Consider the following 72,089-nt stretch of genomic DNA (forward strand, 5'->3'; position numbering starts at 1 on the left):
TGGGCGTTACATTCTACCCACCTTAAAAAGAATTCGTCCCCGAATTCCTCTACTTGTAAGTAAACAAAATTATAAGACTCCTATCAAGAGCAACAATTAAGAGGTAGCTTGGCCAAGACCTCACTGTATGAAGTGAGAAACGCTTATATGCTCTAGAATAATGAACTCATAAATTCATATTCTCTATAAACAGTAAATCCTTAAAGTCAAACTCAAGTCTCGATAAACACTTTCCCATAGCAAAGAGGTCAGGGGAAAAAAATCTAGCATCACATTTTTTTTGGCTCATCCTACAACAGCAAACTAACAAGTAAATATTGAACACAATTGTCAAACTTTCCTACCACACCAAAGAACATGACAAAGTGTGGCCACAAATGTGCCTTACTCACGTAGCTTACTTCTAAGACAAGCTTAAAATAGCCCTTCTAAAAAGCTGCCTTGCTTATAACTTCCTCGATAAAACGGTCAAGCCAAAAGATGGTAAAAAGAAATAAACTAAGAAATTTCATAGGCTCCACTGGAATAAACCAGCAAGCGCTTGACATTATCATCCTACATTTTCCAATTACTTGACAAAGCAACATTGACTGTACATCACACTTAATTTGCCTAACTTCTGGTTAGAACATTCATCAAGTAGATTATGATCCGTGACCCCATGGGTCAACATTTGCCTTAGACCAACTAGTAGCTTGAAGTGGCTCCATGAAACTATGAAGCATAAATTCGTGCCAAAACTAGTATTTCTTTATACCCCATAGACTATGCATCCATCTATGAGCGAAGAATCAAAGACAACGCACTTGCTTTCTTTCACCTCAACTTTTTCCTCATGGAACAGATAGACTAGCATGACTACCAAACTCTTAAAAGATCCATACATCAAAGGGTCAGATGTAACCTTAGCTACTCCACATGGGACAAACACTAAATCAAGCATGACCAACTTGCCAAACAAACACCACAAATAGAAACCTTGATCCAACCTACAAGTTCGTCTTTGTCTTATAGGCACAGGCACAAACATAAATGAATAACAAGTAAAGCATCACTATACTCCAATACATTGAGCAAAAGAAAACGACAAGAACTATTTTCAGCTAACAACAACATGACTTTTTTTATATATTTATGTATCTTAAATATGCAAAAGAAATGATAGTAAATAATTACGTATTAAAAAAACTACAAAACAAGGTCTACAGCTTTCATGAAGACACCTTATTTTTATTTTGAATTTAAGCATAACAAAACTTCAGTTGAATTCAGATAGTGAATTTTTTTCCAAAATTCTAATAGTCTTTGGTATAATATTTATATCTACTAAAATACTTGCTCAACAATTACGAATCTTTACCATAACATGTAACGCTATCTTGTACACAACGCTTGTTCTTTTGATACTTTCAGCAAACAAAAAAATCACCAAGATGTCCTAATTAATGTAGTAATATTGAACACAGAATTTGACATCAGAAACCAACAACTCACTCGAAAAATTATATTTCAGATATGACAGTAAGATACTAAAGAACACTACAACTTCGGTATTCATTACAAAGACTAGTTAGACCTTTAATATTTGTCAAAAATTGGATTTAATCTATTACTGTGCAGAACAACATGGAAACAGCAACAGCAGACAACATGGATTCAAAAGCTTGGAAAAGGAAATGGGAGTCTTGGGTAGACTAGGGGCAAGCGAAAAGGAAAAGAAGAGACACCGGTGAAATGGTCACCAGAAATGCTCACAATAGGGCCGGCTATGTTACTGTAGCACGAGTTACTGTTGACCCGTTATAAATTTCCCTTCCATAAATCTTAAATCAGCCATAGCTTCGCAATCCAAACTCCAAACAAGCATATGTGTAGTCAGATAGAAAGATCAGTTCGTCGAGCTCCATGTAACTATGGTCTCTGATCATCCACCTAAGCATCAGATAAAATTCTTTTTAAAAGAATTCCACTCAATAAACTCTTGTCAGCCCATTTACCACTTTGCGCTTCTTAACATACAAAACGTATTATGGGTGTTACATTCTATCCCCCTTAAAAGAATTCATCCTCTAATTCTCTAGATCAAACCTTATGAAGAAAAACACCACTAACAAATAATGACACATGTATGATCTAGAAAGATAAGTAGCACACAGGTTAAAAAGTGTTGCAAAGACAGGAAGCCACCTACACAGATTTATTAAGCCAAAGATAATAATAAGCACACACATGAATAATAGATCTGTTCAATCAAACAACACTGACAGCTAAGGAATCAAATGAGAGAACTTCACATCTCCGAACAACATAAACATCATGTTAAGCACGATAGGCTCGCAAAAACAAAGAACAAGGCCTAAATCAACCAACTCCAACTTTCTATTCATACATTAACAAACAAATATGACTCCTAAAACTCATGGCTACTGCACTTCGTCAACCGAAACCAAGGGATAGACTTAAGGAAAATTGTAACAAAATTGTCATGCCACAACATTTCTTCAACATCAAATCTAGAACGTCTTAAACCTTCCCTTAACTTCAGGATCATTCAAGCAATACGAACCAGTAGGTCAGCTACCACTACGTTTTAAGACTCACCAACATATACACATCTTCATTCCATTGGTTTATGCTAACGAGCGATGTCCACACTATGACCCTCACTAAGGGTTATGCATTGTAACTTCATGTTTCTAAACAAACAATCATGACATATATGTCAAGGAAGCATGACAAGAACTTAACCCCCATATATAACTTAGCCATTGAGGCACAACCATAGTAAACTATAAGTCATCATCCTTACCAATAGATCACTGGCAGCAATTTCAAAAATAAACTTCTATGCAGATCAACAATACCACTCTGATAGGCTAGATTAAAGCCACAAAGATCAACACCATAGCCATAAAATGCATAAACACATAGGCTACAGAAATAATTCTACAAAGCTTCTTCTACATCAAGAGAGACTTTATTATCCAAATCAATAACAATCGCAACATTACTTAGACATTAAGTAATAGAAAAAAGAGATTAACGCATACTCCTTAGCAACATGGTTATAAGCATCTCTAGGAACCTCTCAAAAATCCACCTGAATCTTGCTCTCATTATATCTTTGATACTGGCACAAAAGTAGAGATTGATTTGCATGAAAGGACTCCACCAGACTAAGGGTAAACCAATATAACATTATATCTACAGGACAAAACATATAATGACCCACCCATTTGATATGTCAAGAGTAAATAGTTAGAATGCACGGCATGGAGGCCAACCCATCCGCCATTCAACCATTTCCTTTGAATATAGATGCTTGGGTCAACCTAACACTCGGGCAACCTCACTTAGTAGTGCAGAGAAAGGCATTGTGGGGGCCCTCCACTCCTTGATCTGCACTACTAGACTATAGCTAATCTACGGGCTTCCAAAACCTTTTCGTACCAACAAAAGCAAATCGAACATTTTAGGATCCTCACCCTCAAGCATCAACAACTATGACATCTTAAGGGTCCATTTATGAACAATATCATGAGAAAGAAACTAGACAAGAGTGTACTTGTAAGAACAACTAATATTGTCAAAATCATAATCGAAATAAGCTGATATAAACCATACAAATAAACTTTGTAATCGATCAGAATTAGCAATAGTGATGACATACAACATAAACATCAAGGCAACTTAAGCAAAGACAAACACCACAATCTTCAAAGCTTTTAGCATCTTATACAAACGCTACCCACCCTACATGTGCAAGTGTGTCATGTTAAATCTATTTTTCCGAGAATCTATAACCTGCTCTGGTACCAACTGTAACACCCTAGAATTCATAAACACCCCGGGATGCCACTAAAATTCACAAATAACAGCCGCGCATAATCAATAAAGATTTTGGTAGCACCTCGTTTGTATTTATAAGCAAAGCAGAAGAATAAATGTGTAAATGGGAGCACCAAACTAAAATTAAAGAACATCCTAGCAAATAAATGAGTTACTCCAAAATGAATAAGTATAACCATCACACTTTCAACATTTTCTCTCAAGTCTAATAAGCAGAACCATATTATTAAGTTTTTAAATACCGGGTCCCTTAATGAAGAAAAAGTGTGAGACGTGCAACTAATTCCCTCCCCTTCCAAGCAAACGTCAAGTACCTGGATTGAGTAAAGCAAGGGTGAGATGAAACATCTCAACAAGCAAATTTGTTTTAACAAGCTATTTAAACCACAATTTGAATTAAGCAACAATTTAACATAGAGTTCCACTTATAAAGTAAACATGACAGTATTAATATAAAATGTGTGGCTTCCAGTTCTGAGCATCGCCAAGAGATAGATCTTCATAATAACATGAACATATCACTTCATTATACTTGTTGTATGCATATGAATGCAATGCGAAATGTCTCCTGCCTGCACACCCAACAAGGTGTGGAGCTGCATCCCATGATGTTGTACCGGTACGGTCGTGACCATAGGTCAACGACATAACTTCCAATGCAAATGAATGATGCAATGCACTTGGCATGCTGCAATAAAATTAACATAAACCACCAATGATACTTCCACTTCCTCTTCAGGTTGTGGACTAACCACATATTCCAATATGGAATAAAGAATCACCACGAATAAATAAATAAGACCGCAATCAAATATGGTTGCATGAACCAAGACCACAAGGTCTGGTTATTAGTGGTATGGCATTATTATAGACATTAAGTTGTAGGTGATGAAAATATCAAGCCAAAACGGTAGCAAACCATCGCTACATTTACTTGCCTTTACCGACGATGAAAACAGACGCTAGTTGTGTCTCGAAGTGACTCCACCTGAACATACATGTTTTTTTTTCAGTTTGCAGCAGTACCAAAGATGTATATAAACAGCAAACAAATGCTTCCTATGCTCAGAAAAACCCCCACAAACAAGGCCTGATAAAACTCTGGAAATTCAGCCAACAGCAGCAGTGCTGATTCAACTTTTGTATCTTTTAATACACAAATGCTATGGTAGAAAAGAAATACATTTATCGAATCTATAGAGCAACCCCTATAACCTTTATATAGAAACTTTATTTTTTATCATGCCTTTAAGAAGGCATAAACTGCAAATGAAAGCAGAAGTCATTATCTGTCCGAAAATCAGGTCAGCAAACTTAATATTTTTATATCTCGAAATCCTTATGTCAAAATATCTTGAAACTTTACCGGATTATAGATCAATCCATTATCTACAACTTTGGTATTATTCCAATTTGCATCAAAGGTCATCAGGATGCCCAAAATCATAACGAACCTTAACTGAAACTTTTACTGATGAAACATGACAGAGAACTTCAGAAACTCATAGCTGGAGTTCTAGCCAACCAAAACTATTGTTCTTTAATAATTTGGAAAGCTCAAGAAAAATACTACAACTCCGTAGTTATCAACAAAAGCTAGTTTTGACGCTAACATAGTCGGAAAACACCAAACTTCAGATCTGTTCAGCATGCAGTCCAAACCTGACAGCGAACTTTGAAAATTCATAGCTCTCAAACCTAATGGGATAAAATCATGATATTTACCAATCCAGAAAGCTAATGAAAAGTACTACAAATCTCTTATAATTTCTAGAGTCCCATAATGCCTCTATGTTTTCTCCAAAAACCCCTAGATCCAGTTCTGTCTAGACTTCGTCAGGGAAAAGCAGCTTGCTTAGAAAAATCATAACTCCCAAACTACTAATGCTAAAATCATGAAATTTCACAGGCAAACAGATCTGAAGGTCCTCTACAACTTCCTTATTATCAACTTGTTGAGGAAAAATCGTTTAGGTCAATTAAACCACACGAACAGCAGCACTGCTCGAGCTACAGGGCAGCAGACCCTAGGTTGACATCCAAATGGTGTCCCCCCCCCCCCCCCCACAAACACTAATCTCCATGACCAAGAACCATCTAAACACCTCAATTAGAAGACCTAACAGAAGAATCGCCTCACCTTGGCTACCCCCAAAGCTAGGGCAGCAAGAAATGGTGGGGAAGAAGTCGATCTACATGGGAGATGCACCTCTTCTTACTCCTCTTGCATATCGTGGAAGACCTCTAGGTGCAGCAGTTTGGCTCGGAGTTGCTCAAGGACAGAGATCGACCATGGGAAAGCTTCTCCTCGTCTTGAAGTTGAAGATGACCATGGGGCTTTATCTTCCCCAACTTCGGCGAGGTGGTGGCGTGGTAGAGCTCCTCCGGTGAGCTGCAGCAGTGGGAGGGGCGTCCTCCTCTTCCTCTTCCTCTTCCTCTTCTCTTCTCCCTTCTCCTCTCCTTTCTCCTCTCTCTTCTCTGGTTGCCAACGTGAATGAGAGATGGGAGAGAGAGGGATGGCTGCTGGTGGTGTATTATGTGTGGAAGAGGTGCTGATGTGTGGGGCCATGGTGGGTGTGTGAGAGGGGGGTGGCTTGGGCCAGGAAAGGGCTGGTTGGGCCTTGCCCCTCTCAATTTTTCTTGGGCGTTACAGAGGCCGCCTGGTAACACCCGTCGGTATCCATGGGTCCTCCCATACACGTATCTGCTCACCGTCGCCTACACGCCAAATCATCCCCTTCTCCATTGCTCTTAAACCACGCACAAGGCTGCGCCATGTGTACGAGATGCTGGGTCCCTCCTTGGCTTTCATAATATCACCATCCGGCCAGTACCTTGCTTGCAGAAGTCGCGCACACAAGGATTCGGGATTTCGCACCAACCTTCATACTTGTCTTGCTAGCATAGCTAAGTTGAAAATATGTAAATCTCTATAGCCGAGTCCCCCTTTGTCTTTCCTGCTTGCCAAAGTTTGCCAAGATATCCAGTGCATCCTCTTTTCATTGTCCTGCTACGCCCACCAATATCTACATATCATAGCACTGATTTTTTTAGATAATGGATAGTTTATACCCGGCTTCATCTATCAACTGATAGAATCAGGCCAATTATTACAACGTCTCGCCCAAAGGCACACACACAGACTTCAAAAACAACACCTTTGCCGCCAGCCACACTGGTAACCGAAACAAAATAAAGTTTAGACTAAAAAAAAATTTTGTTACATCTCATAGCACTGATACCATCACATAAAGATTTTGTTACATCGAAGCAAGACATGGTAAAACTGGGAATGGCTTGGGCTACTGCTTTTATCAATGTTTCCTTTCCTGCTCTTGAAAGTAACTTCTCTTTCCATCCCTAAATCCGCTTCCACATCCTATCCTTCTGGTATGTGAACATTTTTTTATTTGGATCGGGCCATATATACTGGCAAGCCGAGATATTTGTCACTCTTCGCCTCCTGTGACAATTCCAGGGCCACCAAGAACTCCTCCTTTGCTGTATCATTACAGTTCTTGCTAAAAAGGACAAAAGACTTCTCTTTGTTTATAATTTTCCCAGAACACTCCTCATACAATTGCAGCACATATTTGAGATGATTTGCATTCCCTTGGTTAACCTTGAGAAGAAGCAATGAATCATCCACAAATAACAAATGAGTGATGCTTGGTGCATTTTCACAAATAGAAACCCCCTGTATGCTTCCTTGTTCTTCTACAGAATTCAGTAGGGAAGATAAACCTTCAGCGCATATTAAGAACAAGTACCGGGAGAGTGGATCCCCTTGTCTTAAACCTTGGGTAGGAGTGATTTCATCAGTTAGCTCACCATTCATCCTAACCCGATATGAAACAGTGGACACGCATTTCATAATTAGAGAAATCCATCTCTCATGAAACCCTAACTTTCCCATACGTGCTAGAAAATCCCACTCCACACGGTCATATGCTTTACTCATGTCAAGCTTGAGTGTAGCAAAGCCTTCCTTACCACTCCGCTTGTTCTGCAGATAGTGTGTCAACTCATATGCAATCAATATATTGTCTGTAATAAGTCTTCCTGGAATAAAGGCACTTTGGTTCTGGGATATGACCTCAGGCAGAATGATTTTTAGACGATTGGATAAAACTTTGGATGCAATCTTGTATAACACATTACAAAGGCTGATGGGTCGCAGATCTTTAAGTCTTTCTGGTCTTGGGGTTTTTGGGATCAAGACTACCACAGTATCATTCCATGTTTTTGGCATTGCCCCCCATTTAGAAACTGCAGCACCTCTCTAACAATATCTGCCCCAACAATCTCCCAATGACGCTTATAAAAAAGTGAGGTCATACCATCGGCGCCCGGAGCTTTGAGATCGCCAATGGCATCCAACCCTGCCTTCACTTCCTCTTCTGAAAAAGGTTTCAGCAGCATTTCATTCATCGCCTGGGAGACTTTCATATGAACATTTTGAAGTAGTTCATCAAAACGGTTCCCTGCATTTGATGTGAACAGATTGTTGTAATAGTTAGAAACCAAAGACAAAATGTCTCTCTTGCTCCACTATACTCCCATCCTTCGAAAACAACATATCTATCACTACTAGGAATATCCACTTCTATGACGATCAACTTTCGTTACTGAAGGAGCCAAATTCATCATAATTTCAGTTTTATGATGAATTTATGATGAAAAACGGTTTATCATAGAAGTCGCATCATTCTTGCAATTCTATGACGATTCTAGAAATTCATCATAGAATTGGATAGATCTATGACGAAAACTGATCGTCATAGAACTGCTTTGGCATGCGTGGCAGGAGGCAGCCACGCTGGTGGGTGCTTCCGTTAGAGATGCTTTCCACGTGTACATGCTATAGTCGGTTGCATTGGAGATGGTTCGGGTACGTGTCACCTTCTTATTGCACAACGTGACCATCTTTGGTTCTTGCATGTTTCAGGTTCTTACTGGACCACGTGTTGGGACCCTGTTGTTCCACATGTCAGTTTTCTATTGGCACACGTGTCGTGTTGCTGTTGGGTCACATGTCACTTCTTCATTGGACCAAGTGTCGTATTTTTATTGGTCCACGTGGCGTGACCACAATACCCCGCGTGTCTATTTTACTCGACCACGTGTCTCGATGCTGTACGTCTGCGTGTCAGTATTTTATTAGGCCACATGTCGCGCCCTAAGCTACCCACGTGTCTTTTTCTGATTCGACCACGTGGTAGGATGGATTTGTACCACATATTTTGTTTGTATTGTCCCACGTGCCGTGTCGTGGCTGTTACACGTGTCATTCACCGGTTCATCCATGTAACATCCCAGATGTTAAAAAGCAGTTAAAACTTGATCATGTGCATCATGAAGCATAATCACCCAACATTGAGTCATAAAATGCAATTTATGTTTCAAGTATAACATTCATATGTTGCATAAGTGATGTTTCATATGTTGCATAAGTGATATTTCATATGTTGCATAACTGATGTTTCATTTATAGCTTTGCTATGTTGGAAATGTGGTGTTTCATATGTTGGATATGCTATGTTCTAATTGTTGCATGAAATATTACTTTTGTTATCAATTAAGAAACTTTGTGAATTTATATATGAGATTTGGCTTAAACAAATAAAATTTTGATAAAATAAACTTTGTTGTTCAAAATGAGCCCTATAATGTAGAATCAAAAGTTAGTGGTGTTTTTGAATCAAACATGTTTAAATTGGGGCCCAAAGATTGGATTGAAAGCTGATTTTCTAACTTAGCCAATATTGGCCTAAGTCATTGAATATCAGTTTTAAGTTCAAGTTTTGGGTATTTATTAAATCAATTTTCATAAATAAAATTGGTCGAAACTTTGTTCCATTGCTTGATGCTATGCTTGAGCTATGTTAAGGTGTAATTGGTTGAAATGTTTGATTGATGGTTAATCTCTAATTAATTCTCCAAAGTAGCTTAATCAAAACTATGCTTGAGCTAGGTTCAGATTCACTGAACCCTTGTTTCAAATTCAAAATCTCAAAATCTGTTTGTCTTTTGATGATGATCCTTGAATAGAAGTTGGAGATCTCGTGTATATAAAAAAATTTTGTTAAATGCGATCATCTTATTTCTGTACAAAATCGAGACAAAAAGGGGAAGAAAATGGCTCTGTCAGCCATGAACAGTGCCAGCGCCGGCTGCAGGCAGTCAGCCTGCTCACCAACGGCCGCCGCCTTAGGGCGCGCGGACACGCAGCTGCCCTCGTGGCCGTGTTCAAGCAGGTGGTGGCACGCCTGGAAGCCTCGCCCAAGCCGTTATGACGCGCCGCGGCCGACCGTCCTCCTTCCTTTCTCTTCCTGCTCGCCGCCGATCAGATCGCCGCCACGGCGAAATTGGCCACCGCCGCTACAGCTTAGCGCAATTGCTCGCGCATCCAGCCTCACATGCTCCTTTAGCTTCTCCTCGACTCGCTCGCTCCGTCTCTCCCGTACGAAATCGCCCGCGCACGCCGTTCCCGCCGCGGCGGCTCGCCATCGCCGTCGCGAGCACCTCACCGTGGCCAGCTCGCTCCAAAGCCTCTCATGCCACCCTGTCTTTCGTTTTAGCTTCCTCGTGTTCCCCTGATGCTCGTAGGCCTCATTTTTGTGGCAGAAGCGATCATAATCCGCCGGAACGCCGCATTTGCCGCCGGTTCGCGCCGCCGCGTCCGCCCTCAACGCCGGCAGAGCTCCCTTCGCCGGCCAAATTCATCGTCACCTCTTCACCTTCGTCCAATTACTCTTGCAGTACGGTGAGCACCGTTCTTACTCACCGTTTGATCCCGGTCTAGCCATCCCTCATTGCCGGAGTCATCCCCGGCGCTGGTTTTTCACCGCGGCCATCCGCCATGGCCGTCGTGCCCTCCTCGCCGTGGTCAGCCGTCTCGGGTTGCTCTCTCGCTCTATTTTACTTTACGATGTGTTCGTAATGGTCCCTTGATGCTCTTAGGCTTGCTCGTTGTTCCGTTCTTCCTCAGGTGTCGCCGAGCACAGCTTGCAGCAGCGTCCGCCGCTGCAAGTTCGGCGGCGCGCGTGGTCGGTACTTCACCGACCATCTCAGACCACGTTTCATCCTTTCACTGGTGATCCCAGCCATGGATATGCTCCAGCACCTCTCCCTCTCCGTCGACGAGCACATTCCCGGCCGGAACCGAGCCTTGCCCGATCGTCCTCTGCTCCAATTCGCGACCAGGGACCTCACGCAACAATAGAAGCTCTTCCAGAGGGTTTTCTGCAGAAACCATGACTCAGATGAATAGAGCGCTACAGGGTTTTTCTTTTTCTTTTTGTGTTTTCAGCTGAAACTTGTGAATTTCATAACTAAATATAGAAGAATGATTAAAATGTGAAACTTTTTGTGTAGCCTTGTTATGAAGTGATCTACATAGGAAAAATATTAGATAGTCAAAATCAGTAGTTCTGCTATGATTAAAAATTGCCTCTTTTAATCATAAAATGGACCTTGCATGATTTTTATAGGCTAAAATAATAATCCTTTAATCATTAAACTTTTTGTGTATGATTTATATACCTATACCTGTCTTCACAAAAAGTTTGGAACTGTTTTGATATATGTAACTTGGTTGATTAATTTGAGTATGTTTAAATATGTTTTCCATATTTAATAATTAGTAAAATGAATTAGATAAATGCTTGAAAGAATTTAGTGCATTTTGATCACTGTTTGTGGACCTTAGAACACCCAAACCCCTGCTGTTCCTCGGAAAGTTAGTTTCTTTCTTTTTAGTTAGATAATCAACTTGTTGGTTAATTTGGTTTAATTAAATGTCGGATGATGCAAGTTTGATGACAGAGGCTTGTAGTTGAGTCATGTGGTGTCCCTTGAGTGTATCATGGTTGAGCTAGGTTTGTGGAGTGTTTGAGTGACACATATGTATGTTCTCTTATTAATGTAATGACTAATAAATGTGTTGCTTATGCAAATTGTTAGTTGATAAAATACCCACATGTGATCTCCATGATTAAGGTGTTTTATATGTTTCATGATTAACCTTGGCTAATGATGAGTAGTATGTAAATAGTAGTTAATAATCCCTGTAATTAGTTCCCATGCATAATCTTGTTAGTAAGTTAAGTGAAGCACTTGATTGCATTTATATGCTGAAATGACTGCATGAGCAGTTCCTGTTAGGTGAATGTTTTCATGATACAAATCATGTTTTCTATAAATGAGTTGTAAACAAAAGTTGTAGGTAATTTTCATGTCTTGCTTTTCCTAGAATTTCACGATTTTAGGTCTGCTGGTTTAAGAGTTATAGATTTTGCAAGTTCCCTGTCAGTTTTTGCTTATTTTCTGAACAGATCTAGTAGATGATGCTTATTGGCTTATTTAACCTTTGAATCACCTTTTCATAACAGCTAAAAAGTTGTAGTTATGTTAATAATCTTTCCAAAATATTAAGGATCACAACTTTTGGTAATCTAGAACTCTAGTTATGAATATTTAAAGCTTGATGCCTGAATCTGTCCAAATCTGGACAGAAATGCTTATTTGTATTGTTTGACCCTGGTAATTGTGGAATTAGGTCTAGATGATAATAAAAAAGTTGTAGATAATTTTCTTAAATTTTTATAAAGTCTAGGATCACCTTTGCTGGATATGTAGATCTTCAGTTATGGTTAAATGAAGTAGCTGTTGTGCTGCTATCCTGGATTTGTGTGTAGTTAGAGTTGATTGTTTAGCTCAATTTTACTTAAGGGGTCGTTTGGATCCCTTCATTTTGGAGGAATTGAAATTTACATAATGGATTATGCTATTTGGCTTGGAATTTGATATTCCATAATATTCCTAAGCTCACAAGTAAGCCTATCTCAGATTCATAGGGTGGGAGATGGAAATGAATTCTATAGATCACTATGCTATAATTCTATTCTCTAACTTATAGCACACTCTTCAACTCACTTCCCTACCATAGAAATGCAACATATAAGTATGTCCCTTGTATGCCTAATAATAAATATACAATTATATTCCATATATAACTATATTAACTTAATTAATCTATGCCTAAATTGTAATTATTAGAATGAATTCAATTCCAAAGATCCAAATGGGCCCTAAGTGTATTAGTGTAGCTTAGGGATTCATTAGTGTAATTAGTACACCTAAGTTATCTTGTAATTGTTATGTTAATATTGAGCGAGTCATTAACTAATGAATAGTCATATTTGCTTGATGTGTTAAAATGCTTTGTGAAGCATAACATTAGTTGTACCATGAAGGAAAGTTGTACTCAACTTTCTTAGATTAATTTAAGTTCTGTTATGCACTTGTGTGTCTTTCATCATGCACCATGCATGCATTCCCTCGTATTAAGTATGCATCATTTATTATGTGTAGTGCATACGAGAGTGAGAAGGTTCGTGTTGATCAAGTTTCGGAGAAGGTCCATCCACTAGTGGTGTTGGTGTCAATTTTAACTTCTAGATCCTTCTATGGAATCTAACATTCTCTGCAACGCAGACAAGCCCCGAAGCATAAACCCTCTCTTAGATTTATAAATCTTTACTACACCTTAAGTCTTGTGAGATGTGCATTAAGTAATTAGGAGTTAATCAAATATCGTTGCTACATGATTACCTTGATATCCAAGTATCCCTAGTGTTACCCCACTAATATGTGTTGGTCGATATCTCTAATGCTTAGTAATGCTTAGACTTCGATAGAAGTCGAATGATGATTTTATCGTTCGTGAGAAATAGGCTTGCCTCGGCTCTGCTTTTGGGTTGTGAGAATATCATAAGTATGATAATGTTTAAATTGAGATCGGGCAGGATTTGATGTTATGGAAAGTGTCCTTGGGTAGACAGGTTCGTCTGGTCATGCTCGTCTCGCCTGTGTCGATTGAGGACCGTACCGTTGTAGGCCACCGTGTGGTCAAGACCTTACAGTACTGGCCACATACTCCGGTAAGCCTGATCCTCGGCTATTCCATTATGTGTAAAGACAACTGCGCACTGGGCATGGGAGATGGTGAGAGTAGCGTGTGCATATTATGTGGATCCACCAGGAGTGGCACAGGGAGGTGGAGTACTGTGTTCTCTGGTAGCGCAGACCGGTTCACGTTTGGAGGATCTGTGCGAAGGTTGATATATGTAAGTCTGAGACCAGGACCTGCATATATCGTGTGGTAAGGAAACCCCAGCTAGGCCTAATCGATTCGAATCCTCACGCTCTTCGGTTATGGAGACTCGATCCTCTGACTTGCATCATAGTTAATCAATGAAATACGGTTACTTATGGTTACGAGATGATTTAAGATGAGTTGAGATGCTTAAAGAAGTAATTGAGCTAGATCAGGTGCAAACTGGATATTACTAATGACTCAATACCCAACTAAAACATTGAATGTAAGGATCCACTTGCAGTAAGCTTTTCTATAAAAGTTATTCTTGCTTCAATCTTTCCCTTAAGCCTGCATACCCTTGGAGTCTTTTCTTTTAGTCGGGTAAGACTTGTTGAGTACCCTCAAGTACTCAAGGTTTGTTGACCCCTGTTGTAGGTTCTGACTTGTGCTGCTAATCGAGGTCATGTCAATGGGCTCGACATGATCTGATGTTCTTTTCTACCCTAGGTGCTTCATCTAAGTTGCTTCTATAGATCTACTCACCTTTTGGAACTTAAGTTGAGTTTCTACCTGAACATGTTTTGTAAACTAATATTATAAGTTTTCCGCACTCCGATATACGATATTTTTTGTAACAAATATTGTAATGTTGTGGTAACTTCGTGTTGATCCTGTATGAGTTGTAAAATGTGGATGATTTGAGGTTCCCCTATGATACATGACATACTACCAGAGATATCTGGCTCTTGTGTACAATAATCAGAAGTCTTTAGGAAATGATATGTGCATGTGGGCCATATAATTTAGGTGGTTCTACCACATTCCACGTGTCAGATTCTTATTTAACATGCCTGTGCCAAATCTACCATGTGCACACAAATAATTACATCAAAGAAAATGATTTCAGATCTACACTGCTGCACAAAATAACTATATGCATAATTATATTGAGCCTGAATCAAATAACAATAGTTCAGCTCAGCAACAAATCACTAACAGAGTTCACATATCAAGCCGCCAAAATTTTACATCAAAACATAAAACAAACCACATGTTCACTGCATCAACAAGACTGACAGTTACTAGCACTTAAGAGCATGATATGCTCATGGAGCTTATTGTACTCCTTCTGTTGCTGTTTCTTGAACTTCTCAAACTCCCTATCAGTGTTTTCTGCCTTCCTCTTCAATTGATCCACTTGTTCGGCGATGACAGCTAAACTTTTTGATGAGCAGCAAGCCATTCCTAAAGTCTGGAGCAGCTTGTCCTGATACTAGTATTCTTCAAAGAAAAGGTGTTGCAGCTGGCCTGGGAGAGGACCTTGGAAACAACATCAGCAACAGGACCTGCGAAAACCAAGGAGTAAACATTAGGAAGAGGACTTAAATTGCAAAACCAAGAGATTATTTTAGTACCAGTAATGCATAGGTCTTCCTCAGCCTAGTGCCGATAGAGATTCATAAGCACAATGCATAGGTAACATACTAACTATTGTAATATTACAACTTCAAAATGATGGTGCCACTTTAGGCTCCTACTTTTCCTTCTTTTATGCCAATGGCTTCAGCAGATTTTGAGGAAAGCAAATGAAGGTACTTACCACTGCTTCTCTTGCAATATCGCTTAGTCCCATGTTGCTACTAGTATGGAAGTTGTTGAAGATTCCCAATGCATCAACATCTTCATGAGGTCAATCATGTTCTTCAACGAGCACTTCTTGATCGTGTCCTGCATCCTTCCTATTTTTTCCTTCTATTAAAATTGCACATGCCTTTCTACTGATACAAAAGGCATTGCGTATTTGATATAAAAAGTGTAACACAACCATCACTTACATATTCTTGCAGATAGGAAATATAGGAGCGAGATCTTGTAACCTAGTGGCACTTGACTTTTGCACGGTTTCGCTTGTTCTGCTCTGAGACTGCCTAAAACCATAATTGTGTTAGACTGTAGCACAAGTAGACTACATAAAGACTAGACAAGAAATAAATGAGTTCCCACACACACACCTTGTTCTTGGAACTTAACCACATGTGGACAAGTGCACACCATTATGCATCATTAATGCAAGACATAGGAGAGGTATTTTTGATTTCATCAGTGTGGATGCCGTTGAAGTAAGATTGTTTGAACTTGTAACGTGTCTGCCATACAACAGACTGGAATATACTCGTGCATGCTTCTTTTGTTGCTTCATTATTGTCATCAATGGCCAGCCTCAACTATAGAAGTGTGAATGCAAATTAAATCCATTACTAAGTTGCTCAAGGCAGAGTTGAATGTCAACAGAGGATATACATACTTACAGATAGCTTGGCCACAAATCCATTGAGATGTTCGATCCATTGCTTGTAATGTTTCTAGTGCGGGAAAATTGGTACTTGAGACTAGACTACTACACCTGCCTCTGAGGCAAACTTGGCAGCTTGCAATGGATCATATGGCCTTCTGTCCCCCTTGACAACCGAGATGGGCATCCTTGTTCCCATTGATTACTTGGTTTTGTGAAGCCCAACCCCCTTAGTTGCTTCCCTTGACTTTCTCGCTCTTCTCTATAATGGTACTACACAATTTTCATACATTCAGATTGTCAAAAAAGTAACATGGATATCTAATAGTGTGTGTCTAAGGTAGTACCAACCTTTGCAAGTTTGGTCATTCTACTGGTGGGGAGGTGGAGTCTCCTTTTTGGCATGGCTAAGGTCATCTTCACATGACTAGTCCCTCACATGGCTTTGTTCGCCTTGTGCGTGCTAACTTTTGGACCTAGTTGGAACTACAAGATGCTGCAACTCTGTTGGACTACTTGGCTTCACTCTCTTGGATTGCCATCCCCTAGGATCCATATCGGTGCTACATTTTGCCCTGCTGGTAGGGACTTCTCTATGACTTGTTCAACCCATAGCCTAAATTGGAGAAACAAACTTAAGCAGTAAGCATGTAAAAATTGCATTGCTATCCACACAACAAAGAATTGAATTGCACTACTACCTAAACCAACCCCCTCCCATCCCAGCATGACAAGATAGAACAAGCACCTCAATTGCAAGGGGTAATCGCTGTTCTAAATCTATATCTATATCACCATATCCCTGAACACGCTCCCCTACTTTAGGGAGATATTCCGGATGTCAACATGTAGATCACAAAGGCATTTATTGAGTTAACCTTGTAGCGAATGTCAACAAAATAGAGCAGGAGCGTGCAAATTAGTCACCTAAACTACAACTTATACGGAAGCCATTACTTGAATAAAGCACATGTGAACTCTTATACGGAAGCTATTATACTCGAATAAATCACATGTGAACTAGGCTAGTTTGGTTGGTGACCAAAACTTACCACGCCTAACCTTCGGCAAACCGTGGCTGCCACAGAAAGTGTGGTGAGCGAAATCGAGGCCACATTTGTGGCAAGGTTTGGCACAAAAATGAGTCTATGACATGTGGGGCAGGTGTTGGCGGTCTTTAACGATCAAATCCGACCACCAACTATGGTACGAAAAGAGGAGAAATTAACAATCTTAAACACATATGCATTTACTATTAACCAAGTTCCACATGTATTTGGAGAACATTATTTTGCAGGTCACAAACATAAATACATGGAAGATTTCACCTAAAGGCGCTTTTCGACGCTGATTTGCGCAAAGGAACAAGGGAGACACCCATAAACTCGACTCAAATTGGGCAAAGCACCATGGGGAAGCAATCCAAGTCTAGCCCAAAGCCTACCACATGAAGGCGGTGGTGAGGCGGCATGGTCAAGGGGCGGCCGACCCCCTACTGGCGCTGCTTAGCCACCCCTTTAACAGGCAATGGCATGCCTCCATGCTGAGGTGGTGTAGCCTAGGGTTTTGCACTAAGAATAGCCGAAGCACCGCCCTTGCTCCTTGTATAAATAGAGGGGTATCCCCCTCTACATAACACACACACACCACATTGAGCATCACCTCACACCTCATTCGCTCTTGTAGCTTTTCCTTTTTAGTAGTAGCTTTAGAGCAAGGCAAAGCTACCTTGGAGAGCTTGGCTCCTTGGAAAAGATATTCTTGGGTATGAATAGATATATGAGTTCTTCCAAAGTCATGCTTTCACTTTATAATTATAGTCATACTTATGAACTAGAGTATAGTTATTGTGTTGTGATCTTGATATATGAACTAGCCTATAGTTTGTATGTCATGAAAGTAGCACACTTAACTTTATGCTTAACCACTCATATAACTTATGTAATCAGAATTAGAGCTAAGTTGAGGTGGCGGTTCATCGTGCTGTTAGGTGTGCCCAAGTTCTTTACCTGTCGATTCGTAGGGTCGGGGACCTAGGGCAATTTGGGTAGTTTCTGTATACGCAAGCGTGGTGCTTGGGTATGGAGAGATAGGTGAATGCATTGTCCCTTTCCAGGGTTGAGGTGGTAGGCGGCAGGTGGTGACAGCCCTATCTGTCTCTTGTAATCCCCCACATTCGACTGGGGTGTAGGAGTCTAAATTATCACATGTGGTTACTAGCAAACTGGTACTCGGTGGCCTCTCGACCTGCTTCACACTTAGCCCTAAAACTAATTATGTAATTTGTATGATCATTAACTAATATTTGTATGACTACAATAGATCAATGCCTACTCAACTTAGGATTATTCTTTTATTCTTTCTCTTTATTTTATCCTTTGAGGAATGCCAAGTGCGTGTCCACCATCTTTCTCAACTTAGGATTATTCTTTATTCTTTCTCTTTATTTTATCCTTTGCGGTTCGCCATCTCTACCGCAAATGGAGTTATGCAAAATAATGTAAATGTGGAAGCTAAAGAGTAAGGTAGAGATATGCAAACTCCATCGATGACTATAGTATTTTTATCGAGGTATCGAGAAGCACGCAAGCTTCCCCCTAGTCCTCGTTGGAGCCCCTCATAAGGAATCATTCACAAGGGCCAAGCTCCCAGTCGGGTAACTCCATGGATAGCCCTAGGCCTTCCCCACGCGCAAATGGGTCTCTGGTGTACCTTTAGGCAAGCCTCTCCCAGACCGCTCTCCGTTGTCTTCACTATCAAGCTTCCGGACGAAACGCCGTGGGCCTTGTTCTCTCTGGTACACGCTGGCGGACACACCACAAATGTGGTTGGTGTGATCTCGCAAGACTACAAGCCCCTCTAATGTACAACAATGGTGCGCGCAAGCACCAAGTGGTAAGAGGTATGCAAACCTCACTAAACACTGGGCCTAAACCTAGAGCAAGCGCATAAGCGGTGGTCTAATCAACCTAAGCACTTCACAAAGTACCTACACTAATCACCTAATAACTCACTAAGCACTATGCAAGTGGAGATCAATAAAATGGTGTATTAACACCCTTGGTATGTTTCCTTAGCTCCACCCTACTCAAATGGCTGGTTGGGGGTCTATTTATAAGCCCCACTAAGAAAGTAGCCATTGGGGATGAAACCCAGCTTTCTGCTACTGATCGGACGCTGCTGTTGTCGTGACTGGACGCGTCCGGTTGTCTCGACCATTGGTGCATGCGCGTTGATCGGACTCAGCTCAGAGTCTGGTCATCATCGACTGAACACGTCTGGTCACGCTGGCACCGCTCTGGAACCTCTCTGGACTTGATCGGACACTGCACTTCATGCATCTAGTCGTCCAGTCTGCTGCGATCGATCACACTGAAAGCACTGCCATGATGATGAACAATGTGACTGGTGTGTCCGGTCACTGCTTCGCTCAGTGTCTGATTAGTGTTTGGTCATTGCTGCCGACGCCTACTATTGCCTCGCACCTGATCGAACACATCCGGTCACTCATAGGGCCATGTCCGGTCACCTCTACTGAGCTCGTTTCTTCATGATCTTGCATCCAGCTTGGTTCCAATCTTCATGCTTGGACTTTGCTTGACCTTGTATGTCTTCTATGCATCTTCACATGTCTTTCTTGAGGTATTGATCATCAGATAATTACGTCACCTTCGTCCAAGTCACGTTTTGCATTCTATTGAACTATAAAATAATTACTTGCAAATCCATTAGTCCAATTTGGTTGTGTTGGTCATCAAATATCAAAATCCAAAGTAAATGGGACTAGGGTCCATTTTCCTTACAATCTCTCCATTTTTGGTGATTGATGACAACACGACTGAAACAAACAAATAATAAATTTTTGGGATTTAAAATGCTATTTACTTGCTAGGATGAAATGCAAAGGGCAAGGTTATATGATGCTAAGAGATACCACATGTAAATATCTTTGGAAACTTATCTTGACCTTGCAAATGTCCCCATGTGGCATTATGGATTTAAGCCTCCCCCTAACTCCATAATGCACTATCCTCCATTTCTCGGACCATTACCAGTTGTAAATTATTATGATTGGGCTTGCTTTTGGTCCTACAAATTCTCCCCCTTTGGAATCAAACACCAAAAAGGAAGACATTTGTAGCACAAGGGAGGGTCAAACTTTGTGATCCATTGTATATGGAGTGGAATAGGTCACAAAAATTTGACTCTCACATTACTTAGACTAAGCTCCCCCTAAGTATATGCATACATATGATGGAGAGTGTAGTTTTATGCATAATTGACAAATTAATGCTCAAGGGAGTTTAATCTATATAATGCATGGAGAAAGCATATAAATACCAAAGTGAAATCAACATGATGGTATTGGTTTTGAAATACCACATGTGGAAATCAATTTGATTTATACCACTTGCAATAGGTGGTGGATATTTGAAGTATGATGCTTAACTCCGGGGACTCCATTTTCCTTGCAATGAGACAACTACACACATGATAAGCTTGAAAAGGAGTTAGTCTCAAGGCATCCAATTTGTAGAGTAACCTCCTCCTAAATTTGTGCACACAAGTATGGAATACTTGTAGGAGACATGCACATTGATTTTAGAATAAAAAATACCACTTGAAAGATGACATCACATGAATGTGAGAATCATTTTTGAAAGTGATATTCAGCAGAAATTATCTACAATTTGGACTTTGGCACATATTAGATGAACAATTGTAAAACAAGCTATGTGCCGTGCTCCTAAACAATTAAAACCATGTAGGTTTGCTCCAAGAGTTAAGAGTGAAACCGAGCAAGCCTACTATTAGATATACCTAGTGTATGCATGACAAAGGATTTAAGCATGCAAATGCAAACCTAGGCATGAAAAGGAACTAGATGCTAATTGAAATTGCAAGAAATTAAATCTAGTTACCTAACATGAGAAGGGGAATTTGATTCCATAGTATTCACTAACCCACTTGGCAATTACCTTGTCCATAATGATGCACCCCATGACATACACCCATACTTTGCCAAGTCTCCAAATTCCCCAAAGTCCATTGGACTTCTCATTTCCCTTTTGGGATCCAAACCTTCTTGGTGCTCTTAATCTTGGAAATGATCTCCTTTGACACCCAAATGCGTTTGGCCCCATTGTTGGCTTGCTTGTTCACCTTGATGGCCACCACCTAGTCATTTTTCTTCTTTTTCAAGAGATAAGGTGTGGAGGCCTTTTTGTCCACCTTGTTGGTGTAGGTGTAGGAGAGCTTGCTTGTTTCCTTTTTGTTTTTTTCTTTCTTCTTTGTTCCTCCCCCATTCTTTACCTTGCACTCAAAGGACTTGTGGCCTTCCTTGTGGCATACATAGCAAATCACAGTTTGTCCTTCATCAAGCTTCTTCACTCCCTTGAAGGTGTCATCTTGATGAAGTTGGGCTTGCTCCATTTTGCCTTTTACTTGAGTCAAGTCCTTGGTAAGGTGAGCCACTTCTTGCTTGAGTTGCTCATTCTCCATTGTGACCTCTTGTGTGCATGTATCTACAACAACTTTCTCAACACAAACTTGGTTGCACAAGGATGAATCTAAACATAAATCATTGCAAGAAGTAGAGGCATCCTTTTTAGGCATGACAAAGATAGAACTTTTCTTTTTAGGTGCCTCTGTGGGGGTAGAATCGACGGCTTCAAGATTAGCAACTTTATTAGTTAGCTCATCACAATGTTTGCACATAGTTTTCATTTTAGCAAGCAAACTTTTATAAACATCTTGTGAGTTGGCTAACTTTTTCTTTAATTTTTTATTTTTCTTTACAAGTTGCTCATCATTGATTGTGCAATTATTTGTGTTTGCACTAGTCTCAAGTTGCTCAATTTTAGTAGATAGCTCCATATTAAGATTGGCAAAAGTTTCATATTGTTCAAGCAAAGTAGCATAAGCTTATTGTGAGCTATCTAGTTTTTCTTTTAATTTTTCAAGCTTCTTTTGTTGACTGGTGCAAACTTTAGCAAAGTTAAGATTTTCTTGCACAATTTCATCATAAGAAGGTAGCTCATCATCACTATCACTATTATTGTCACTATCACTAGGGATAGGCTTTTTGTTACCTCGTGCCATAAGGCACACACGTGAGGTGCTTGATGATGAGTGCTTGTGCCCTCGCCTCTTGTGATGGTCTTCTTTTTCACTTGAAGAATCATCCCATGACCTTATTGATGTGAGGCCTTTGTCCTTGCATGCCTTCTTCTTTGTCTTGGGTGTGGGCTTGTTTGGACAAACTTCCACAAAGTGCGCCCACTCGCCGCATCCATAACATCCTTTCTTTCTTTGCTCATGTCTTTGATTGGTGAAGATGAAATCTTGAATTTGGATGGGCACACCCTTGACATTGAGCCTTTGGATCATCTTCTCCACCTTGTTGATAAGTATGATTGATTCTTCATCAAGGTCAAAGGTGGAGGAGGAAGATTGATCATCATCACTTGAATCATCATCATCTTCTTCATCTTCACTTGAGGACCTTGAGCTTGAGCTTATCTTAACTTGCTTGTCCTTCATCTTCTTTTTCTCACTACATGTGAGAGCTTTGCCTTTGCTTGATGAAGATGCTTCTTCTTGACCCATCTTGCATGGCATTTCAAATGCCACTATCTTGCCAATGACTATGGCTGGGGTCATGGTGCTTAAGTCCTCCATGTTGTGAAGGATGGTGATGATGCTTGCATATTTTTTTTTGTGGTAGCACAGAGATGATCTTCCTCACAATGTTTGCATCATCTAGCTTCGTTAATCCTATTGAATGGAGCTCATTAATAATTAGATTCAAACGAGAATACATATCACGAACAAGCTCATCATCATTCATTTTAAAGGAATCATAATTTTGTTTAGCTAGACAATGTTTTTGCTCATGGATATTAGTTGTGCTATCATGGAGCTCTTGGAGTTTTAACCAAATTTCATGTGCCATATTTAAAGTGAACACTTGGTTAAACATATCCATGCTAAAAGATTCAAACAAGCAATTTTTAACTCTAGCATTGAAATGAATTTCTTTTTCTTCACTCTTTATGGGTTTATCGAGATTCTTAATGGGTTTCCATCCCATCATGAGTGACTCTCCAAACACCAAAATCTACTACCTCAAGGTGACAAGCCATTCTAGCTTTATAGTAGGGGAAGTTAGTGCCATCAAAGTGTGGAGGCCTAGAGGTATCCATCCCAACCACTCTAAATAGCGTCGACTCAACAACAATAAAGCCAAAGGTCCAAATTGAGCCAACCTGGCTCTGATACCAATTGAAACGGACCATGACGCCTAAGAGGGGGGTTGAATTAGGCAACTTAAAAGTCTAACTCTTAACTATGGCCTTTTTTCTAACCTTAGCAAAACCTATGCAAAAAGATAAACTATTTAAATATGCAACTACAGTTTTACTAGTGTGTTGCTATCTCTACCGCAAATGGAGTTATGCAAAACAATATAAATGCGGAAGCTAAAGAGTAAGGCAGAGATATGTAAACTCCCGTTGATGACTCTGGTATTTTTACCGAGGTATCAAGAAGCGTGCAAGCTTCTCCCTAGTCCTTGTTGGAGCCCCTCGCAAGGAATCCCTCACAAGGGCCAAGCTCCCAGTCAGGTAACTTTGTGGATAGCCCTGGGCCTTCCCACGTGCAAGTGGGTCTCTGGTGTGCCTTCTGACAAGCCTCTCCCGAACCACTCCCCGCCATCTTCACTATCAAGCTTCCAGCCCAAATGCCGCGGGCCTTGTTTCCTCCGATACACGATGGCGGCCACACCACAAACACAGCCGGTGTGATGTCGCAAGACTACAAGCCCCTCCAATGTACAACAATGGTGCGTGCAAGCACCGAGTGGTAAGAGGCATGCAAATCTCACTAAACACTAGGCCTAAACCTAGAGCAAGCGCATAAGCGATGGTCTAATCAACCTAAGCACTTCGCAAAAGCACCTACGCTAATCACCTAATAAATCACTAAGCACTATGCAAGTGGAGAATACTAAAATGGTGTATTAACACCCTTGGTATGTTTCCTTAGGTCCACCCTACTCAAATGGCTGGTTGGGGGCTCTATTTATAAGCCCCACTGAGAAAGTAGCGATTGGGGATGAAACCCAGCTTTCTGATACTGACCTGACGCTGCTGTCGTCCTGACCCGATGTGTCCGGTCGTTCCAACCGTTGGTGCGTGTGAGTTGATTAGACTCGGCTCAGAGTCCAGTCATCATCGACCGAACACGTCCGGTCGGAACCTCTCAGGACTCGATTAGACGCTACACTTCGTGCGTCCGGTCGTCTAGTCTGCTGTGTCCAGTCACGCTGAAAACACTACCATGACGATAAATAGTGTCACCGGTGCATCCGATCACTACTTCGCTCGGCATTCGGTCAACGTCTGGTCATAGCTACCGATGCCTATTGTTGCCTGGCACCTGATTGAACGTGTCCGGTCACTCATAGGGCCATGTCCGGTCACCTCTACTAGGCTCGTTTCTTCACAATCTTGTGTCTAGCTTGGTTCCAATCTTCGTGCTTGGACTTTGCTTGACCTTGTATGTCTTCTATGCATCTTCACATGTCTTTCTTGAGGTGTTGATCATTGGATCATCAAGTCGCCTTCATCCAAGTCATGTTTTGCATCCTATTGAACTACAAAATAATTACTTGTAAATCCATTAGTCCAATTTGATTATGTTGGTCATCAAACACTAAAATCCAAAGTAAATGGGCCTAGGGTTCATTTTCCTTACAATATCCATACTAGACTCTTAATCAAATGCCTTCCTTTGGGAAAATATAAATAACGATACCCTGAATACTTCTGGGTGAAATGCTACAATGATAGCTCTGTGCGCTTGTGGATAAATATCTAGAATTGTTAAGGAACTGTCAAGGCACCTCTGGCATCGTTGCTAGGGATAAAACCTTAGTAACGACATTCGATCTTGCCAACCAATATTTCTGGCGCCATTGCTGAGGATGGATTCAAACCCCATTCTTCATAGTGATGTTAAGAAATGCCAACAAGCATTCTGGCACCGTTGTCGGGGATGGATTCTATCTTCATACTTGGTAATTGCGCTAAGAAATACCAACAAGCATTTCTGGCACCATTGCCAAGGAAGGCATATTGATTAAAGAATCTAGTAGGACATATTCAAGATAATATGCATGTAAGGTAGCCATTGTTTATGTAGGCTAACTTTTCTTGTTTTCTCCTGTTGTGGATGAAAACACGATAGTGTATGACCGGTTTCGACCTGCTGAACAACAACACTCAAAATCCAGAGGCACTCCTAAGGAAGAAATTGTCTCGTGCCACTTCTTCTTCTACTACTCCTCCGATAGTCAAACCAGTCACCCCACACCATCTGCTACTCCAATCATGGCCAAGACCCTCCATGACTACTCCACCCCTGTTGTTGCCAACGTGCCCGTTGGGCCTGTTGTTAACATTGGGGATGGCAACTTCGAGCTCCATACCGGCCTCATCACAATGGTGCAGGCAAACCAATTCCATGGTTTGCCTAGTGAGGATGCAAACTATAATACCCCAGTGTTAAGCATTGCATTTGGCATTTGCACTTCATGAGCACAAGCATCATCCAAGCATTCATGAGCATGAGCATATGAAGTTTCATTTCATTTACCTTCTCTTTATCACATGTGATGTTGCTCATATACTTAATTGTGCTTGTGATAATATGTGACCAATGCATGAGATGGTTGTGAGGTCACCAAAATACCTTAGACACATCTAGAATGATATTTAGAACAATGTTTATATTCATGACTTAAGCCAATTTTGCTTCTAAGTGTTGGTTTACTTTGTAATGCCATTTTCATGATGCTAGTTTGACCAAAGTTGAACAGTAGCTTAGAGTGCTTGCATGGCTATGTGACCTAAATAAAAGTTGTAGTTCACATCATGGGTAACAAACTTTATTTAATGGTCATGAGTTAATTCAGTGTCTAACATGGTCAAATAGAGCTCACAAGTTCTAACAAAATGCTATTTCGTGACTTAAATTTTTTCCGTGTAGAATGTTGATTTCAATTTCAAAGTAGCTCACTTTAGAGCTTTGTAGTTTGATAACCATTGCAATTTAGACAAAACACCCTTAAGCAATCTTGTAGCACTCATGTAGCTCTACAACTTTCATTAATACTAATTTTGCTAACTTGAACTAGATTAGGAGATATAGAGGCACGAAGTAGCGCTGTCAGTCAACTGAATCGAACTTAGCCGATTCAAATCGCCGACCGTCGTGGCCAACCATGCTCAGGCTACGCGCGCCGCGTGGTGACTACCCGTCGGTGATGGTCCCACCATTCAGGCCGATGTGGGTAGCAAAACGGTAGTGACGTGCCCTCCCTTCTCACTCGCTCTCACTCGCCTCGCTCTGCATCTCTCTTGCCCTCACCGTATCCAAACAAAGCCATAGCGCACCACGCCATTGTCGTCGACCTCCGCCGAGCTCGTGCACCACCACTGCCGTGCCATTCTTTGATAGCTTGCGCACATAGCTCCGCCACACCTCACTCCACCTTACCGACCCTCTAGCATCACCATTCAAGCCCAGGTATAGCTATAGTTCAAGTTCGCCGTCGCCGCGCCCTCGCCGGAGCGCTGCCGAGCTTGCGCTCGCCGTGGTTGTGCTCCACCGAGCCGTCCCGCTCACGTGTTCCTCTCGTTAGGGTTAGCCTAGGGTCAGGTTTAGGTCACGCCGCTGGCCATTGAGCCAACACCGACACACTAGCACCGAAACACAGCTGCACACCACCGTGCTTTCACCGCCGCCATGCCATGCATGCGGCCAAGCTTCGTCGTTGCTCCACCGAAGCCCCAACTTAACCCTAGATCTCTGCTACGCCACCAGGAAGCCGTAGCCGTGCTCATCTGAGCTTGCCATGGCTAGAAACGACCGGTGCACCACCGCAGCACCGCCACCCGCCATTAGTGCTGCCACCATAGCCAACCACCATTAGGGGTTCGCCCACTTAGCTCACTAGGTGCGGAACGAGGAGGGGAACACGTCGGTGGTGACCTCGTCGCCGGTGATCTCGCGGTTGGCGAGTTCTCGTCGATCAAAGCCGATGCCCTGCCTCTGTCTCATTAGTGCATGGCACCAGGGTTGACCGTAGGACCCGCGTGTCAGTCACAGCGGGGTGTATAGACCGAGTGCACCTAGCATTTACGGTTTAGTTGTTTTTGTTTATTTTTCATAGATTTGAATACTAACTTTCAAAAATTATATCTAGAGCTAGAAGTATCCAAATGAGGTGAACTAAATTTTGTTGGATTCATCATGAAGACTACTATTTTATAAAAATATGAAATCTACTTCTTAGGGTATTTTTTGGGATAATTAAATTGAGCAAGATAAGTGCTTTTAAAGTAGTTTATATCTTGTAAAATGCATAACTTGAGCTAGGAAAGTGATAAAATTGTGATTCTAATTTTTCTAGTCTTGTGTTGACATGCTATAGCTAAGAAAAATACTAAACCTACAGTAGACATACTTGTAATATGGTCTTCCTATTTAATCTTAATTAATTGCTAGATTCTAGTGAAATTAATTAGGGTAAAAATAAATAACATATGTTCATACAAATTTTTACACAGTACTCTCATGCTAGGAGGAAAATAAAAAAATATTAAATCTATTGCTTGACACTTTTCACTATGCTAAACTATTTTTGCTAAAATAAGCATACGTAACTTGTCATTTTTGTAGAGGTGGCTATACTTATCCAAATGACATGAAATTGGTACAGTAGACTATTAGGCTCATATGTAGGCTACTATAATTGTAGTAGAATTTATTGAGCACTATAAATATTTATCCTTTAAATCACCTTATTATCTAAGGAAATTAATAAATGAATATAAATAAATTAGTTATGTTTAACCATGATGTTTTATGTGGTGCTTGCAATGCATATGATCTATTGATGTTATTAGTTAGGCTTAGAAGTAATTGGTTTTATGCAACTAGTTAATTATTGCTTTATAATTCAACTAGATGGCTGCATGTATAGTTTCTGTTGTGATGATAATGGTATTTTTTTGTAAAACTTGTTAATAAAAAAGTTGTAGATAACTTACTTATCTACCTCATGTTAAATTTTCATAGTCATAGGCCTTATGGTTTGAAAATTATGGTGGTCGGAAGTCTGCTATCTGAAATGCTTGCTCTCTAGATAGATCTAAAAGATTGAATTGTTTGACCTAGATAACTACTAAATCACATTAATATGATTACATGAAAGTTGTAGGCAATTTCATAAGATTTCCATAGTGTCCACAACCATATTATTTTGATGTGTATAACTCTAGTTATGGTCAAAACAAGTGGCTATTGTCTTCTAGTCCAGAAAATAATTTGCATAAGTGTTTGTTTAAGTTACTAGAGAAGAGATATGCACCTACTTAGTAAAAGAAAATGTAAGTTGTTATCACCTTAATGCAATGCAGCTGAGAACACTTATGAGGATGCATTCATCACATCATATCATATTATACATGTCATTATATATGCATCCATGATATCTTATTTCCTACTCATGCATATAGGATCGTTCGAGGGGATAACTGTCGGTGTTTCGAACAGACAACTGGTAAATTTATATATTGCGCATCTGACCCGGATGGTGTGCTAAGAGGACACGAGGATTATACTGGTTTAGGGTGAATGTCCCTACGTCCAGTTTTGGGCTGCTTGTGTTACTAGCACTGAAAAGTTCATAGTAGGGGGTTACAAACTGGTGAGAGAGAAAGGAGCTCCCAAGTCTCTGTGGTTTGATTGCTCGATGCTTCTACTGCTCGATCTATCGGTTGATCGATCTCTCTCTCTCTCTCTAAATGGTGCCCTACCTTCCCTTTTATAGACCAAGGGGAGAGAACAGGATACTAGAGACCGAGAGAAGGGAAGAAGGAAAAAAGAAAGAGAAATAAGGCTCCTAGAGGTGTGCCGTCCTCCTCTTTGCATGGGTCCTACTAACCCTATATATCATGGTGGCAGTGGCGTCACACCGGGGTCCTATTGGCCACTGCAACATACATATGGGCATCATGCGCTGTTCTTATCTTCCATCCCATCCGAGTGAACAGAATGGTCAAAGGGTCCCCTGATAGAGGCCATACAGGGGGCTGGCAGTACAGTGCCAGTCAACTGACACCGGTCGACTGACATTTGGACGGTGGTCAGGTAGGGAGTTGGCAGCACAGTGCTATCCTATTGACATGATGGGCGATGTGAGTCTCCTAGCATGGCCTGATGTGACCGCCAATCGCATCAAGACACGCCCAAGACATGCTCCTAGGTGTGTGCCTCCACACCATAGTGGCTGAAGCGGTTCGGGTCCCACCTTAGGCCCATTGCTTTTGTCCGGTAGCAAATCCGACCCCTAGGGAATGGGCGAGGTAGAATTCCTACCCTAGGGGTCAGACGAGGTAGAAACCTCGTCCTCAGAGTCAGACGAGGTGTGGCCTAGCCCCTAGGGGTCGAACGAGGCCATAGTTGCATCCTTAACCATCGGATGAGCCGACGTGACACTCATGAATCCTTTGGCTCAAATACCCTAATATAGATATCCGACAGTAGCCCCCGAGTCTTTGGAGGAGTAAGACGCTCCTGCAAAGGCTTTTTGCAATCCATCATTTGAGGGCGCATGGGAGTACTGTTCGTTACTGTTGCTTTGTAGCCCGTCCGTAGTTTTTGCAACTAGAGGTGACTCGTCGTTTGTCTATTACCGCATGTTCGGTCTCTTTGCGATGCTGAGCCCCTGAGCCCCCACGTGTAGCAGGGGTCAGGTAGGGGGTCGGTTCATCTTGTGATCATGGTCCCTCACGCATCCATTTGCTAGAATGGAGGGGCTGAGCCGTGCCATGCTTTCCTCGCTAGATGGAGCATGGTGCTTGGTGAGTTGTTAATGGGCTTGTTCGAGTGGAGCCCCAGCATACCCTTTGTGGGGGCTCGGTTCGAGATTAGCTGGTGACTGACTCCAGATTCTTGATGGTCGGTCCATATAATTCTCATATCCGTTCGACTGGTTCGAGGGCTCAATGCCTTTCTTTGGGGGAAAAGCCATGGACCTTGCATCATCAAAGACTCGAAATGAGGGTCGGGATGCCCGTGGCGCTTTGGGTGCCTCAGGTATTGGCCGCATTTCGGGTCTGTCCTTAACCTTCCCTCACTCTAGGGTGCCCTAGAGCTGCCGTGAACCCACTGGTGGGACAGCCTTTGAACTCCTAGGCGTTAAGGGGTTGTGGAAGTATTTTTAGCTCCATATCCCACTTTCTTGCTATGGCTCGTAGCCTTTGAAGGCGAACCGTCGCTCAACGGATCCATCATGGGAAAGATTTGGATAGGCATGCGCGTGTCTCTTTAGGCAGCGATGCGACTGATGTAGTGTGGAATAGTGAGGGTATGACCCCCAAAGCAAGCAAATCTGGTGAGGCATGGGGCACGTTAATTTAGGTGGATGGTTCGCCCCTCGCCTGTTCTGCCCTTACGTTATAAACAGAGCCATTTTTCCCTTGTTTCCACTCCGTCGCCAGTGAAGTTCTCGCTCTCTAGCCCTACGCCACTGCCGGATCTTCTACATCACCATCCCCATTCCTCGATGGAGCTATGGCTTCGCTCTGATGTTTTCCACACGCGCATGGAGGGTCTAGTTAAGAAGGGCCTTCTCTGCGCAAGGACCGTGGTGATAGAGTGGATCATACCTGGTGGCGAGGATACGCCGTCGCCACGTGATGGCTACATCGTCTCCTTCATCCCCTTCCATGAGCGTGGGTTTACGACTCCTCCCCACCGATTCCTCTGAGGGCTGCTGCACTACTATGGGCTTGAGCTACAGCATCTGAATCCTAATGGGATTCAGCACATCTCAGCCTTCATCGCGCTGTGCGAGGGGTATCTAGGGATCGAGCCCCACTTTGAGCTATGGAAGTACTTCTTCGTTATCGAGCTACAGAAGAAGGAGAGGAAGAAGCCAGACCTGGTGGTGCCGATGCGATGTGCGAGCAACCATCTTTGAGGCAACCAGTCATTGGAGTACATGTCCATCCCGCTGTTCAAGTCCAATAAGGGGTGGCATAACCTCTAGTTCTACCTGAGGAACGATGTCGCCGCCCCCTGCCGATCTTCACCGGCCACCTGATCGAGGAGGCGCCGAACGCATGGAGCTATGGGCCCATCGCGAAGGAGCAGAAGAGGCTCGGCGACCTTCTCAAAGCCATCGTGACTCTAAAGGGTCATGGGACAGGCGTCGTCGGAGCATACCACGTCTGGAGGCTGGCGTCGCTGATGGCGTGCGCTCTTCCGATGTACAAGATGATGGTGGATTCCACACCCGATGGGACGGTGATGGTTGCCGGTGAGGCCCTTAGCATCGATGAAATGGCACAACGCATCAAGGAGGTGATGGAGTGCCCAGTGGATCCATCGGTGGACCTCGCCCTGGTGTACCCGGTCCTGGGTTATCCAGCGATGTGGCTGGATGTGGGTTTCATCGAACTGGTAAGCCTTCTTTGAGTTTCTTTCCTTGGCCGACCCTCCTCTATTCTCAGATTCTAAGTAGCAGGATTTGTAGCCTGGCCTCTTCACCTATGAGTTTGACCCACCACTGCCAGAGGACTCGGCCAGGAGGGCGGCAAACTGCACCATGGCTGAGGTGGCGAAGGTGAAGAAGGAGCAGAAGATGGCAAAGAAGGAGCGAGCGAAGCTACAGCGTGGAAAGTGCTGGCAAGGCTCAGAGGAGAGCGACGACAATGAGGAGGAGGAAGAGCAGGAAGAGGAGGAGGATGAGTCCGACCCCAACATCGCATGGGGCACGTTTGTGCATGAGGATGAGTAGGCCGACGTGGTGTAGGCCAACATGACCCAGATTCCGTAGCACGCTCTGGAGCAAACCGAAGAGGATGCACCTCCAAGATCGGTGCTGGAGGACACACCCCTGAGGTTGGCAGAGCAAGTCCACCCTGCTCCAACTGCCCCTGCTGGGGTGACTCTGATTCTACAGCAAGCCCCAATGCCAATCAAAGATGATGTGCCTCCTAGATTGGTAGGGGAGGACGCGCCCCAAGGTTAGTGGAGCAAGTTTGCCCTGCTCCGACTGACCCCACCGGGGGATTGAAGCGGCCAATTACCGACATAGCGGAGTTAGAGTTGAGTGACTAGCCCCCAAAATGTTCTCAGATAATGGCATCGAGGTGAGTTAACAACTTCTTCGCCCTTTCGTTGCATTCTCGGATTTTGTCATGATGTTGGTGCTTTCCATAGGATCGGCCCTAGCAACCTCCTGGTGTTGGTGCCATAGAAAATCCTGGCGTGTCGGCCAATCCCCTAGGAGCCGACTAGCGTGGTGCTAGGGGCGCGTCGTGATGGTGCTGAGGTGGACATGGCACCTCCTGAGGAAGCAGGGGAGGCAGAGGTGCCGATTGTGCCAGAGGAGGCGCTCATGGAATTGGTGCCCACGCCGGTCGATGTGCCTGAGGTGGGGTAGAAGGGAGGAGGAACGACCGTGGCATTCCCTACAGATGTGGCAACTGCTTGGACTTTGGAGCCCGAGCTGCCAGCCTCCTCTACCATCGGAGGGTCCGCTCCCAAGGGAGCGCCGATGACGGAGGAGGTACCGCCAGCTCCCATCAGGCCAAAGCCAACGGTTGCGACGGCCGACCCCTCAGTTGGGGCTAGGCCCTCCCGGTCCCTTGTTTGGTCGGGCGAAAGATGACACGACGGTTACCTGGTGTGAGTCGAAGTAGTGGCGTAGCTTCCTCTTGGTGATTACGATGGCGTATAGGGCTTCTGGATCTGGGGGTAGCGTGTCTTGGAGTCGGACAAGACTTCGCTAATAAAGTACACGGGGCGCTGTACCTTGAGGGCGTGTCCCTCTTCTCCCCATTCTACAGCCAAGGCGGTGCTGACCACCTGAGTCGTAGCTACGACATAGAGTAGGAGCGGCTCTTCCTCAGCGGGTGGGACCAGAATCGGGGCCTTCGTCAGGAGCACTTTGAGCTTGTCAAGCGTCTCCTGAGCCTCAGGTGTCCACGTAAATTGGTCGATTTTCTTTAGGAGTCGGTAAAGGGGGAGCCCCTATTCGCTGAGGCGCGAAATGAAGTGACTAAGCACTGCGAGGCACCCGGTAACCTTCTGAACTCCCTTCAGGTTCGGAATCGGGCCCATCTTCGTGATGGCTGAGATTTCACTACAAGCATTTGACCCTTATAGCACCACTTGTTTTCGCAACACCACACATTTGGTTGCAATATTTGGTTCTATGGCAACCAATGTCATAATTGGTAGCGATATATGGGCCTTATGGCCACCAAGATTGTGTGTTGTGTTAGTCATAAGCTCCGTTGCAAGAGGTAGGTGCTAATGCCGCGGTGGAAAAGGTGGTTGCGAGACTGGGTGCCTATTGCCACAGCTAGTGTTGAGTTGTGATAATATTGATGTTGTGTTGGAATAGCTAGGTGTTGGTGCCACCACTGTAAAGTTGTTGCAAGTAGTTGCACATATGGCCACGATGTAATTACGTTGTCTTAGTTTTAACCTGCGTTGCGATAGATCTTGCTATATTGCATTGAAAAAATGATTAGTTGCAAGTAGTTGTGAATACAGCCACAATGAAACTTTGTTGTCTTAATCTTGCCCTGCGTTGCAAAAGATCTTATTATATTGCATCGGAAAAGTCATTTGTTGCATCTATTGAGGGTCTATTGCCACTAACATCATATGTGGCTACATTTGAGTATATTCGGTTGCCAGAATATTTATATTGCCACTAAAATTTGTTTGTGGGCATTGTGTATCATATACATGAGCCTAACACAAAAGGGGTTAGGTCGGCAGCCCACTAGGGCGAGTGGTCATTTTCCTCTTGCGCAACCATGGACGCTGCCCCAAAACCCCACCCTCTAGCATGACATAGACAGACTGCATGTACCTTCTAAAAAAAAGACAGGTTGCACACATGTTTACACCGCCCGCCGGCATTGCCACCCTACTCAGACTGTGCATTCATTTTAAACTGCTAATTTGGTTCAGTTTATTCAGTTTGCAAAAAATTTGGTTTCCAACAAACAGCACCTGATCAGTTTGTTTGAAAACTGAAAACCGAGCATTTCAGTTTTGGTTTTTGTATTTCGGTTTTCGATTTAAACCAAAACAACCGAACAATGAGTACAGGATTAAAAAAGGAGTGCAGGATAAACCATTAAACCATCAGCATTCAACAATACAGGATAAAAAATAGGGTGCAACACAGCGTCACAACCATCAGCATGCAGCCAACAGCATGCAGTCTCGCAGTACACAAGCAACAAGCCAACAGAAGTACAGAACATGCAAAGATACAGGTTCATTGACACTTCTACAGATACAGAGATTCAAGTTTTCTTCATTATTCAAATAGAGAAATATTAATCACCCAGCAGCATGCATACACCGAGTAGTGGAGCACCAGCAGTCCTGCAGTTCACCATAAAGTCATCAACATAGGTAGAGAATACAAATAGAGATGAATGTGCAAAACCTGCAATAAATTTACCTTTTACCAAGTGATCAGGACTCAGGAGAATCATCCTTGGAAATGGACAGGCCACCAAGTTCTAACATAATTGATCTTAGTTAGTACAAAGTATGAATCATGAAGCACATTACAAACACCGCCGCTGCACCCTATGCCCTCTCACCCCACCAACAAAAATCTAGACTTTCCCAACGCAAAGATCGGGGACGATAACTTCTCCCTACAGAAGCCCCCCTTTGCACCCTACAGAAGGTTCATCGATCGGAAGCTCCTACTAGATGCCGACTCCTAGAGGTACGTCAATCTGCATTTGATTTGTTTTATTGCTCATATCCCATGGTGTAGCGATTTGTTATTTGTAGTTTAAGTTATGGCTTCATGGTCATGGCAGGCAGTAGTACTTTGGACAGATTGCATTGTTCTTGATCTTTGATAGTGTGAAGAAGCATGTCAGATGAAGATAGGAGGTGGATGTGTATGTGCAGATTTACTTCTGAATGGCAAACAGGATTCAAGAACTATATTAAGACTATATTTGGAGGCACATCGAAAAAAGAAACTGCTCCATGTCCATGTACTCGATGCCGTTACATCAACACCATTGCACCAAAAAAGCAGTCAAGCACCTCTACTCTCCTACAAAAAAAGAACTGATTTCAGAGCTGAACTTTCACAAGACAGCTATGTCATTATCAAGACATTATTTTTTTCTCACATTTAACAAGAGAAGGTCTAGTCACCTATGTCAGATTCGACACAATCATGTCTACTGCATAACAGATCAGGACAAAGGGCCCACACACTAGTAACTTAATCATGATAGTAGAAATTTAGTGAAAATAGACAATGAAAGGGGAGTAAAATTCACATCTGAAAATGAAAGAGGCATATATGCAGCAACAATTTTAATATGAGAACATATATGCATGTTTATTTTAATGGATTATATCTTATTTAGTTATCTTGTTGTAATCATGAGGTATTTCACAAATGTAGAACATAACCACTTGATGTCAAATATTTCAGTAAAAAGTGATTAATAAGCAGCACTAGATATAACAATTTCACATGCAGGCCATAAGTTGTCATTCATCATTACAAAGCTGAAAGCACCATGCTCAATAACGAAATTACAAAATTAGAAATTAGAAAACTCACCTTCAAATCATAGGAGATTATGCACCAGTGATGCAGACTAGACTCCCTCCTGAACAGATCAGCAAATATGTATGAAGCATCTATTTTTTTCTCAATATATTATCATGCTTGGTCATAAAAAAAACTTTGCTTCCCAGAAAAAAGCTGATGCTCACCAGGTGATGGTCGATGAAGGTGAAGTCAGGGCCAGCGACAACGACCAGTAGACGATCCGGAAACGGAGCATGAGGGGGGATAATAATGAAAGTCTATAGACTTTGCTAACTGAAGTCTTCACCAAAAAAAAGGCCAAGAGGTGTGGCCTTTTCTGATGGAACCAACAGTCAATTTGGTTTTGATGAAGAGTTTAATTCAAATTAAATTAATATGAGTAATTTGCATTAGGTATGCCTGTCTTATAGTAGCAATTTGCAATATTACAATTAAAACCTTTCTTCATTGCATGAAAGAAAACAAGTTCAAAAATTTTGACCTAGAATTTGATATTTGACAACAAAGGCAGTAATAAAAACTAAGTTAAAAGTGAAACACAAACCTAGGAAGTAAAGGTCGTGATCTGCAAGTCTCTAGATTTGTCCATATTTTTTGAATTAATCTCTACTCAAGTCTCGCCACAGTTTGGGACTGGAACCCACGCAGCGGCCAGTTCTTGAATCGCAGCGTGGGCTGACTTGAATTCAACTCACCACACACAAACATACAACTCAACCATGGTAGAGGCTCAAATAGATCCAACAACCAGTAGAATTGAAAAAACAACAAAAGGGAATCTGTACAGACTTAGTAGAAAATATAAGGGAATCTGTATAGACTTAGTAGATTGAAACAGTAAAAAAGGTTCAAATGTGAATCTGTACCAACTTAATACAATGGAAAAAGAGGTAGTATTTTCTTTTTCAATAGTGGGAAATAGTAATTGAGTCCAACAACTCACATATATCTGTTTTTCGATAAATATGAACTAACAAAATGTAGTATACCACTAAAATTGAAAATACGTACCAACGTCAACGGGAAGAGATGTCCAGCAAAATGAACTAGGCCCTTATCACAACCAGACCTGATAAAATAGATAATTAGACTCCTCTGCGGCATGGTGTCACCAAATAACAACAGGTAAAATCAACAAAAAAGTAGAAAAATGATCCAATAATACCTTCAGGTGCACGTTCGGTGCCAACAAGTCAACAATCTCCATGGCCAATGATAGGTAGTGTGACCCCCTAGGGATGAAGGAGGGGGAGATCACGAGCTAGGATTTAGAGGGGGTGATTTGAGCAGTAAGTAAGGAGGCAGATGGGAGAAGGAATGGGGGAGGGGACGCACCAGCGAGGAGACCACGGTGCGATTTGTCGGAGCAGACTACCAGAGGCAAGTTGATCTGTGGCCTCAGATTCGAGGAACTGACGCAGTGGGGAGGGGATTTTGGCCTTTTGGGGAGGGGCGCAGGCAGGGACGCGCGGGGATGCGGGAAGAGATTATTTCCGTGAATTCACCACGAGATGCGCGGGAGAGAAGTTGACAAAAAAAAGGAAACACAATTTAATTTCATATAACTTTATATTAGTTCACTAAAGTTATTTGCCTATTATAAATATGAAAGTCATAATAAAAAACAATTTTACTTGAATTGTGAACTATCTCATGAATGTCCCGTTCCATTGTGGGCTCAGAATATTAGTATACATCAACCTTTTTTTTTGTTGATCCAAACAAAAGACTTTTGTGACCTTAGGCTAGATCCAACAATTGGCTTTTAAGCTAGCTCTAAGTATTTTTCTCATGTTTTAATAGAAGAGAGAGAAAACCTAGCTCTCCATCCCAAATTATAAGACGTTTTGGCATTTCTAAATTCATAGCTTTTATTATATATCTAGACATGATATGTAAAAGTTATGAATCTAGAAAAGTCAAAACGTCTTATAATTTGAAATGAAGGAAGTATATGCTAAAAGTTAGCATTATTAGAGAGGTCGGCTTAAAGCTAGTAACTAGCTGGTGCCCTTATAAGAAGAATTGGCATACAAATCATTGTTCCATTATATTTATTATATATTATATATATATGTTGTTCTATTACATTGAGTTCAATGCATGCATTTCATTTCATCTCGGGCATGAGTATGAGTAAGGCTGGGTGGGACTGGGCAATCAATTTAAATTGAAACTTCGGTTTGGTTTTTTAGTTTTTAAAAACTTTGGTTTTTGGAAACCAGTAACCAATCAGTTCTCTGCAAACCAGGAAACTGATAAATTTGGTGTCATTTTTTACTTTGACATTTTGGAATGGTTTGTTTTTGGTTTTCAGTGAAAAAATGCGCAGGTATAGGTGATATCCATTGGGTACGAATCTATTGCCATCCCTGTTCGTCGGTGATTGCATACAGTTTGAAGATACATTTATTTAGACTAGGCTCGATAACAAATAGCTCCAAAATTCATTTAAAGTTTGATTAGTTAGACCATTGATTAATCCAAAATATATTAAGATAAGTTTCATTCTTAATAAAAATTACATCAACAACTTAGTTTTAAAAGTATTTCTTTATTGAGGAAGAGGTCAACGCTTCAAAAGTTCATAATATTATTTTGAATATTCATTTTTTATACTCATAAATAGAAAAAAAAACTCCATCCATTCTTGTGTTGTTAGGTCTACAAAGGCAACATTAACGTAAATATAACGATTCGCTGACGGCAATGAGAAGGGAATCGACCGTTTCCTTTTTTTTTGTTTGGCTCCAGCTGGGTAATCAGGAGACAATTGTTTGGCGGTGTGATCACGTTACGCCACAAAATAAGCCAACCAAACAACACGTAAATTGTAAGACATTGGATTTAGGCAGAACCCAAATAAACTTGGATAGACCTGGAAGATGCACGATGGACGTGGGAGAATGGACCGAGGACTTCAACTCATACAGAGCCAGAACTACTCCAAGTTCAATTAGAGCGGAGCTGGAACTACTCCAAATAGGGGGGAGGGGGGTTGGGACTAGTTCATGAACTCTGATTCACAAACTCCACCTTTTTAGGTGCTCTTATAAATCCACCTTTTCTGTTAGCAGAGTTGCGTGGAGCTGAACTTGTTTTTTTTTACTAAAAAACGTGAAATTGAGTAGTCCCAAACATCTCCTAAGATGCATGTAGAGAATGGACGAAGAACCAAATGTATTATGGGAAATAAAAACTTGAGTTAGAATAAACAATTTATTCTTTAACTTTAGGTGAAGACTAATAAACATATTGGTGCGTTGGAACGGAAGGCACCGCTTTGTTGTGTGGTCATACAGGAGAATTACAACTTGAAAACATATTTCAGTTGCAACATGTGGTAATTATCTAGTAAATTCTGAAAGAAAGTATATTATAGCCAAAAAAGTATTAATTATATTACATAAATAAATATGTGAATCTAATGATTGTCTTATATTATAGCTATGTATCTAGAAAAACTGAAATGATTTATAATTTAGAACCGTGGAGTACCTACCTATTTTCGTATTGTGTTTCATATTTGTTTCAATGTAGTTTAGCCTATTTTATTGTTGTTTATAACCGTTTATTTTGGAGAACTTTCAAGAATGAGCATACGAGTGGTCTATTTATGGTCATTTGAAATTCAAATTGCAAATTGTATGATGATCCCATATTTTCAGATATTTAAAAAAATTCAAATTACCACAATAAAAATTGATCATCTATCATTTTTTTTAAAATAAACCGTCCAGTATATAATGACGGGCCTAACTCCCGCCCATAAAAATCCAAATTTCACACGTTCAGCCTCCTCTCCTAAACAATTCCATATCATTCACCTCTATTATCTCCTATCACACCGCCACCACCACCGCATGCCTAGACGCTGCCGCCGCCGCCACCTCATCTCGCCAGATCCGCCCCAACTTGCTGCCCTAGAGCTGCTCCACATCCTCGCCAGGAGTTCACGAGCGGAGAGATGAGCCGGACGGCGGATCGGATGGCGGTGCGACCCCGCCCCCTTCTTGCAGCGCGCGACCCCTGCCCCCTTCCTGCGGCGCGCGACCATCGGCCCCTCCCGGCGGCGCGCTCCACTCCATCTCCCTACCCGTCGCGACTGAGGAACCAGGTGCCACGATCCATCCTGCAGTCCTTCAGATGGAAGGGCCCTGTCAAGGTAGGTACCATGCACAATGTCAAGGTAGGTCCATGCACGAGACTGAATATACCGGTATCTGGAGCATGACGATGCCTTGTTCAGAAACTTCATATGCGCATTTGAGATGGATAAACATCTCTGCATTTACGGTTTGAAAATTAGAACTGCTGCATGTGGTTGCCAGACATCTCAAGCTCTTTTGTCTTATTCACCAGATCAGAGGGTCCAAAACACAGATGGAGAAGTGGATGGCCGCCTGCGACTGCATCATCATGACTTTTTATTTTGGACTACTTGCGCGTTTGCAGTGTTTACTTGTCTCTTGCATTGACTGAATCTGAATGGCGCATGTTTTTCTGGCATTTGTAGGCTGGTCCTGGTACAATTGCAGAGGTACTTATAAGAGGACTTCCTATATCCTGAACTACTTCATCCGTGGAATTTTGAGACATCCTCTACTATTCCTCCAAGTATCACTATCACTAATTTGGTTTACTGAACCTAAGCAAAGATATTATGAAGCTAGGTGAGCTAGTTCTACAGTTTGTAGGCCACTTGAGAGTGACTGTTTCTGTATGCTATTGCATAATGTTTTCTTTTACGTTGCCCAAAACTGTTTCTGTAAATTGGTTCTTTTCATAATTTCATTGGTGTATAAGCATCTGATGCTGCGTGCCGGACTTATGCTTAGCATATGAGTTTTATACGATAGTAGTACAGAGTTTTAGACATAAGTACTAGTATCTAGTATGTTTTCTGCTCGGTTGCACTTGCTACAGCCATAGTGACAGCACAACCTAGTGGAGTTTTAGCCTTAGTGGGTTAGGCCTTGGCTTTGAAGAAGGTAGTGGAAGATAAAATTGCAAAAGGTGATGTAAAAATAGAACCTGCCAGCAATATGAATATAGCACCTACTACCTATGTATCTAGTTCTAGACCAACAATATACACTTGTGCTCATCCCAGTTCTTTGTTTGCTGTACTAAGTATCTAGGTTTTTTATGAGTTGTATTCACATCCCAGTTCTTTGTTTGTTGCACTCCTGCAACTATAACGAAGTCTGAGGTTAGAACATTCTTTGCTCATTGCTCTGAACCTGTAATAGCTTATTGCACTGACTTTGTATAAATGATTTTTTTTTTTGTTTCCAGTCGCTCTCTAATGTGCGTCTTAACAATTACTATGTTCTGCACCAGATTATCATAGGCGTGGTGATGCAAGACGCATTGAGCTAATAATGTTATGTACTTACGTTCCAAGTATTCTTCCTTCCTATGTCTGTATGTTCTATTATTATTTCTTCCTAGATAGTGTTGCATACTACAGTATGTTCTATTGTTGTTAGATTAGAACATTAGAGTAGAAATTTATGTTGGTGGATTGATAATTGATGGATAACATTACATACTCTGTTTTCTGATTTTGTGATGCAAATGTCAGTGAGTTTACCTGATTCATTACTTGAACGTTCTGGTTCTTATTTTTTTTTCATTTTTGTTCCCCTAGTGTTATTTTCTCTTGACAAATATCTCGTTTTGCAATGATATTATTATTTATGTGTATTCTATGCATGCATGAACCCCATCCATTAAAGAATCTACCTCCTTTTTCTCATCCTTTTTCCTGTTTAAGAAATGAAAACGGAAGGATGTAGTTACACAATGGCTATGGACTCATGTTTCAAAGCACTTAAAGTTATGCTACTAAAGATACATCTGCAAACAAGGTTCCTATATTACATTAAATCATTTTGTATCTGTTTATAAAATGCAGGGCAGCTTGGACAGCCATAAGAATTAGATAAAGGATTATGCCCGCGTGCTGGTGGTGATGGTTCATCAAGAGATAAATGAGTGAATCAAGATATAATTTTTTTTTTGTTATGGCAAACATAGTTTCAGACTTTGTAGTTTGAGAGGATGGTTATGCCTGCGTGCGTGGTGGTGACTTTGTAGTTTACTTTAACATTATTCTTATTGTATAATTATTCTAGCTGAGACATAAGATTACAATTAATGAAGGTTTGAGTTCTTATATGTGATGATGAAATCTGTACTCATGGCACAATTATTTTGTAACAATAATTAAATTTCTAGCTACGAAAAGAAATTAAAAAGACGCTGGCCAAAATGCCCTTGTTGCAACAAACTACTATGTATCCACTTTTTGTTGTTGCAATATACATTATTGCCACAAACTTTGTGTTGCTGTATGACATGTCTACCATCAACAATGATTAGTTGCCTTTTCCATCTACTGCCACCAAAAATGGTTCATTGCATTTTTCATATATTACCACCAACAATGATTTGTTGCATTTTTCATCTAGTACCACCAACAATGAGTCATTGCATTTTCCATCTATTAGCCCGAACAATGATTCGTTGCATTACCTTTTGTTGCCACCAGCAAATGAATGTGGCAATTGTGACTCTAGCTACTAAATTTGTTACATTGCAAGATTTCTTTGATGCAATGGAGCACATCGCATGGCAATATGGCCATATTCCCACGTAACTATGGAGTGGCAATAAAGCTATTTTGCGACAAGTTCGTTCATGGCGATACTGTCATAATGCATCCACGTGTTTCGTTGCAACAGTAACTCAGGCAACCATTGTGCTGGTTGCAATATTTGTGCTTGCAACCAGAACCCGGTTGCGTTAGTTTTTTATGTTCATTGCAAAACCACCATATTGCAACACCACATCCAAAAGGATGCAAGAACCTATTGCACCTTTCCAAATGCAACCACCTGTCAATGACCATATATAGATGCAACTGATTTGTATTGCAACCAAAATAGTCATATTGCAACCCAATATAGGCGTCACGATAGGGCTGGATCCTAGTAGTGTTATTACTGGGTCGGCTTCGATGCCATGCTCGGAGACGATGAATCCGAGCAGCATGCCCCTTGGGACCCCAAAGACGCATTTCTCGGGGTTGAGCTTGATGCCGTTCTCCTAGAGCTTCCTGAAGGTCTGCTCTAGGTCAGCTACGAGCTGGTCGGTCTGCTTGGACTTGACTACGATGTCGTACATGTAAGCCTCAACGGTCCGCCCAATGAGGTCTCCAAAGCATTTGGTCATGTAATGCTGGTACGTAGCCCTGGTGTTCTTGAGTCCAAACGGCATCGTAACGTAGCAGAACGATCCGAATGGGGTGATGAAAGAGGTCACGAGGTAGTCGGACTCTTTCATCATGATCTGATGGTACCCAGAGTATGCATCAAGGAAGCATAGGGTTTCGCACCCCAAGGTCAAGTCAACTACATGATCTATGCATGGCAAAGGAAATGAATCCTTCAGGCACACCTTATTGAGGCTTGTGTAGTCAACACACATTCTCCATTTCCCACTTTTCTTTTCTACCAGAACGGGATTGGACAACCACTCTGGGTGGTATACTTCCTTGATGAAACCTTCCACAAAGAGCTTAGCGATTCCCTCAACGATGAGCCTCTGCTTCTCCTCGTTGAAGCGGCGCGGGCGTTGTTTGACTGGCCTGGAACCAAGTCTGATCTTCAAGGCATGCTCGGTGACTTCCCTCGGAATTCCCGGCATATCTGAGGGTTTCTACGCAAAGATGTCTTGATTGGCGCAGAGGAAGTCGATGAGCGTGCCTTCCTACTTAGGGGAGAGGGCGGTGCCGATGCGCACCATCATGTCGATGGAGTTGTCGGGGTCGATGAGGACCTCCTTGACACTCTCCGTAGGTTCAAAGGATCCGACCACCCGCTTCGCATCGGGCGCTCCTTCAGTGATGTCCTTCCCGATGGCTACGAGCTCCTCGGAAGCGAGGGTTGCTGAAGCGAGCTCGCAGCTCTTGACCTCGCACTCGTAGGCCCTCTGAAAGAAGTGCCGACGTTGATGACCCCGTGCGGGCCCGACATCTTGAGCTTGAGGTAGGTGTAGTTGGGGATGGCCATGAACTTCACGTAACACGGTCACCCCAAAATGGCGTGGTAGACCGGGGGGAACTCGACTACCTTGAAGGTGAGGGTCTCTGTCCTATAGTTGGATGGATTCCCGAAGGTGAAGGGCAGGTCGATCTGCCCAATCGGTATGGCCTACTTTCCTAGCATGATGCCATGGAAAGGCACCCTAGTCGGTTGGATGCGCGATCGGTTGATGCCCATGGCATCAAGTGTCTCTACATACATGATGTTGAGGCTGTTGCCCCCATCCATCAGTACCTTGGTGAGCCACTTTGTGCTGAGGATAGGGTCGACCATGAGCGGGTACCTGCCTAGGTTTGTGATGCTATCTGGGTGGTCAGATCGGTCAAAGTATGGGAGACCCTGACCATTTGAGGAAAGTGGGCGTGGAAGGCTCAGCTTCATAGACCTCTCAGCGCGCAAGCTTCTATCGATGCTTGGAGCCATATGCCTCTAGCCCACCAAAGATCATGAGGTAGCCATCCGGCAACGGAAAGCCACCGTCCTTCTCTCTGGCATTATCGGCTTCTACCTCGGGCTTCTTCTTCTACTCCCATTTCTTGGAGCCGCCGGTGAAGAAATGCTTCATGAGGGAGCTATCCTTGTACATGTGTTTGACGGGGAAGGTATGGTTTGGGTATAGCCCCTCGAGCAGCTTGTCAACGTGATCAGGGGTGCCCTCGGCCAGCGCTCGATCGGCTTTTCGCTCGGCGGTGGCCACGAGCGAGCCCCTATGCCCTTTCTAGTTCTTCTTCTTATTCAAATGGTTGGAGGGGCCTTCATTAGCGTCCTCGTCCCGCTTCGCCTTGCCTCTAGAGCTATTGAAAATTGCTCGAACCGCCTCCTCACCGGAAGCGTGGCTAGTCGCAATGTCGAGGAGTTCCTTAGTAGTCCGTAGGCCCTTACGTCCCAACTTATGGACCAGAGACTCGCAGGTGGTCCCTGATAGGAAGGGTCTAATGATGTCAGCATCGGCGACATTAGAGAGCTCATTGCACTTCTAGGAGAAGCGTTGGATGTACTCGTGGAGAGTCTCTCCTGACTTCTGTTGGTAGTTCTTCAAGTCCTAGGGGTTCCCAGGGCATGCATAAGTGCCCTAGGAGTTCCCCATGAAGATTTGTTTTAGGTCTGCCCAACTCTGAACGTAATTGGGCGAAAGGTGCTCCAGCCATGTTCATGCCGAGTCAGCTAGGAACAGGGGGAGATTGGGGATGATGAAGTCATCACTGATCACACCGCTGGCTTGGCAGGTGAGCCGGTAGTCCTCGAGCCATAAGCCGAGGTTCATTTCCCTAGAGTATTTTGGGATGTTAGTCGACAGGCGGTATCGGGGCGGGAGCGCCGCATTGAGGATATGCCAACCGAAAGCTTGGGGCCCCGTTGGTTCGGAGCTATGACTCTGGTCCTCCTTGCGGTTGTAGCACCCACCATGGTGAGGGTGGTGGCTATGGTCGACTACCTCCTCTTTGTCACCCTGTGCACACCTTCAGGCGTTCAGGGTGAGCCGAGCGTCATGGTCGCGGCCGAGACACCCTTGGATTGGGGCCATGGCGGGCCTTCCGCCACCCTATGGTGATGGCGCCTAGTGGATCGATACATCCCTTGCGTGATGTCCCAAGGATACGTGTTGGTTGGCATCGAGCTCACATCGCCGAGACATCGAGCTCTCTGCCTGCTGCACCGCTGCTTGCTCGAGCAACGTGTGTTTGTCCCGATGAGCTCGGCGCTCATCGGGCATCGCGGGCTCTGGCATGCCTCGAATCATAGCTGCCATGGTGGCTATGTTTTGACTAGCGCGGGTGAAGTGTGGGAGGCCATCGTCATCCTCAATGATCCTCCTATGTATGTCGCGGTCCATGGCACGTGCGTGCCCACCATCCGTGCGGTGAGCGATCTCACGCTCAAGCTCCGCTTACTCCTGCTCTAGCTAGAGCCGCGCATCCTCGAGCTCCTTCTACCATGCCCATAGCTACTCCATGCATGGGGCCCTTGCATCCCCCTTGGCCTTGTTGTCCTGGCCATTCGGGGGAGTGGCTTCCCCATTGTGGACACCTTCGTCATGCACATCATGGATTCTCACCATGAAGCACTCACATGAGGGGTGTGGCTCCCCCACTGGAGTCAGAATCAGAGACGGTCTCGGAGCCTTCCGTGATTAGGTCGTAGGACTCCAAAATGTAATCTATCATGCCCACAAACTCGCTATTTGCAGCGGACAGATGTAGGTCACTCCTAGGAGCGTAGGTTCCTAGGGTGTGCTGCCATAGCTCCCCGAGGGTCTCGATGACCGCATTGAGACTGATGGCCTAAGGCGGTGTGGCGGGGCCGTTGGCCCGGCCAGTTCTCCCTCTGTCGAGACAATGAAGTCTAGGTTCCCAAAATACATGTGCATGCCTAGGACCCAGCTCACGCCATGGTTAGCCATCCGTTGCCTAGTGGTGTTGACGTGACATGCAAAGAGCCCCTATCTGGCGTGCCAACGGTTGGTGTTTTGAACAACCGTCTAGTAAATTTTTATATTGTGCGTCTGACCCAGATGGTGTGCTAAGAGGACACGAGGATTATACTGGTTTAGGCCGAATGTCCCTACATCCAATTTTGGGCTGCTCATGTTACTAGCACTGAAAAGTTCATAGTAGGGGGTTACAAACTAGCGAGAGAGGAAGGAGGTCCCAAGTCTCTGTGGTTCGATTGCTTGATGCTTCTACTGCTCGATCTATCGGTCGATCGATCTCTCTCTCTAAATGGTGCCCTGCCTTCCCTTTTATAGACCAAGGGGATAGAACAGGATACCAGAGACCACGAGAAGGGAAGAGGGAAAAAAGAAAGAGAAATAAGGCTCCCGAGGGTGTGCCGTCCTCCTCTTCGTGTGGGTCTCGCTGACCCTGTAGATCGTGGTGGCAGCGGCGTCGCACCGGGGTCCTATTGTTCGCTGTAGCATACATGCGGGCGTCATGTGTCGTTCTTGTCTTCCATCCCATCTAAGCAGACAGAATGGTCAAAGGGTCCCCTGACAGAGGCCATATGGGGGGCTGGCGGTACAGTGCCAGTCAACTAATGCTGGTCGACTAACGTTAGGATGGTGGTCAGGCAAGGAGTTGGCAGCACAATGCTGGCCTATTGATGCGGTGGGTGACGTGAGCCTCCCAGCATGGCCTGATGCGACCGCCAGTCGCATCAGGACACGCCCGAGACGTGCTCCTAGGCGTGCGCCTCCACATCATAGTGGTTGAAGCGGTTTGGGTCCCACCTTGGTGCCACTGCTTTTGTCTGGTAGCAAATCCGACCCCTAGGGAATGGGCGAGGCAGAAATCATACCCTAGGGGCCGGGTGAGATGAAATCCAACCCTCGGGGGTCAGACGAGGTAGAGCCCTCCCCATGGGACCGGATGAGACAGATCCTACGCCCTAGGGTCGAAGGAGTCAGAGCCCACGTCTTGGGGTTAGACAAGGCGGAAACCTCATCCTCGGAGTCGAAGCCCACGCCTTGGGGTTGGATGAGGCAGAAACCTCGTCCTCAAAGTTGGACAAGGCGTGGCCTGGCCCCTAGGGGTCAGACGAGGCTGCAGTTGCATCCTTAACCATCGGATGAGCCAACATGACGCTCATTAATCCTTTGGCTTGGATACTCACATATAGATATCCGACAATAACTCTATTGGAATTCAACAAAGAGCCAGAGGAACAATAGGAGGCACCTCAACCCATTGCTCTAGAAGGCGAGGAGCAAGCTCTTGAGGACCTACTCGAGTGCCCGGATCATAGGCCAAGTTCCTTTATCAAAGGCAAGTCCCAGAGCATTCTAAGTCTCCTATGTTTTACAAAATATCACTTGAGTCATTCATGTTTGATGCATTAGGTTATAAGAGTTTGTTGGAAACACTTGATGCATAGAACTACCTTGTCCAGATATATACCTTTAACCCTGTGTAGGTCCAGGATCGAATATATGCTTAGCTATGCTTAGATCGATAGAAGTCGGGTGATTTCCTATCACCTACGAGATATAGGTGGGCACTGAACCAAGGTTGGCTATATTTGCTATCGTGCAAAAGAACCATGGATGTTGTAAATTGAGGCTGGATGGAGTCTATGTTGTAGGTTGACTCATGTGATTCCGTCTGCACCGATTAAGGACCGTATTGTTGTTGGTCCTCGGTCATTTTGAACGCATGCCTCTCACTTAGCTGGCTAGATAACTAATTTTGACCGTGAAGCCAAGTAGCTCAACTCAGGCCGGGCCCCGTTGAAAGGTCCTAATATGGCTAGATGGGGGGTGAATAACCTATTTAAAAATCTACAAACCAACTACAGCAATTTGATTAGTATAACAAATAGTGAAATGCAAACTTGCTCTAGCTCTACAAGGGTTGCAAGCCACCTATCCAACAATTCTAGTTGCTACGATCACTAAACACACAATTTGGTATATCACTACTCACTAAGAGCTCTCACACTTGCTACACTAAAGAGCTCCACTAGATGAACTTAAACTACAAAGCAAGCTCTCAATTCTAGCTACACTAAAGAGCTTGCTACAACTAGTTTGCAAGAATATAAATTAGTGAGTAGGGTGATTATACCGCCATGTAGAGTAGTGAACCAATCACAAGATGAATACTAAATCAATCACCGAGAGAATACCAAAGGGCCAGAGACAACCAATTTTTCTCCCAAGGTTCACGTGCTTACCGGCACGCTAGTCCCCGTTGTGTCGACCAACACTTGGTGGTTTGGCGGCTAAGAGGTGTTGAATGAACCTCATCCACACAATTGGACACCACAAGAACCTATCCACAAGTGAGGTAACTCAATGACATGAGCAATCCACTAGAGTTACCTCTCGGTGCTCCACCAGGGAAGGCACAAGACCCCTCACAATCACCACAATCGGAGCCGGAGACAATCATCAACCTCCGCTTGACGATCCTCGCTGCTTCAAGCCATCTAGGTGGCATCAACCACCAAGAGAAACAAGTGAATCCCATAGCGAAACATGAATACCAAGTGCCTCTAGATGAAATTACTCAAGCAATGCACTTGGATTCGCTCCTAATCTCACAATGATGATGGATCAATGATGGAGATGAGTGGGAGGGCTTTGGCTAAGCTCACAAGGTTGCTATGTCAATGCAAATGGCTAGGTTGGTGAGCTTGAGCTGGCCATGGGGCTCAAATAGAAGCCCCCATGAAATAGAGCCGTTGGCTCCATAGTCCACTAAAAAACAGGGTGACCGGACGCACCGGTCAGATCGACCGGACGCTAGACCCTAGCGTCCGATCGCGCGATGCACGCCATGTGGCCCCTGCTTCAAATGCTGATCGCCCGATCTCAACGGTCATCAGTACATTTAAGTTGTGACCGAACACACTGCTTCAAAGTGACCGGATGCAGGACCTCAGCGTCCGGTTGTTTCTAGTAAGCATTCAGAGACAAATTTTCACGATTGGACACGTCCGGTCACCCTTGACTGGACTCACCCAGCGTTCGGTCAGTCACCCTCTTCACTATGTGCTACCACATCAGCAGGACCGGATGCACCCCATCAGTGTCCGATCACTAAGTGACCCAGCATCTGGTCAAAGACCGACGCCAGCGTCTTCACTGCTTCCACTGACCGGACGTAGGACCCCAGCATCTGGTCACTATGTGACCAGCGTCCGATGCACTCTGTGAAATCCTATATTTTCTGTATAGGGTGCTAGTGGCTCTGTCAGACTGTCTGCACTCTACGGGTGAACACTCCACCCGTGGAATTTCGAACCCTTGCTCCCAAGTGCTAAACACAACGTGTATCACCTTTGTGCATATGTGTTAGCATATTTTCACAAACATTTTCAAGGGTGTTAGCACTCCACTAGATCATAAATGCATATACAATGAGTTAGAGCATCTAGTGGCACTTTGATAACTGTATTTCGATATGAGTTTCACACCTCTTAATAGTATGACTATCGAACCTAGATGTGATCACACTCGCTAAGTGTCTTGATCACCGAAGTGAAAAGGCTCCTACCACTTATACCTTTGCCTTGAGCCTTTTGTTTTCCTTTCTCCTTTTCCAAGTCCAAGCACTTGATCATCACCATGGAATCACCATCATCATGTCATGATCTTTATTTGCTTCACCACATGGAATAGTGCTACCTATCTCATAATCACTTTGATAAACTTGGTTAGCACTTAGGGTTTCATCAATTAACCAAAACCAAACTAGAGCTTTCAATCTCCTCCTTTTTGGTAATTGATGACAACCCTTACACAAAGATATGAATTGAGATTTAATTGAATCCACGTTGCTTGCCCAAGCATATTTACCATGTGTAAAAGGATATGGACAAGTTTCATGAACCCCAAATTGTAGCAATTGCTCCACCTACATATGTGCTAAGAGTTTGGATTATAGCTTGCACATATGCTTAGATAGGAAATATATGAGGCAATGTCTACCAAATGATGCTAAGGTATAAGAGATGGACCTTTGAAGCGTGATACCAATCAGAGTGCATCAATATACCATCCTTAGCACCATTAGTAACTAAACATACACAAAAACTAGAATACCCCATGAGATCAACATTACAAGCAAGGGTTTAGTTTCCATAAGAAGAACATAAGTCTAGTCACTTTAGCCTATGCATGCTAGTTTTTCATTTCACCATTCAAGCATATAACTAGCATACACCACACAAGCATGGATATTGAAATTTAAAACTTGTGCCATGCAAGCAAATATATGAAATGCACGTTCAAATGCAACATACAAGTTTATGAGCTTGCTCCCCCTACTTGTGTGCATTTTTTATTGATCCCCTTACAATGTCATTTCACCCCTTACAATGTCATTTCATTTATTTTCATTTGTTTGCTCCACCTATCTTACTATCTTTGTGAATTTCTCTCCCCTTTGTCAACAATTAGCACCAAAGGCGAGCTCAAATGATAGATAGGTTGAGGTGAAACCATGTGAAATGAGGATCATTTTCAAAATTTGGTTCAATCTAGATCACTTGCAAAAGATATTTAACTCGATTTGATACAAGGACAAGCTTCTTCACACCTCCAAATAAGGGTTATGTTGTGCCATGTTGAGTTAAACACTTATAGCTTATTTTCTGATTAAACACTAGGTTTACAAACCCACAAACATGTCATATGCTACCACTAGATCATTTCAAACATACAAGCAATAGTGGTACCATACAAGCATCAAATTCATTTGATTTTCATGAATGAGCCTAGGACATGATAGGAATGACTAGATGCACTAAACAAGCCCTTAGCAATGGATGGATGACATGTCAATTAACTTTACCTTGCTTTGCTCGAAGGAGAGGCATGTCATATAATGGGGGTGCATCAACACATATTGGAGAAGTCAAGTATGTTCAATTCATTCCTTAGCTTGCAAAACCTCTTCTCATCAAATGGCTTGGTGAAGATATCGGCAAGTTGATCTTCAGTGCCCGCACTCTCAATGCAAATGTCCCCTTTTTGTTGGTGATCTCTTATAAAATGATGGCGGACATCTATGTGCTTTGTTCTTGCATGTTGAACCGGATTGTTGGTTAACTTGATTGTACTCTTATTGTCACATAGCAATGGCACTTGCTTGAATTTAATTCCAAAGTCATTCAAAGTAGCCTTCATCCAAAGTAATTGAGCACAACAACTACCAGCCGAAATGTACTCCACTTCGGTGGTTGAAAGTGCTACACTATTTTGCTTCTTTGATGACCAAGACACAAGTGATCTTCCCAATTGTTGACATGTGTCCGATGTGCTCTTTCTCTCAACTTTGCATCCCGCATAATCGGAGTCCGAATATCCAATCAACTCAAATCTTGCTCCTTTGGGATACCACAATCCAACATTTTGTGTATGCTTCAAGTACCTCAATATTCTCTTTGTTGCCTTCAAATGACTTTCTCTTGGTGAGGCTTCAAATCTAGCACACATATATATACACTAAACATCACATCCGACCTTGATGCGGTCACATAGAGTAGGCTTCCAATCATAGACCGATACATCTTTTGATCCACCATATTGCCACTAGGATCACTATCCAAGCTTTCACTTGTCCCTATTGGTGTACTAATAGCTTTAGCATCATCCATTTCAAACTTCTTGAGCATGTCCTTGATATACTTGCCTTGACTCACAAATGTGCCATTCTTTATTTGCTTGATTTGAAGACCAAGGAAGTAACTAAGCTCTCCAATCATGGACATCTCAAACTCACTTGCCATCATCTTGCCAAACTCCTCACAAAAATCTTGATTTGTTGACCCAAATATGATATCATCAACATAGATTTGCATTACAAACAAGTTATTTCCAAGCTTCTTGGTGAAGAGAGTGGTGTCAACCTTTCCCATTTTGAATCCCTTAGAAAGTAGGAAATCCTTCAATCTCTCATACCATGCTCTTGGTGCTTGTTTCAATCTATACAAAGCCTTTCTCAACTTGTAAACATGGTTAGGTTTCTTTTCATCTTCAAAACTGGGAGGTTGCTCAACATACACAAGCTCATTGATGTACCCATTAAGAAATGCACTCTTCATATCCATTTGGTATAACTTGATGTTGTGGGCACAAGCATAGGCTAACAAGATCCTAATTGCTTCCAATCTTGCAACCGGGGCATATGTTTCTCCAAAGTCAAGACCTTCAACTTGAGTGTAACCTTGAGCCACTAATCTTGCTTTGTTCCTTATTACTATCCCATCTTGATCTTGCTTGTTCCAAAAGACCCACTTGGTTCCAATCACATTATGATCCTTAGGCCTCTCAACTAACTCCCATACTTGGTTTCTTGTAAAGTTGTTTAGCTCTTCATGCATAGCATTTACCCAATCAACATCCTTCAAAGCTTCATCTATCTTCTTAGGTTCAATGGATGACATAAATGAGAAATGCTCACAAAATGAAGCCAATCTTGATCTAGTTTGCACACCTCTTGAAATATCACCAATTATAGTGTCCAATGGATGATCTCTTGCAACATTGGTTGGTTGAAGCGCTTGCACTTGATTGCTTGCATTTGATTGATCACTTGGTTGAGATGATGAACTAGCCACTTGTTGATCTTGCACTTTGTTATCACTAGTACTTGCTTGAACTTGATCATGAGAACCACTAGCTTGCACATTTGAGTTAGAGAGCACTTGATTCTTGTCATCTTCAACATCAATCACCTCTCTAGGCCTTATATCACCAATGTCCATGTTCTTCATTGCATTGACCAATTGAGTGCCTCTTACATCATCTAGATTCTCATCTTCTTCTTGGGAACCATTTGTTTCATCAAATTCCACATCATGAATCTCCTCAAGAGTACCACTAGCCAAATTCTAAACTCTATATGCCTTGCTAGTAGTGGAGTAACCAAGCAAGAAACCTTCATCACATTTCTTTTCAAACTTGCTCAATCTAGTGCCTTTCTTCAATATGCAACATTTACAACCAAAAACCTGAAAGTATGCTATGTTGGGCTTTCTTCCATTCAATAGCTCATAAGGTGTCTTCTCCATCATGGGGTGACAATAGAGTCAGTTGCTATAATAGCAAGTCATATTGATTGCTTCGGCCCAAAATGAGTGACTCACATTGTACTCAGTCAACATTGATCTTGCCATGTAAATGAGTGTTCTATTCTTTCTCTCAACAAGACCATTTGATTGTGGAGTGTACTTGGCCAAGAATTGATGCCTAATTCCAAAATCATCACACAACTCATCAATTCTAGTGTTCTTGAATTCACTACCATTGTCACTTCTAACTTTCTTGATAGTTGTTTCAAACTCATTGTGAATGCCCTTGACAAATGATTTGAATTTTGCAAACACATCACTCTTGTCAACAAGAAAGAACACCCGTGTGTATCTAGTGAAATCATCCACAATCACAAATCTGTATTTGTTTCCACCAATGCAGTGTATGTGGTTGGTCCAAACAAGTCCATGTGCACCAACTCAAATGCCTTAGATGTACTCATCATGCTTTTCTTAGGATGTGTGTTACCAACTTGCTTTCTGGCTTGACATGCACTACATAACTTATCCTTCTCAAATGTGACATCTTTCAAGCCTCTAACTAAGTTATGCTTGATCAACTTGTTCAATTGTTTCATTCCAACATGACCAAGCCTTCTATGCCATAACCAACCCATGCTAGATTTAGTGATCAAACATGTTGACAATTGAGCTTCTCTAGCATTGAAATCAACCAAGTATAGATTCTCATATCTAAATCCTTTGAATATCAAGTTTAAGCCATCTACACTTATGATCTCTACATCATCCACACCAAATATACACTTGAAACCAAGATCACACAATTGAGCTACCGATAATAGGTTGAAGTTTAAGCTTTCCACTAGTAGCACATTGGAAATGCTTAAGTCATTAGATATTGCAATCTTACCAAGCCCTTTGACCTTGCCTTTGCCATTGTCACCAAATGTGATACTATCAATCCCATTGCTCTTGTTTTCACTGATTGAATTGAACATTCTTGGATCATCGGTCATGTATTGTGTGCACCCACTATCAAGCACCCAATGCCTTCCTCTGGCTTTATAATTGACCTACAAAAGAAGATCAATTCTTTTTAGGTACCCAAACTTGCTTGGGTGTAACACCCCGGGTGTTTAAAATACTAAAACTTGCCATGACATCATATGCATTGCAAAGCATTTGGACATATTGAAAACTTGGATATGCAATTACTAAAACAAGTTTACTTAATGTTGTATGTGTTGAATTGTGTTGTTTGAATCAAGTTTGAAATACTTGTATTGTTTTGAAATTTCGAAAACCCTGATTTTCAGCATTTAAATCCTACCTTGAAAATCCATTTCAAAATCTAAGCATTTTTTGGGGTTGAGCCCAAAAGCAAAAGTGTAGAGCTTGACAAGTTATACAAAGTTTGTTTTTGGAGTTTTTCAAGTTGTTTAGAAAAATTTTGAGTAATTCAAAAAGGCGTAATTCGTTAAATTTCCCTATTCAAATTCAAAAGTTCATTTCAAAATCTAGACCGAATTAGGAGATGGTTATAAAAGAAAAGTTGAAGAACTTTTGATTTGGAACAACTTTTGTTTTTGGAGATTTTTGAGTTGTTATGAAAATTTGAGAGTAATTTGTGAATTTTGGCGAATGGCATTTCTGTAATTTGAGTGAACAGTGTCCACCGCCGAAGCTACATTGCCGGCGTTTCCTTCTTCGGCGTTCCAGGCGCGGTCGTGGCCATTTTGGCATCGTGCTAGCATGGTGAAGGCCACAGCGCAGCTTCCTCGAGCTTCTTGGCCCCCTTTATAGCCTGAGCCGCCGTCGTCTTTGCCCTTTCTTCTTGCTCTGTTTTCCCGTCGCCGCTGCTCCACTCCGGCGAGCCCGTGCCGTCGTTGTCGTGCTCCACCGTCACTGATAAGCTAGTCCTAGCTCCGCCTTAACCTTACGCGTCCAACCGACCCATCAATTCAGCTTAATTTCGCTGGGAACCGCCACTCGTCGTGTTTCTTCTCCACGGCCGGCAGCCCCGCCGTCGAGCCCGCGTCGCCGTGGCCAGCGCGCTACGGTGAGTCTCTGCCCTTGCCGAGTCTTGCTTCGGCTTCGTCGCAATGATGTAGTGCTTTGTGACCCATTGATTTCTCATTTTGACCACCACAGCTACCGGAGCATCGCCGTCGTCGAAGATCGCTCCGCCGTGACCGCTGTCAATGTCGACCCGTGTCATCGTAGCTTATCCGGTCTCGTTCTTTGCTCCAACGTGTTCGTGGTGAGCTACTGGACCTTCCCATGCCCTCTGTTTCCCCGTTTTCGGCTTTGTTTCGCCGGCGTTGTGTCGCCGTGCCACCGCAGCCGCCATGGCCGGCGTAGTGCTCGGTCCAGGCAGTAATTGGTCGCGTTTGTGCCACAAATCGGTGCGCCGTGATGTAGTGATCATGTTAGTGCCTTCGCCGTCGCCGTTGATCTCGCCGTCGCCGAGATATCGCCGGTCAGCGCCATCATCGCCATAGTCAACGTCGGAGGTTGAAGATGACATGTGGGACCCGGGTGTCAGTGACTCAGCATTCTAAGTGGATTTTCTATTTTTCAGAATTAAATGAATAGTGCTGTAATTTGTTATTTTTGTGTAGAATTATTTAGAGCTCCAAAAATTATGAAAATTTTTGTGTGAATTCTCTATGATGTATATTATATAAAAAAATTTGAAATATTGATTTTCAGTATTTTTGGGGTATGATAAAAATTGCTCAATTAATTAATAAATGACTTTCCATGATTTTTCTAGGCTTATTTACTTGTCCAAAAATTATGAAATTTGTTTTGCCACTTAGTTATCATGTAATGAACATTTACTAAAATTTTGAGCTCAATTAGAATAAGTTGATTTATTTCATAATTTTAATTAAATAATTAATTCATAAAAGCAAATAGTAACCTTTAGTGATTTAGGTTTTGTTTGTAATTTTGGATTGAGTGATGACCTTGGGTCATTTGTTGATAATGATCCTTGGCAGTTGATGTATGTGTTACGAAAAAGATTTAGTTTGTTTGACTTGCAACTATACCGCGAAGGAAAGTTGTATTCAAATTGTTAATTTTTGTATCCATCATCGAGCATCATATTTCGTATTCCGCATCATGTTAAACGTGGCATTGTTATTACATGTAGTGAACGAAGGTGAACACGTGGTAGTTAATCAAGCTATTGAGGAGGTTAATCCGTCTGTTGAGGTCGGATCGAATACTTGTGTGACGTCGCGGGAATCAGACTTTTCCGTCAACGAAGGCAAGCCCCGGATGCATACAACCCTACCTTGTGTTTTACAAATTAATTTCGCTTTTGCTTTCCGTTACTGCATTAAGTGATTAGGAGTTAAGTAAGAGCCTAATTGGTGCATTACCATCCTTGTTATTCCATATTTACCATATTACCAGTTTTAAACTCGTATATGCCTAGTTTTGCTTAGCTATGCGTAGAACGATGAAAGTCGAGTGATTACCTGCCACCTGCAAGTTTTAAATGGAACCTTGGTTACTTATGTTATCATGTGATATGGGAATGTGGAGTAATAAATCTAGACTGGGCGGACTCGGTGTGTGTGAGCCACAAGACATGGAGGTCTTGTGAGCGGGTTCTTTCCGCCTGTGTCGATTAAGGCACGTCCGTTGTTGAATTGCATGAGGTGAGAATTTGTAGTACTAACCACATACTCCGGTAAGCCTGAACTTGGCGATTCTATTACGAGAATGGCTACTCGCGCACTGGGAGTGGAGAGATAGCGGGAATAGCATGTACCCACGTGGCTATGGGCTGGATTGGTGGAGTACTGTATTCTCAGGTGGCGTGGACCCGTTCTTGTTTTAGAGGATCCGAGGGTAGGTTGGTATATGTAGGTCAGGGACCTGCATATGTCGTGTGGTCTGGAAGTCCTAGCTGGGTTTATAATCGGTTCGAATCGTCGTTGCTCCTCGGTTATGGAGACTCAACTCACTGTTCATCATCGTAGTACTAATAACTAGAACTCAAATAAGGCTTGTGAAGGTGTTGGATATGAAGTTTCATGATCTCATCATGGATTGTGTCAGCTTTGTATATGATTTTATGAAGCTTTCTATATAAAGAATTTTGTTAAAGAGCTTTTACGCAAAATAACTTTGATTATTGTTAAAGCCATACCTTGAATCCTATAAACCTGCATTCCTGAGTTATCAGTCCTTATTTCGGTCCTAGGAAGGACTCTCCAATGGTAAAGTGCTAAGCACTCTCCATTTTTTCTCCATTTTAAGTGCTAAGCACTCTCCAAATTTTGCCATGGTCAAGTGCTAAGCACTCTCCAAAATTTGCCATGGTCAAGTGCTAAGCACTCTCCTATGTTCTACACGGTATAGTGCTAAGTGCTCTCCATTTTCTCAATGGTATAGTGCTAAGCACTCTCCATTTTCTCCATGGTTTAAGTTCTAAGCACTCTCCAATCTCTCCAATGGTAAAGTGCTAAGCACTCTCCAAATTTCACCACGGTCAAGTGCTAAGCACTCTCCAAATTTTGCCACGGTCAAGTGCTAAGCACTCTCCTATGTTCTCCACGGTATAGTGCTAAGCACTCTCCAATTTCTCCACGGTATAGTGCTAAGCACTCTCCAATTTCTCCATGGTATAGTGCTAAGCACTCTCCATTTTCTCCATGATATAGTGCTAAGAAATCTCCATTTTCTCCATGGTTTAAGTGCTAAGCACTCTCCAATTTTCTCCAACGGTAAAGTGCTAAGGACTCTCCATTTTTTTCTCTATTTTTAAGTGCTCAACACTCTACAAATTTTAATGCAATGTCTAGTGCTAAGCATGGAGATTTCATCCTTTTCACTTGTTTCTTTGATCCTGCTACAAGATGCTGCTCTATCTTACAGTAGGCTCGGGGACTAAGTGTGTACACTTCACCTAGCAGTGAGTGTACAGGTTTTCCTCTTACTAGTCTTCAGCTAAGCTGGGGGTTGGTTGTGTGCTCGTGTAAGCTAGGACTCAGTTATTCTAACTAACTAATCGTTGTACTTCTTTGATCCTGACATCAGGTGCATTCTTCACCTACTGTGAGGCTCACGGACGATAATGTATACATTGCACCTTGTGGTGCTTGTATCAAATTTAATGGTTGGCTAAGTTCCCATTTTTCTTTCTTGTCATTGATATTCTTTGATCCTGACACCAAGTGTCTTCTTCACCTACTGTCAGGCTTGGGGACTACAATGTATACATTGCACCTTGCGGCGCATGTATCAATACTAACATCCTCTTTGACTAAGTCATGGATGATGATCATCTGACTTCACCTACGAAGCCTAAGTGTGTACACTTCACCTAAGGTGGAGAATTTTTCAATTTAATATTGAGCCCCATACATCCTTCCAGCAAGCCTTACTTGGCTAAGTTCGAGATCGATTAACCTGTTAAACTAGTCGGCTCCTAATTTCACCACTCAAGTCACCGGTTACACTGGTCGGCTATGACTTTCACCGCTCAGGCCACTAGTTTAACTAGTTGGCTTCGACTATCACCGCATAGGTCACCAATTTAATAGGTTGGTGTAACACCCCAAAATTTGCCTCTTTTGAAAATAGGTTTAAAATGGTTTATTTATGAATTTTGTGCTCATGACAATGTAGGAAATAAAACTTTTTGTTAAATTGAAATTTATCATAAGATAGCAACATGAGTGTGCATACATGCTGTGGCATATTACTTTTCTATATTGAGTGGTTTGATTCAAAATTCAAAACCAAAATTCAAAACTCATTTGAAAAAAGTTTGAAAAGAGAGGAAAAGAAAAAAAATAGAAATTCTTCCCTCTCTCTTTTGGCCCGGGTGGCTGCTTAGCCCGGCCCGCTTCTCTTCCTTTCCCATGGCCCACATTTTTCTTTTCCTCCTCATGAGGCCCAGCTCTGCTTCCCACTTTCCGTTTTCCATAGGCCCGCTCTTGGGCCGGCACAATAGAAGCCTGCACAGTCGCGCATCGGTCCAGCGTCGCCCGCCGCTCCCTTCTCCTCTCTCTCTCTCTGACAAGCCGGTCCCGCTCTTGCACTCGCCGATAGGTGGGCCATCCCGGTCAGCTCCATCCCCTCCACTAGCTCGTGACCAACATGGACTCCACCGCTGCTGCCGTCTGACTCCACGCTGCCCCCATCTTGTTCCTTGTCATGCGCACCAAGCAGCCTAGCCTCTTAAATAGCTGCCCCAAGCTACACTGCCTCCACCTAACCCTCTAACGCCAGCTGCCGCCCTCACCGAGTTGCTGAGTCGCTGCAAACCTAGCACCGCCACCATGGCCGTCTGCCACGCCGCGCGCCACGCCGCCTCCGTTCGCATTGCGCCTTGGTAAGGTATCTAGCCGAGCTCGCCTTGATTTGCTGTCTCTCCCCGTGCCCTTGTTTCTCTCAGTCGTGGACTATAGGCCAAGAACCGCTAGTGTCGCTCGCTCCGGCCATGGCGCCACCGTCAGTCCTCATCGTCGGCCAGCCGGCGTCGTCTTTTCTCCTCCCGAATCAATCCTATTCATCCGATTCCGATCCGACGGTCGAGATTGTATGATACCCTTTCAGCTTCGCACATTTGCTAAAGAGTCCCTTGAGTTTTTGAATATAGAACCCACAGTCCACTCTCTAGATCTAATCTCATCTGTCTAACTCTAATCCAACGGCTTACATTCCTCCATACCCCTTCGCCTTGTTAATTTTTCATAAAAACCCCTCTGGTTTTCTATGTTCTAACCCGCCGTCCTTGGTTTCTTTCAAAAGAGCCCTGAACTTTTGCTAAATAGGATCTGCAGTCCCCGGCTGATTTAAAAATCAGATTTTATTTATTTTAATTTGAAAATTAAGTTCTGTCTATTTACAAAATTGCCATTACCTTCTGTAGGCTATATCTTCTCTGTTTTAACTCCGATTTGACCCGTTCAACTTGCATTAGGTTCATAATTTCATAATCTACATGTTCATACTATTGATAGATATGTTTTCAACTTTTAAAATTCAAGGTTAGATTTAGTCTATTATTTTATTAAAGGAAATCTTGTTTAATTCATATCTTCTATGTTTCAACTACGTTTTAGCCCATTCAAGTTGCGTTGGATTCGTAATGACATAAACTATGCATTGGTAACAATGTTTATCATGTCACTATTTCTGGAATTTCATGGTTTAAACTCTAACTTGAATAATAATTTTGCAACTGGATTTTATAAATAAAATATGATTTGTTTTACTTTAGTTTTATAATTCAAATCTAAATTTGACTTAATTCAATTTATATTATTTATAAATATCTTATGTATATGATTTTATATGGTTAAAATAAATGAAGCCCATAGTTTTTTTCCACGTATAAAGCAAATCTTTCGGTAGTTGTATCTTTTCAACCGTAGCTCTGATTAGAGTGATTTTCGCGTCTGTGTGTTCGTAGCGAGACGTAGATTCACTTTACAAACTTTTCATCTTGATTTTATGATTGGTGTACTGTTCTAATTTAGATCTATTGTTTGCTTCGTGTATGATTGCATGGATACTTGTGTGGTGCTTTATGCTCATGTCTAGTCGATGAGTTATACATGGTGAATCAAGAAGCAGATCTTTGAAGATTTGGATTGGAGTAAGGATCTGAATTTAAGGCAAGTATAGCATGGTTTCTTCCTTGTTGTCCTATTCACCTTTAAGCATTTAATTCATGCAGCATGTGTCTACCTTGATTACCACTAAGGATTTCCTAGTACCTTGTACCTTGTTCCTTGACACATTTGGGTTATTGCATTGGGTAGTATGATGCTAGTGCTCAACTACAACCATGATCTTGTAACTTGACTAATGGAATATGGAATAAACATTAAAAGATGATTTTTAGCAACATGGAACATGGGGGCTAGAGCATTGGGTTGTTTTTAAGGTGCTCTAGATTCCTCCCCCTAAGGACTTATCTGTAAGCGAACATCCATGACTTATAGTCTAACTGTGAGGGCTACATGGCTCTAGATTTAGCTTAGTATGAGGACCTTTTCTAGCTTGTTAGTGATTATATTTATTGGCATAAGAATGGCTTGATGAATCGGGTATAGTGCGGCCTCTGTCCCCTTGTGTATAGGCTACGCGTCATTATGCCATTAGGAAGGGGGGCTCTACATCTGTTTGCTGAGTGAATCTAAGGCCCTAACTTGTTAGACGAACCTTTGAAAGGCTTCATAGTGAACCCTGCCGACCTTCATTGGTAGTGGGTCAAGAGGCTGATCACCTCATGCGAAAGGGTAAATCACAACTCATAGTGAAAGTGTACAACCTCTGTAGAGTGTAAAACTGTTATATTAGCCATGCTCATGGTCAAGAGCGGCCTTGGAACCCTTATGGAATAGACGATGGACATTAATGATACTGATGATGAAGATGCTCACTAATGATTACTATTTATGCTATTCATTAATCATGTTTACTTGATCATGTGTTTATATGGGCTTGTGAATAAACTTGTTGCCGCCCAATTGCTAAAAGATGACTAATTAAAAGCTAATCGCAGTTAAACCAGTATTAGCCTTTTGAGCCTCATGAACCCCATGTTATATATGTTGAGTATGACATATACTTGCACTTGCTTTACTTTTCAATTATTTGGAAAAATCCTGGATGGGTACCAGATTGCTAGTCTAGAGGAGTTAGGCTTGTGATCAACCAATTAGTTGTCCCTGTGAATTGGAGTCTTCACCTAAAGATCGAAGTTATCTTTTCGCTGTATGCTATCTAAGGTTATATCCTTTTATACTAAGTATGTTATATATTAAGCATTATCTATTGATATTACCTTTATTTATAGCTATATGTGAGATTTAACTTCCTAGGCTCACATATGGTGTGTATTGGGTTTTGTCCTTAAAACTGGGTGCTACAGTTGGCTTTGATTTTCACCGTCCAGGTCATCAGCAAAACTGATCGGTGTAATAGAACCGACCAAATCATAAGAACGTAAGTACAAAAACAATCACCGAAGCGATCAAATTCCTATACTTAAGCTCCCATAATCCCGGTAGTCTGGAAATCACGAAGGATTTCAACCAACTCTCGACATACAAACCAAGATCGTAGTGATTCAATACAACACATCATCCGTTACAACATTTCATAATAAGCATTCGGATTACATCCATTAGAGTTTAAATAGAATATTACAAACCAAGTTTGAGTGTGCGGAAGCATCATAGTTTAGTACAAATCATCATAGTTTTCAAATACATTGCCAAGTCTGAGTCATGTCCCACAAAAGCATTATCAGGTACGAGAACTAGTAGAGATCGCGCCTAACGGTCTAGTCTTTGTCCCCAGCTGGGAGAAGGCAGTACTTGCAGCAACCAAAGTAGAACTGGTCATCTACAATAGGTGGGAGATAAACCCTGAGTACAAGAAGGTACTCAGCTAGACTTACCCGTCAAAACCAGAAATAAAAGACACCAAGGATCATGCAAGGCTTTTCAGGTGGGCTAGCTTAACATAGTTGCATAAAAGAGCTTATGATTATAGTAACCAATTTAAACTTAGCATCAAGCTTATCATCTTTTACCTGTCCACTAGATTAGCACCTGTACTAGAGCACTCACTTATTAGGAGCAAACAATATTAACCATAGCAGGTATAATAAGGCTGTCATCATCATATCATTATTTCCAAACCATTATGTTATTTAGTGTATGTACATTGGAGATAAACCCGTCAAGTTCTCACTAACCGGGAGAGACGGTGACTCGAATCGAATTACAACTCAGCTGAGGGGGTATTCCTAACTCTCACCCTGGCATACTTAGCAAGGGTAGCCGTGGGTTACCTTTGGTACAACTCAGGAACCAAATTCGCGGGTTCGATCAGCGCTAGCGCTCTCAGGGATTACCCTTCTGCCAGGATGATCAGGACTTTTAAATCATCTGCCCTTGGACTCACGCCTACGGCTCCCTTCCGAGGCGTACTTTATACTTATCGACTCTCGGCCTGAGTTGAGCTACTCGGCTTCGCGGTCGATCTCTAGACCCAGCCAACTAAGAGAGAGGCATGCGTTCAACATGAACAGGAAAGGCTCCAAGATTCAGTCCGTAATCGACACAAACGGAGTCACTACAAACCGGCAAGCCTCTGTCCGATCTTTATTTCAAATTAAGACTGGTTCTTTTCCACGATAGCAAATATAGCCAACCGTGCCACATGTATCTTCCTATATCTCGCAGGTGACAGGAAATCACCTGACTTCTACCGTGTTTAAGCAGGGCTAAGCACTATGCGAACCTGAGCTACATAGGATTCAGGGTAACAATATCTGGACAAGGATTGGATAACCAATGCAGCAAGTGTTTGCATCCAACGCCTAAACTTAATGCAACAATACATATATATATAACAATAATTACTGTAACTGCATTTCGGAAATTAGGAGGCTTAATATGCTCCGGGGCTTGCCTTTCACAAAGTTACAAGGACGGTGATCCGGGCACTCAATGGCGACCTCGTCTGGCACTTCTCCTGAAGGCTGCACCTCCAGAACCTCTGGTGCTGGCTGCTGTTGCTCGCTCGGTTCCTCGAATTCCAGCAGTGTTACTCCCTCTGGTACACCTATTGCATGCCGATGCATGAGATAAATATCATGGATGCATAAGGAATGACATGATGCTCATGATGAATGAATCACAGTAGGTGTTTACGAAAGCATCACTGGACACTCGTTTACCGAGTAAAATAGCTCTATTCAAATCACTTTAAGCATGTATCTAACTTAACTTAAAGAACAAGATCAACTTACCTAACTTGCATAACCTAAGATAAAGATGCTCATCTTCAGTTAAAGGCCTAACACCTAGGAACATTACCACAAACTTAGAAATAGTAAAGGTATACATAATTTAACATTTAAAGTTTCATATGCATACAAGTAGTCCCTTAATTCAATCACAACCAGAGTTCTACAATTCCAAATGACTTGTATGAGGACATTCTGGAAAGCTTATGAAATTTTCTACAAATCAATGGTAAATAGCAAAGCATGATTCTTATGTTAAGCAAATTAATTTCCAGTAAACCTAGAATCTGTCCAGAAATGATAGGGTTACTAACTTAATTATTTAATGATGATGCAAAAGCCTAATTTGACCAAACCAAGTTTACCAACTTGTTGCACATACCAGAGGAACACTAGAAAGTATAGTGCTAACTTCTAAATAAATTATTTAATATCCTTTTCCAATTTATTTAGTTAATTAGGTGATTAAAGCAATATATAGTAAAACTGTTCATAAAAATCTACAAAAATTACAGTAGCTATTTCATGCTTCACGTAGACTACCATAAAAATTTCAAAGCCATTGAGCAAGCAGAACTTGCTGTATCCAAAATAACAAGTGGCATGTCCATTTTTAGCATAATTAGGAAACCCTATTGAAAAGTGTCAAGCAATAGATTTCTTATTTTTCCTAGCATTATTCTAGCATAAGAATAGCACTCACCAAATTTTACCTTTACTGGATCTATAGAAAAATTATGAAAATTCACACAAGATCCATCCATGCAAACAAGATAATTTTCTATCTCCTACAAACAGTGTCCAAAATTTATGAAAATTTAACTACAAGCTATTCATGATAGGAGAAGTACACCATAAAAATTTCATGCAATTTGGAGCTACCTAGAAAAAAATATAATTACCCCTATTTCTTGCATGATTAAAAGAGATAAATAGAAACTCCTATTTTCATAACAGAACATGGCCTGGATTGTATTTTTAAAAGAAACTAGACCTTATCATGAACTCAACAAAATTAGAACCACATCATATGGATCTATCAACTAGGAGACACATATTTTTGAATATCTATACAAATCTGTGAAATAAATAAAACAAAACAAAACAAGAAAACAAATCTTAGCCACTGTTGGGCCGGCCCGAAGGAACGGCGGCCCATGACGCGTGCGCGAGCGGCCCAGCAATGGCGTAGCCCAGCCAGGCTCCCGCCTAAGCCTCAGCGGCTGACACGCGGGACCCACGCGACAGAGACAGGTAGGGGAGGAGAACAGGGCGGCGGCGAAGCTCATCGCCGGTGACTCCTCCGATGAACCCGACGGTGCTACGGTGTTCGCTACATCAGTGCGCATCTAGCAGTGTCCTTGATTGATGCTATTGGCATGACTACCGGGGTTGGCGATGAGCACGGCGGCACGCGGCCACGGCATGGCCGGCTCCGGCGAGACGACGGCGTCGCAGCCCCTAACGGTGACCCTACGAGCTTCCATAGTGCTCCTAGGACCTAGCGCGAGACAGAGGAGGGATGCAAGGGTGCGAGGACAGCTAGCCGCGTGGAGTGCCATCTCCGGCGAGAACAGCCACGGCGGCGGTGGAAGAAAACGATGCAATCATCCTTACCAAGACTCGATTGGACCGACGGTGAGGTGGAGAAGGTAGAGAAGACCACGGCGAGGCTACTGACGGACTGGGCAACTTGTTTTCGCGGTGGCGAGCATGCACGATGACGGCGACGCGTAGTCAGCGGAGCTGCTGCGGACACAGCGCTGCGCGTGGAGAAGGCGAGAGATGGAAATGGAGCGGTGAGCGCGTTCGGGCAGGAGCTGGCCCTCTTCTGGAGCACGGACGCGCGACGTGGTGACCTCGGCAGCGCATGAATGCCACGCGGCGAGCGTCACCTAAGCCGGTCGGCCATGGCGACACTGACCGTTTTTAGAAAAATCGCGATTCAGTGATCACCGATGATGACTGACAGAGCAAGTTTGACGGTGATTAGCTCCTAATCCGTGATGATCTAGACTATGCCATAGTTAACAAAGTTGATCATCTATATGTGAACTACAACTCTTGTTATTGGAGCTCGAGCTGGTTTGGCTCTGTTAGGGAGATACAAGGTGAAAAAGTTGGGTACATGAAACTGCAAAACACTTAAGGACTTAGAAAATTTCTAAGTATGAAATCAGCATGAAATTCTAACTTGTGGGCCATGTTTGAGATTGTTCTAACCATTTTCATGAAATGATCATAAAACAACTTTTGTTCCTTAATAAATTAGCTACAACTTTTGTAAAGAGTGTATAGCCATGCAAGATCTCTAAGTTGGTCTTTTGAATAAGTCAAACTGTGACAGTCTAGGGGTCAATTCAAGTCAAACCTCTCCCAAGGGGCATTTTGGTCATTTTGATCTACATGAACAATGTCCCAACAAGTAACCTAAGTGTAGTTAAGGTGTAATAGACCATAATCAACCACTTTACAAAATTGTTATACCAACTTCTAATGATCACATGTGATAAAGCAACTAAAACAAGCAATTCACTCATATGTTTCAATCCTATGTTTCACATGTTTCATGACCTTATTGTTATTTTATATTTGTCATATTACTACCCTGTTGTCATGTTTCAAGGTATGAGAAATCCATGTTGCATTCACATGTTGCACTACCACCATTCATAAGCAATAAAGTACGAAACAAGCAGAATATGCGAATGTTGCATACGTATGTTTCAATGACAATGGCCTGATGACATAGATGATGCATATGTTTATGAAATGACATGCAATTTAGTGGAAGCCAAACACCTAGGGTGTTACAGCCCTCCCCCCTTAGAAAAATCTCATCCCGAGATTTGGAAAGCGTACCATTTCGTATAGAAAGTTGGATGATTTTCCTTTAAATAATCTTCCCGCTCCCATGTTGCATCCCGTTCACTATGATTACTCCAAACTACCTTGTATAACTTAACTACTCATGTACGAGTCACTCTTTCTTGAGTATCTAGAACTTGCACGGGCTTCTCCTCATAAGAAAGATCAGATTTCAAGTTGACTTTCCTTATTGCTATTCTTTCCTTGGGAATACGGAGACACTTCTTCAACTGGGACACATGGAATACTAGGAATATAGCTCCCATCTCACATGGTAGATCGAGCTTATATGCTACTCTTCCACTTTTCTCGATAATACGGTAAGGTCCAACATATCGAGGCTCAAGCTTCCTTTTGATTCCAAAACATTTTACTCCTTTCATAGGGGATACCTTCAGATAAACATGATCACCTACTTCAAACTCAATAGGTTTTCTTCTCTTGTCAGCATAGCTCTTTTGTCTAGCCTGAGTGGCAGTCATATTCTTCTGTATAGTTTGGACTTGCTCTTCGGCTTCTTTTACAAAATCAATACCATAGAATCTTCTTTCCCCAGGTTCCACCCAGTTCAAAGGAGTTCTACACTTGCGGCCATAAAGAGCTTCAAAAGGAGCCATTTTGATACTCTCTTGATAACTGTTGTTATAAGAGAATTCAGTGAGAGGTAACCATTCCTCCCAAGAGCCTTTGCAAGAGATAAGACAAGCTCTAAGCATGTCCTCAAGAATTTGATTAACATGCTCAGTCTGTCCTGATGTTTGCGGATGATAGGCAGAACTACGGATTAAATGAGTGCCAAGATTCTAATGTAAGCACTCCCAAAAGCGAGCCGTGAATTGCGGTCCTCTATCTGAAATAATGGATTTGGGTACACCATGGAGACGTACCACTTGTTGAAAGTAAATCTCAGCATAATTGTGCGGGTGATAGGTAGACTTGACCGGAATAAAGTGAGCGGATTTAGTTAGACGATCTACGATAACCCAGATGGAATCACAACCCTTTTTGGTAGTGGGTAGTCCAACAATGAAATCCATGCTAATTTCTTCCCACTTCCAGCCAGGAATAGAGAGTGGCTGCAATAATCCGGGCCTTATGTGAATAGCCTTGACTCTGCAACAGTTATCACACCTTGCCACGTAAGCTGCGATTTCTTTCTTCATCTTGGTCCACCAATAATACAGCTTGAGATCTTGATACATTTTACTGCTACCAGGATGGATGGACAATTTAGAAGAATGGGCTTCAGCCATAATTTGATTTCTAAGTTCTTTGTCTTTGGGTACCACAAGCCTATCATTAAACCAGAGAATTCCCTTGTCATCGACCCTAAAGTGCTTGGTTTCTTTCTCTTTCATCTTTCGCTTGATGTGAAACACACCCACATCAGTCTTCTGGAGTTCGATAATTCGACTTCTAAGAGAGCAATCCACAGTGATATTGTGGAGTACCACAGGATGAAGGAGGTGTGCCAGATGAAAGTCTTCACTAACTAAGGAATTGCAATGGGCCTTTCTGCTTAAGGCATCAGCAACCACATTTGCCTTACCAGGATGGTAGTGCACTTGAAGGTTGTAGTCTTTGATTAATTCTAACCATCGTCATTGATGCATGTTCAACTCGGGTTGAGTAAAGATATACTTGAGGCTTTTATGGTTAGTATAGATGTTGCACACATTACCCAGCAAGTAATGTCTCCAAATTTTCAAGGCATGAACAACTGTGGCTAGTTCTAAGTCATGGGTAGGATAGTTGACTTCATGTTTTTGAAGCTGGTGCGAAGCATAAGCAATGACCCAGCCCTCCTACATAAGAACACACCCCAAACCGGTGCCACATGCATCACAGTAGACATCAAAAGGCTTCTCGATGTCAGGTTGTGCCAATACAGGAGCAGAGGTTAGTAAGGTCCACAAAGTGTGGAAAGCCTCTTCACACTTCAGAGTCCACACAAACTTCTCATCCTTTTGAAGTAGTCGAGTCATGGGCTTGGTGATTTTTGAGAAATCTGGGATAAAGCGACGATAATAGCCAGCCAAACCCAGGAAACTTTGGACTTCTATGACCGTAGTAGGTGCCTTCCACTCAAGGACTTCTTGCACCTTAGTAGGGTCAACCAAAATTCCATCACTAGATAACACATGACCTAGAAAAGGTATCTTGTTTAACCAGAATTCGCACTTGCTGAACTTAGCATAAAGTTGGTTGTTATGTAACCGAGTTAAAACAATTCTCAGATGCTCAGTATGCTCTTCTTCATTATGAGAATATACAAGGATATCATCAATAAACACGACGACAAACTTGTCCAATTCTGGCATGAATATAGAATTCATCAGGTACATAAAGTGTGCCGGAGCATTTGTCAACCCAAAGGACATGATGAGGTATTCGAACAAGCCATAACGAGTAGAGAAAGCTGTCTTAGGTATATCTTTAGGACGAATTTTGATCTAATGGTAGCCAGACCTCAAATCGATCTTGGAGAATACCTTAGCTTTGGAGAGCTGATCAAATAGAATATCGATGCAACGAAGAGGGTATTTGTTCTTGATAGTAACAGCATTAAGGGGGCGATAATCCACGCACATGCGCAATGATTCGTCCTTCTTCTTCACAAAGATGGCCGGATAACCCCAAGGAGAAGAACTAGGCCAAATCAAACCTTTCTTCAATAGCTCATTCAGCTAACTCTTTAAGAGGTAATCTAGGCAAGTCATCAGGGAAGACATCTGGAAACTCATAGACAACCGGTAGATCCTCAATGGCTTTGGCTAGGGTAGCATTGGCTGTATTGTGGATAGAGATATCACGAGATAACTACACTAGAAAACCCTTCTTATCCATAGGATCCCTCAACATTACCACACGGGTTGATGTATCGATCAACACTCCATTCCCGCTCATCCACTTCATTCCTAGGATTACATCGATTCCTACCCCTGGTAGAACTACAAGATCCGTAAGGAACTCTCGATCCCCAATCTCAATCTTTACATCTTTAACTACTTGGTTAGTCAAGATATTATTTCCAGCAGCACTAATACAATAACCACCCTTGATAATTGTAATCACATTCATCTTATGCATAGATGCAAAAGTAGAACTCACAAAGGAATGCAAAGCACCCGAATCAAAGAGCACAACTACAGGGTGATCATTAACAAGGAACTTACCAGCGGTGACCACTTCACCAGTAGGAATTTCCTCCACAGTCGTGTAGTGAACACGCCCCTGACAGACGTTTCCTTGAGCATTCTTGGGAGGATAGGGACACTTATTTGCCCAATGACCCGGCTAGTTACAGTTCCAGCACGGCCTGTTTGCTGGTGGGGCATTGGAGCTGCCCTGCCCAGAGGTATTCTTTGGCAAGGAAATTGTGTACCCCTTGCAGAAACCAGTTTTAGCTTGATTCTTTTTCTGAGGTGGGCGGTACTGGACATTAGCATTGGGTGGACGATACAGGGTCTTGGATACCATTGGAGCCTTAGACTGAGAAGCACCAGCCTCAAAGTTTCTTTTACGGGTCTTGGAAGCAGCATATATCTTATCATTATTCTCCTGAGTCAGGGTGTCACTGATAAACTCATTGAAGGTGACACACTTGCAGTTGCCCATAGACTTCATCAGTTTAGGGGAAAGTCCCCTCTTGAAGCTAGCTATTCTCTTGGCGTCAGTATCAACGAACTCGGGAGCATACCTCGCCAGGTTGTTGAATGCATGGAGGTATTCATTAAGACTCTTGTTGCCTTGGGTTAGCTTCATAAACTCGGTATGCTTAATGGCCATGAGACCAGGAGGGATAAAGTGTCCCCTGAAAGCTGCCTGGAACTGGTCCCAAATGATCTCAACGTTAGCAGGGAAGGTGGTCCTGTGATGGGTCCACCAGATGCCTGCAGGGCCTTGGAGCTGGTGTCCTGCATACGAAGCCTTCATTCCTTCAGTCAAACGGAGCAATCCAAACCTTTGCTCTATCGTGCTCAACCATTCATCAACTTGTAATGGCTCTTCTGCCTCATGAAAGATAGGAGGCTTTGTGTCCATGAAGTCCTTAAAGCTGCTGTACTGGTTTGGCTTGGGTCCCTAGCGGACATGCCGATCCTCGTGGTTAGCCATTTGGCGCATAGCCTTAGCTAGCATGCACTGACTTTCCACGACTGTCTGCATTAGCTCAGCTGGTGTGGGCGGTGGAGGAGGTGGTTGTTCCTCATCTCCCATGCTACGACCGCGACGAAGGTTATAAGCCATCTACAAAATGTATAGCCAATGAGCACTGACGATGTGGAAACTTTTGTAGATGAATTGTATAATTATGCCAAACTGAGTCCATTGGAGAGAATACATTTATATAATCAACAGAGGCACAATCATTCATCACAATCACACAACTCATCAAGCGCGTCAATTGACACATAAATGCGATGAATTTAACCAACAATCGAGATCCATAGACCGCAAAGACAAAATTCATCAAAAGCTCACATACGTGGAGCATAACACGTTTGATAGGTTACATCGAAGCCATAGAGGTTCCAAACTTACATCAAGGGTAACATAGGGTTTGATATTACATCCCAATGATTAACTTGATACAAAGCTACTCGTTCATGCATGAGGATCAACAAAAGACTAGCTCTAGTGCATTAGCTAAGTAGTAAGCTAAACTACGCATCGTCCTCGGAGTCAGTGTCGAAGATCTCTCCTCCATCTTCATCACTAGCAGGCTCTAACTCCTCATCTTCCTCCTCATTAGATGGAATGTTCTCAGGTCCATCGACCTCAATGCCATCATCACCTTCAGCCATGATGACACCAGAGCCCATCTCATCCTCATCATCAGGTGGCAGGAGAGGGTGAAGTTGATTGTGTAACAGGTGAAC

At 42.5% G+C, this 72,089-nt stretch overlaps 2 long non-coding RNA genes across 2 annotated transcripts; one reads left to right on the plus strand and one right to left on the minus strand.

Annotated features, from left to right (window-relative positions):
• Positions 1-34,472: 34,472 nt before the first annotated feature.
• Positions 34,473-37,415, minus strand: LOC136522652 (uncharacterized). Its single transcript, XR_010775956.1, has 5 exons — positions 37,276-37,415; positions 37,106-37,172; positions 36,952-37,009; positions 34,810-34,870; positions 34,473-34,730 (listed from the first exon to the last, which is right to left on the minus strand). It is a non-coding gene; the product is annotated as an uncharacterized lncRNA (long non-coding RNA).
• A 2,335-nt stretch (positions 37,416-39,750) lies between these two features.
• Positions 39,751-42,109, plus strand: LOC136522301 (uncharacterized). The gene is made up of 3 exons (XR_010775850.1): positions 39,751-40,613; positions 41,284-41,346; positions 41,861-42,109. It is a non-coding gene; the product is annotated as an uncharacterized lncRNA (long non-coding RNA).
• The last annotated feature ends 29,980 nt before the right edge of the window (positions 42,110-72,089 follow it).

Source organism: Miscanthus floridulus, chromosome 18 (assembly GCF_019320115.1).
Source record: "Miscanthus floridulus cultivar M001 chromosome 18, ASM1932011v1, whole genome shotgun sequence".
Lineage (NCBI taxonomy): Eukaryota > Viridiplantae > Streptophyta > Magnoliopsida > Poales > Poaceae > Miscanthus > Miscanthus floridulus.